Source organism: Girardinichthys multiradiatus, chromosome 2 (genome assembly GCF_021462225.1).
Source record: "Girardinichthys multiradiatus isolate DD_20200921_A chromosome 2, DD_fGirMul_XY1, whole genome shotgun sequence".
Lineage (NCBI taxonomy): Eukaryota > Metazoa > Chordata > Actinopteri > Cyprinodontiformes > Goodeidae > Girardinichthys > Girardinichthys multiradiatus.
Genome location: NC_061795.1, coordinates 25,633,164 through 25,697,974, shown reverse-complemented (window position 1 = coordinate 25,697,974; position 64,811 = coordinate 25,633,164). Strand labels below are relative to the sequence as shown.

The window sequence follows — 64,811 nt, the reverse complement described above, 5'->3', positions numbered from 1 at the left end:
TTTCAACACACAGAGGAATGAATTTACCTTTTTTCTTCTCTTTACTTCCTCAGTGAGAGGCAGCATCTAACCCAGCTTTTTAAACGGTAGGAATAAAGTTTCGTTCTCATAAAATATGAGTCATAATAAACTACACCAGAGATAATAACTAATAATTTATTGTGATACATACACGTCAAAGGTCTTTTACAAAATGACACAAAATATACATTTCCAACTAAGATTTTCTGGTCAAACATTATTGTCAGAGATTTCATGTATGATTATCAAAGCGTTATAAAACTGTCAAGTTCCTGTAAGACTCTCCACATTCACTGCAGGTTGGCTGCTCTCCATGCAGACCGTGTCAGAGTAAATTGGGTTGGAAATGGCTCATTTTCACCGTATCGTAGGGTTTACATTAGAGCATACTACAGCCAAAACAATAAACACATCTCAAGATGTCTTGTTAGGTGACCTGAAGAAGAAAGGAAATGTCTGGGCCAGAAAACACAATACAAAGTATGTTTACAACTAAACATGTGAACAGAATAATCTTCTTAATCTTAATTTAAGAATCTTGGCTGTATATTCAATTCAAAAATACTTTATTAATCCCAAAGGGAAATTAAATGTTGTAGCTCAATTTATACAGGTTTCTTCAAAGAGCCATTGTAGATGTTGATGGATGTGGGCAGGAAGGATCTTCTGTAGCGCTCCGTCTTACAGCAGATCTGAAGAAGCCTCTAACTGAAGACACTATATATATATATATATATGTTTCACATCATGATAACGGTCAATGTGAAGTAAAACTGTGAAAACAAGTTTATTTTTTTCTGTGATTTGCATTAATTCAGTTTCAAATAAAGACCTGCTTTCCATTTTGAGCATCAGGCTCTCATCAACAAATCAGGAACATGGAGAGCATTGGTTAAAAATATTAGCAAAATCTTTGTAAAAAAAGCTACAAATATTTTCATAAGAAATGAACTGGCTGATAGACAAGATAAAAGAAACTCGTTTAAAGTACAAAGAAACAAGACTAATAAGTAGAATGACTAAATAAATAAAATATTTTCCTGCTAACTGTTTTTAAAACAAGAGAGAGAAGAAGATTAATGTTAACTATTCATCGCTGGAGATAGGCAACGACTCCAAGGTACCCTGTAAGGATCGATGGATGGCCGGACAACGATTCAAAAAACTGATTATTTTTTAAAACAACCCAGTTTGTGTTATTCTGCTCACATCCGTGGTCAGATACGGGCTGATCCAGCTCTGGGTTGGTTTAACACAGCAGGTTTGGATTATGGGTTTGACACAATTCTAAGATAGACGTTTGAACCCAAAATGTGTTAAAGTGACTGTGATTAAGGCTACCGCATAGTAGGTTAACAAGGTTAACCCACGATCTGGATAACTAAATACTTAATACCTGGATCAGAATTAATTATTTTACTTATTAGTTTAATTGCGTTCTATTGACAACTAAATTAGATAGCCAAATCAATACACAAAGTGAAGACTTCATAAAATAACACCTGTCTATATAAATTTATGGTCTGACTGTTGAACATACATGGGACTAATTTGCACTCACTACTTACCAGATAAAAGCTAATGCTATCTTATTACCACCACAACCTTCAGAGTATTTTATTGCGATTTGATGTGGTAGAGAAGCACAAGGCAGTGCTTAATTGTGAACTAAAAGGAAAATTGATCTTTTTTAACAAATAACAATTTACAAAGTGTGCGTGCTTAGTAAAATCCAGCACAATGATCCAGCTGTTTTGTAAAGGCCTAAGAGGTTTATTAGTGAACGAACTGCGTCACAGAGACAAAGGAACACAGCAGATAGGTCAAGGAGAAAGTTGTGGAGAAGTTTAAACCAGAGTTGGGTTAGAAAATAATGATATATTTCAAACATCTCGCAAAGCACTGTTCCATCCATGCATTAATATGGTAACAACTGTGAAGCTGCCATTACATGGTTATCCACTGACTGACTTGCAAGAAGCCATGGTAACTCTGGAGGAACTGCAGAGATCCACAGCTTAGCTGGAAGAGTCTATTGACAGGAATGTTGTTCGAGCATTTTACTATTCTCAACTTTAAGGAGGAGTGGAAAGCTGTTGCGGAAAGAAAGCCTAAGCATTACCACTTGCATTTCACCACAAGCCATACAGGGTGCACAGCAAACATGTGGAAGTAGATGCACTGGTCTGGTGGCATCATAACTAAACTGCTTGTTCTACATGCAAAATGTTATGCTGCCGCAGAGTGGACATGAGAGCGCATGAACAAGTTGACAGTGAGCAGCGGAGATCAGAACAACTTGTCCTTTACAGTCCGGCCTACACAAAAAAGGCTCTGAGACGCTTAAAACTCAGCAGTCATGAATCGAAAACGCCTTGTCCCTACTAATGCCTCATGATTTAAATTCCCATTTTTCCAAAAGAGAGATGCGCAGTGTTGTGCGGCTCTAGCTCCTCATGTTATTCCTACACGGAACATTACCTGTTAATCACTGACGTTCAGCAACGTTAAATAAGTCCGCATCAGCATTGAAGGCAAAGAAGCGAAAGCAAACTGGATGTAAAGTTGGCGCTGAAAAGTTGAGAGATAAAAAAAAAAAAAAAAAAAAAAACCTCTCCAGAAAAGTGCAGCAACAAATTGAAAAACTTCCGATTTGTACCAATGATGCTCATTTTGTGTCTACTGGTTGTTACAAAAGGTGAACTTTTACGTGAGTATTTAAGCATTTTAGTTTGTTAAGTTTGAAATCCCATCCGTTATGTAGTAAAAATAAAAAATCTAATTAAATTGAAAAAAAAAACAAACACCGGATGTCGGACGCTAGAGGTGCTAGAAAAACCCGTCCAGTACAACAGAAGTTGACCTCCGAAGAAAAGAAAGGCCACGGCCACACTTCAGAGACCAGTTTAACTATAAGTTCAAGACAGACAACAGCTTTATTATAGGCTATACGGTGTAGGCTTAGTTTACCTAAAGAGATTAAACTCTGCATTAAAATCTCAACATCCGACGCAATGACTTGGAAGTAAGTAAAATAAAGTTTTACAGTTTAGTGAGAAACTATGCTCATTTTTCTTGGCCAGTCGTTCCTGACATGTTAATGTTATTTGTTTTTTATCAACATTGTTACCGGACGTAATATAATGTTAAAAATTGCATTATTTGCACTAACTCAGGTGCACATCTAATTACTGCGGGTAGGAGTCAATAAGTGGACAATATCTGGTTTATGGACAAGACTATTAAACATGCAAATTATTTCAGTTTTATCTGGTACTTGTGATTATATTTTGTATTGGCTAAAGCTGAAAACAGGAGCAGGCGCTTGGAGTCAGGTATTTAAAGCTATTAGATATGAGGGATCATGGATATTTTGGACAAAGGATGGGATGAAGATCAGAACTGTCAGGTTCTGGGGAGGAGGAAAACCCGAGAGAAGCTTCATGTAGTGAAGGATGCAGTGTTATAGAGAAGGATGCTGAGATGGAGGAGATGATCAGCTGCAGAGAACCCCAAAGACAACAGCTGTCAGAAGAAATTTGGACATTTATGTTTACACATAATACCTCCCAAATATCCACGATGTCAAATGTGGACATGTTTTACGTTTGTGTCGCATTTTCATTCATAAAGGTGCTCCTTTAATTAAAAACAGTTTGTGTGTTTGCATGAGAGGGACTTTCTTCTGCTTAAAAACAAGCAATCAAGAAACTTTTACTTAAAGTAAAATTTTAACTGGGAAACTATGTGGCTTTTTTTATAGTTTACCTTATAGGCTAAATGTATGTATAAATATATATCACATTAGCACTGTAACTATGCCTGTATATATATTATAGGCCAAGATTTTTTATCAAAATTTCCACCCACCAGTTGAAAGTGGGCGAGTCTGTCAGAAGCTCCTGGGACCCTTTTTCTCCCCAGTCCGCCCCTGCCCACAGTGACTCATGGTGGTGTTAGCATCAGGTTACGGGGATAATTTTTTAACCGAGAACTGGGAAGGTGGTCAGAGTTGATGGGAAGATGGATACAGGAAAATACTGAAGGATTATCTGTTAGAGATTGCGAAAGGCTTGAGTCTGCTGCAGAGATTGAACTTCCAATTGGACACTAACCCTAAATACAACCAGAGCTAGAGTAGTTTAGATCAAATCATATTGGTGTTAGAATGTCAAAGTACAGACACCAATCCAGTTGAATATCTGTGGCAAGGCTAGAGATTATGTTGACAAACTCTATCTAATCTGAATTAGCTTGAACTATTTTGCAAAGAAAATGCATTAAATTATCTAAATTTGCAAAATTTGAAGAGGCCTGGCTCATAAGACTGCAATTCCAGCAAAAGATGGTACTACAAAATGTTAACTTAGGGGGCTAAATAAAAATACAAATCCCCTTTTTTTTATATACTCTTCACCCACTTCACAATTATTTGCTATTTTATGTTAGTATATTACACACAATTCCAACTAAACATATTGAAATGTGTGGCTTTGATGTGAAAAAATCTAAAAGGCTGTAAATATTCAACATTTCCTTTTGGACTCACTGAAAGAGTTCAGGCTGAACGCCAGAAGGTGGTAGTATTTGAGCAGGAAACAGCTCTCTATTTACCAACACCCGATGACAATAATGAAAAAATAAGAAATAAAGTGGTATGGTATGTGTGAAAGGGTAGATGTCTTGTCTCAGGAAGTTTGATTGTCTGATTCGTTCTTTTTAAAAAAAAATAATTTTATTAAAATCAACTACACTGCGTTTTTAACCGTGTCTACACTGTGCCACTCGCGAAACAACTATATATAAATGAATGAAATTGTGTTTACAAAGTCCTTGACAGAAAAAAAGGCTGCAGCCAGATCGAATGAGGTCAAAGACTGGGCTGGGGTCGCAGCGATGAATTAAACATCAAATCCTAAATTATGAATTCTCTTTGAGGGCGGAGGAGCCCGGAGCTTCTGTGTCTTTAATAGCGAAAAGGATGGGAGAGGCTGCGCGTTCATGTCCCCGTTTCTCGCTCCGCAGCGACGGGAGCGCGCAGCGGATCCTTCACTCGCAGTGAGGAGGAAAAAAGCGTCCGACGGACCGCAGCAGCGACTGTCCGGGTTGAGGAAAAAATGTTCTTGCCACCCTCCTCCTTCCTCAACGCTGTCCAGTTCGGCAAAAAATATGTGAAGGGATCTACGACGCGTGCGGACGCCACTTTTTTCCACATTTAAACTTGTAAAATCTAGAGGACTGTAAAACTCCGAATACAAATAACAGGATTTGAAGTTAACTCTGAGAAGGTAAGACGAATCGATGATTAATCAAGGCAGTTGTAAGTTCAGTGTTCAAGATGAGGGAAAGATACAAACTGGAGCAGCTAAAATCACCATGCAGCTATGAATCACAACGACGTTTGTCCTAAAGTTTAAACCGTGTTGCATGGCAATTACATACATTACAATCCAATAAATATCGCTCGGACTTAAATGTTTTTGGTTAAAATAAAAGGAGAAAAGTGGTTTCATCACCAAGGACAGCGCCTATGTGCCTTATACAGATTGAGAAGCGCGCACAAAGGATAGATAATTTGACCCTGGAATGTCTCCTCTTATAACATCATAGCTTATAATATAGTTATGTTGTCCCATGATTTATGCAAAAAACTCCTAAAGCAGCGTTGTTTAAGGATGTAGAATGTAAAAAAAAAGAAACTTCCTTTGTTTTTAACCAGATCTATGTGGCGTTTTTGTTTGCAGTTATTAAATCTATATTTTGAAACACGCATTTGAATTATACGTCTAATAGTAATTTAAAGCATTTTATAATGTCTGCTTGTTGATGCCTGCAGGTGCAGAAATGGCTAGAAGGATCCTGCAGCTCCTTGCTTTGTGGACTACTTTGATCGGCATTGTGCAGAGCTGTCCAGAGCTCTGCAACTGCCAGGATAAATTTACCCACCAGTTTGCTGACTGTGCCTACAAAGATCTGCTTGAGGTGCCTGTCGGCCTCCCCTTTAACGTTACCACTGTGAGCCTCTCAGCCAACAAGATCAAATCCCTGAAAAGTAAAAGCTTTGTCAACATCATTCAGGTCAGCTCTCTCTGGCTGGCACACAATGAGATCGTCAGCATCGAGGCGAACACCTTGGCCCCCCTGATTCAGCTTCGCAACCTGGACATTAGCAACAATAAGATTGTAAATTTCCCCTGGGGAGACTTGCAAAACCTCACAGCACTACAGCTTCTAAAAATGAACAACAACGAGATGGTGAACCTTCCGAAGGACGCCTTCTCCACTCTGAAAGACCTCAGGTCCCTCCGCATCAACAACAACAGGTTCACTACCATTGCGCAGGGTACCTTCAGCGCTCTCTCCTCAATGTCCCACCTGCAGATTTTCAGCAACCCGTTCACCTGCTCCTGCAACCTAGAGTGGCTGAGGGATTGGATTGAAACCACAAAAATTGCTGTACCTGATACTAATCTAATCCAGTGTGAGGCCCCTGAACATCTGAAGGGGGTGGAGGTTTCAAAGATTCCTAAATTGCAGTGTGAAGCCCCTATTGTGACCATAACCTATCAACCAAACATAGAGAACACTGTTCTTCATGAGGGTGTTTCCGTCATCTTAAACTGTGAGACAAAAGGGAGCCCTATGCCTCTGGTCAGCTGGGAGGTGACTGCTGGAAATCAAAATTATCTCTTCCCCCTGCCATCCACTGTAGAAGTAAATGATTTACCAGTAAATGATAAAACAACCAACAATAGATTTCTTGTATTTAGAAACAGGACTCTCTTCATCCCTCACATGAGCAAGAAGGAGGATGGCAATTATAGTTGCTCTGCTGTGAATGAGTTAGGTAAGGCAGAGAGCAGTGTCAAACTGGCTGTAGCTCCGAGCCCAAAGCAGGGAAGCAATTCAGTCCCCGATTCAACTCTGGACAAGAGCCGTCAATCTGGTAAAAAACCTTCAGACCCCAAGGCGGTCAAGAACAATGTGATCAACTGGGCTAAGCATGAGGAAAAGACAAAGGAAATCCCTGATGATCGTTCAAAGCACAAAACTGGTGAATCAGAACAGGGTGGAGGTGTTTACAAGGACCCCAGCTTTGGAAGCAAATGTGGTGTGAGAGAAGGCAGCGAATACATCTCCAATCATGCCTTTAACATGACTCTGGATGACCTGAAGCAGTACACCTTCGATTTTGGTGTCATTGCGTTGGAAGTGTCAGAAACCGAGGCCAAAGTGCAGTTGAACCCACTGCAGCTCCCCAGCAGCAAGTCTAACCTTCATCTGAGTCAGAATGAGAACCAGGAAATGGTCGTCAAAGAGCCCTTTGGTCTGCGGCAGTCTTCTTCCAGTAAGGACACGTTGGACATGCTCTACCTCTGCGTGAAAACAGGAAATGGACACTCCCTGGTACAGTGGTCTAACATAGAGGAGGGGGTTAATGCATACCTCTTCCACGGCTTACAGCCTGGCACTAATTACACTCTCTGTCTTACTTATGGGGGGCAAGACTGCCAGGTCCAAGTGGTCTTCACGACAAGAAAAAAAATCCCCTCCCTGCTAATTATTGTGGTTGTCAGCATTTTCCTATTGGGCCTGGCCACTGTTCCCTTGCTGGGAGCCACCTGCTGCCACTTACTGTACAAGTACCAGGGAAAAACCTACAAGCTGATCATGAAGGCACACAATCCGGATCAGATGGAGAAGCAGATGACAAGAGATTTTGATCCCAGGGCGTCTTTTGTGGAGTCAGAGAAAACCTTCAACCCCAGTGAAGTGGGAGATAGAGAAGGAGAGGAGGAGGCCGAGGCAGAGGAAGGAGACGGAGATGAGGATGGTGATGCTGAGGGGAGCGTGGTGACCGAATCCATCCCCGGATCCTCATCCAAAACCAACCCGGAGGAGTTCGAGGTTGGCTCCGAGTACAGCGACAGGTTACCGCTCGGAGCGGAGGCCGTCACCATCTCGGAGGAAATCAACGGCAACTATAAGCAGCCCAGCCGCTGAGCTCGACGGACGCCTGCGAGTATTTGTAAAATAGTTTACTTTAAAGTAGCCTACATTCGAGCAGGTAACCCCCACCTCATCGGTACACGTGATTTTAAAAGAAGGCTGATATTAATGATTTCTCTTTTTTTTTTTTTTTACTTCAGACAGTCCTTCAATCACCGAGATTGTGAATTAATTCGTGTTGCATTTGTACTCTGTCGTGTTTACAAAACAAGCACAGATTCAGACATTTTATCGGATCTCAAATAGCGACAAGAAAGAAAGCCGCAAAATGTTCCCTTTCTGCGGGATAAGCACACACGCAGGCGCATGTTGGGCAGAGGCGATGGGAATTAGTTTATTAGAGGCCAAATGAAGGGTAGCTACTAAATATTTAATCGCCGTTTTCGGACCACAAAAACTCAACCAAACAAAGTGCCATAATGTTTTAAAGCCATTTTAATTAGACAGACATCAGGGACTCGCTTCTCTTTTTAACCTGTGTGCGTCTTCGTGCGCTGCGTTAAGGCCACAATTAAACATCCTCTCAGGTGTCATTGACTCACGCAAAAAGGTTCGATTCGGTCTGATGTGGCGTTTGATAAGGTGAACTCAGAGGCTGCGGATATTTGGGTCGGTCAGAGCGCACAACCGCATCTTGCACGATGTCCTGTTCGTCCTAAAAGGGAGATTGCGCTTTCAGTTGTGTTTGTGCTTGATGGGAAATAAGAAAAAAACTAAATCTAAGGTTATTTAACGATAAAATGTTGTTACACGTAACGTCTAAACAGGCTTTAAAAATGAATCAACGGGTGCTTGACGGAACCTATACCCTCGCTTTTTACAAAGGACGCGTCCATGGCATGTCACGCGTGTTTTCCTTGTGTGGTTTTTGATTAGTCTAGTCTGTAGGGCTTTAGATGTTGCTGTCCAACTGTGATGTAAATCCCAGCAAATTACAGTTATTGCTTTTTTTTACGGGCTTTACTTTATTTTCAATTGCAGCGAAGCCTAAAGGAAGAAAAAGGCGCACGGAGCGTCTGGCGGCTTCACTGTCCTGTAATTTGTCGCATATAGTGAGTTTCTGTGAAAAATGTTGTAAAACGAGAACAAAAAACGTGACCTTTTACGATTTTTTGATATAAATTTATGTAAGTGGAATTAATAAAATCTTTAAAACTAAACGGATGCTTTGTTCTGTCTTGATTTAACGGACCTTTCTCGCTAAATATGACAAATGACTGTTTTTTCCCGAATCCTCCTAATATAGGATTATAAAAATGGATACTAACAGTTAAATATCTCCTGATTCAGAAGGGTGAAATTCACACTTTAAAAAAAAATAAAATAGAAAATTTCAGGATTAGTAAGAGCCAGTCAGACTAAATCTTCTTTTGTCCTCAGACTCCCTATAATACATTTTAAAACTGAATTAAGAAAATATACAAAGATGTGTCAAATAAGTTCAAAAGACTGGTTTAAAGATTTATTTTCACATTAATCAGAAAAGTAAGGGACGACAGAACATAAGAAATCACAATAGAGCTTTGACAACAATAGAAAGGGCTTATAGCAGCAAGAAGTTTTAAACTAAATGGAACAAGACAAGATTTCTATGGCAGCTCCTATTCCACAGCTTAATAGTAATTACAAACAAGTGTAATTAAAAAAAGGTCTAATAAAACACATTTGTGTATTTATAAATAGATACCCTCTGTTGTAAGGTGGCTCATTGGATTGCATTGTCCAACTAAATATTTGTAAGTTCTGCATTGTACATAAGAAAACATGATTAATATAGAGCTTGAACTGTAGTGCAGCTAAGGTCTATCCCAAAGTAAGCACATTTATTTGTTGCAAATTATATTTAATGCATTTGTTGGAAAAATTAGATGTCAGCCAAGCTTTCCTAACAGACTCAGCAAAGTGGCTCTACCACATGACCAAAACAGGACTTCACACACATGGGAAAGACTTGAAAAATATTTCAAACTGAGGCACTATTTATAGTCCTTGGACATCCTGTCTCTTTAGCCACAACTTTAAAAGCACTCTTTTGTGATTTTTGTGATAGACAAACATAATGTTAAAGTGGATGGTTCATGAGTTTTGAATGATTTTCCAAAGAAATACCCCCCACACATATCCAGATTTCCAATTTGACTCAGGCCTGGACTTTGACAGGACCATTTTAATACATGTATGAACCATGCCATTGTAGTTCTGGCTGGAAGTTAATTGATATCTTCCTGATGGAGGGTGAGGCTCCACTCCAGTCTTAAGTCTTTTGCAGCCTTTAACAGGTTTTTTTTCCCAAGGTTTGGACTGTAATTAGTTGACCCCATCTTGCAATCAAATCTGACCTGCTTCCCTGCTCCTACTGAAGAAAAGCATCCCCACAGCATGATGCTGCCACAGCCATGTTTCACTGTGGGGATGATGTGTTCAGTCTGGCCAGAGCACCTTTTTCCTCTACGTGTCCAGCATGACTCTTCTATAATGGCCAGGTTTGTAGAGAGCACTGCATTACTATTGTTCCACTGACAACAAAATCTTCCACCTGAGCTCTTGTTCACTGCAGTTCCCCCTGAATTACTATGGGCCTGTTGACTGCTTCTCTGATGAAATCCCCCCCCCCCCCCCCCCCCCCCCCCCCATACTCTTTTATTTATGGATGATGGAATTAACAGTGTTCCATGATATGTTCAAAGCCTGGGATTTTGTTTTATATCCTAACTCTGATATTAACGCCTCCCAATTGTGTTTATCCTGAAATTAAAGCAGTGGACTCTTCTAACCTTCTAACCTTGTGACCTCGTTCAACTGGAGTTTATTTAAGGATACCAGATTAAAATGGTCTGACTACAAATGCATGCCAAAATGTTCAGGATTTTACTTATTAAAACTATGGAAAACCATGTATCATTTTCATTGCATTTCACAAATATGCATTAGTGTATGTTGCTCTATCACACAAACCTCCTCCAAAAAACTCTCAAGTTTGTAGTTGAAAGTTGACAAAATGTGAAGCATTTCAATGGATAGGAATACTCATGCAAGACATTGTATAATGCAAGTCGCAGGTACATCTATTGTAGGTTTTGAGAAATCTCACAATAAGATTTGATCCAAATCATTGTAGCTTCGGAAGCCAGAACATTATGAGGGTCAAACGCTCTGGTTCAGTTGCTGGCTGTGGCCTCTGCCTCTTTGGGTGTTACTTCCTTTCTGCTGCCCTGCTTGCTGCTGCGGTTGAGGCTTCCATTCAGGAAATTATCTGCTGTCTGAAGCTGGAAGTGCTTTCTGGTGCTCACCAGGGAGGGGTTGTTGACCAGGGTGTAGAGGAGCTGCCAGTGCATCCGAGCCTGCTTGGCACTGGAGATATTGTGCAGTTTCTTCTCCTGCTGCACCAGCTGGATCCCTGAGGAGAGATAGACGTTATGATAGTACCATCAAGACACTTATACACACAAAAAATAACCTTTTAGATTCAAAGCTGAAATGAGGCCCCTTTGTATGGGCCACAGAGGACTTGAAAGATACTATGTAAAGTGTAATAATAGAAGGCAATCATTTTTTAATCCTCTAAGCATTGTGGGAGCATACTGGCTGAAAGCTTAAACCCCTTGGGCAGCATGAATATGTAGCAGGCAATTAGTGTAGCTCATCTGTTTAATCAGCTGCTTAAGAAGTAATCTCTGCAATACAATAGACGATTCCTGATAAATGCATTGTTTTCTAGATGCAAACAAGCAACATGTCCATGGCAAATCAGTAATTAGACTCAGCTTCACCTACATTCCTCCGCTACTGATGAGTCCTGATCAGTTTTCCTGCTTCTTTCTCACTTTGTGCGTGGGCGACCATCACTCACCTCCTGTTTGCAGCAGTGTTATGATTACAGCTCAGCAGCAAAGCCTCAAAGCTCCTACATGCTTTGTGATATTAAAAGTATAAAATTGGTTTCACGTGAATGAGGAAAAACACCAACTTTAGTGGTGATGCTGTCTTTCAGGTGATGGAAGATCAGAGTAATAAAGGCGACTGATTTATTTATGGCAGATTTGATTGAGACCAACAGCAGAGCTGTAAATTATTCCTCAGTAAGACTCAATTTGTTCTGGAGAAATTAAATCAGAACTGTGAAGCTCTCATCTTGAGCGTGCGTGCAAGACAGTTTTATGATCTAATTATGTGTTACCATGACCTGATTTGAAATACAATTAAAGTTCTTGCTTTTAATGTCAATATTAGACTGGCATTTATCTTGTTAGTTTTTTTCTCATGTAAAGTCCACCTATTAAAATGCTAGCAGACACTTCATGATTTTGTAGGACACATCTGTTTCCCCAGAATCATTAAGGTTCATTAGTTTTCAGTCTAATCGGTAACACTGTTAGTTTATCACCACAATCAGCTACGTAGTTTATCAGTACAATCAGCGACAGCGTAGTTAAATTAATCACATTCTACTGTTAAGTTCATGCATGTTGAGCTCCTTCCCAAACTCTAACTGAATAGACATTTGTATAAATTTGAAATATGTTACATATAGAACATTTCAGATCTGACCTTTCACATAGAAGCTCCAAAGATCATCAAAACATCCTTGTTGAAGCTTTTAGATTTAGCCACAAAAGTAATATTGAGAGTTTCATGAACTCAAAGTCTTGTGCTACTAAGATTTTAAATGTTTGTCAGTATGTGTCAAATGTCTTCAAATATCCATTTACTGACTATTCCTGCTTATCCTCATAAGGACTTTGGGGGCTGGTGCCTATCTGCAGCCTTCACTGGGTGACCATCAGGGTTCACCCTGGACAGATTGCCAGTCCATCACAGGGCAACACAGAGACATCTAGGACAAACAACCATGCCTGCACACACTCATACCTATGGGCAATTCAGAGAGACTGATTTACCTAATAGTCATGTTTTTCGACTGGGGGAGGAAACTGGAGAACCAGCGAATGCACACGGAGAACATGCAGATTCCATGCAGAAGAACCTTAGGCTGGGATTCGAACCCTGCAAGGCAACAGTGCTACCGACTGCACCATTGTTCAGCCTCTTTTGGAAGTATGATTAATCTTATAATTAAGTTCAGAAAATTTTTAAAAAATTCATAATTAGCCACCTTTAAATATTATTGTTTTAAACCTTTGATAAAAACTCTTTAACTTAAAATACAATCTTTTTGTTTAATAAAATCATTACATCTGAAACCATGAATAAAAGGCATAAGATAATGTTTTATCTACAATGATAGTTTAACATTTCTGGTCTCTCTCTTGTCTAAGAAATGTAATTGAAAGAATAGAATCCATCTTTCTTATTTGCTGTCTAATGTGATGTGCCTCTCGCTTTAAGGCTGCTTCTGATTGGCCAACTAGCTTCTTGTGATGTCTTATCCCTTAGATGCTACTGGCTCAGATAGAGAAATGAAAAGACCCAGAACTAGCAAGGGGTTTTGCCTCACTAATTTAGAGAGCAGCCTGATCAACTTGTAGAGATTCAGTTGCAATAAATGTTGCTCACTTTGCAACATTTTTCTAGTTCGGTGTAAAATTCCTACATGATTTTTCTCTTGTTTTCCGCCATATCATCTGGATCAAAATCAAAAGTGGGGAACCTACGGATATCCAAAAGCTAGCCCCCGTTCGTCTTGCCTTTTTCAGAGTGACCTCTAACCTTTGTTAGAGCAGCAAAGATAGTGGGAGGAGCTGGAACCACCCCAACCCAAGTGATATAGAGACAGTAGAAAATGTATTCACTCTCATTTTTCCTGTTCTATCATGGTGGTTCTGGTAAGAGAGGCAGGTGGATCAAATTGTGTTCTGAAACTTTATATTGCTTATTTTTCCCACCCCAAAATGTTCACTCTAAAATAAGATGTTAGACCTCAAGTTAGGCCATAAAACCCCTTACTATGAACTCCAGAGAGACTGGTCAAATTTTTATAAATGTTTAAAAGATGTTTAATCAATACTTTAAGTGTTCTGTTTTGTAATAATAAACCTTTCACTTTCAGCTTTGGAGAAGTTCCTAATCTTAGAAATGTTCAGAACCCCCTGCTTCTTTACATTTCTGACAGAAATCGTATTGGAAGAGCAAAGAATTTACCCTTCAGACAGATTTTTCATAGAGGATGAGCCTGATTATCGACACATTGATATAGTTTAACAAGGCTTCAAACAATCAATTAATTAATGCTATAATAATCCTATGCTTTAAGAGAATTTACTTTAAGTTACTGTGCACAATAAAATAGCTAAAAACTATGACAGAAGCGTTGGGGATGAACAGAATTTGTTGCTACAGACCCTCTTCAGCATCCCGTGACTTGTGTACAGCTTTGTTCTCCTGGTCCAAAGACTGCAGCAGCATCCCGCAGAAGGCCTTCATCACAGGGTGAGACTGGCTCACCTCAATCTTCAGATAATGAGCATAGCAGCGGTAGGCTGCAGACAAACACAGGAAAGAGAGAGGGGGGTATCACTCTGACAGGGCAAAAGCAATAAACATGCAAGGCTACACCTCAGGTTGGCTTTGAGGCAATCACACATAATGGCTGCAAAATCACACTTCTCTCTCTTTTTTTTTTCCAGCACCTGCTTTTCCTGACAACAGATGTCTTAAATCTGCACCCATTTCAGAGATTGGTGTCCAATTAGAGTCTGGGCACCACACAGAATACAGATATAATGCAGACTCCTGTGAGGTGGCAGAATGGGAAAATGGATATGATGCACATATCTAGCCTCTAAGTGGGATCACAGAAGCCTTTTCTCGTTGGTTAAAAGGCCAAATTTGCTATCTATGTAAAGAAAAATAACAATGCATTTACAAATGTAAAAGCATGCTACAAGTACTCTCTGATGTGTAAACACCATCACACAAATTCCAAAAGCTATTTGAGCGTGCTTAAGGCAGGCCACCAGTGTTTTTGCACCAGTGTGCAAATAGTACCTACCCAGATGCAATTTGCATGCATAAAAATAATTCATAATGCATGCATTTAGGATAAAATCAGACTTTCGGGGAGAGGGGAATACAGCAACTTTTTAAGCAGTACATAAAAAAAATCTCTAAACAAAATCAGTCATGTCAGCCATATTCTGCGAAGATGTCAGCTTTCAGAAATGAGGCTTGCTTGGAAGAACCAAGAGAGCCACGGTGCAGTGTTGACTTGGAAATCTATGCATAGAATGTTTCTTAATAATGGTGGATAAGTAGTGACCCTCTTGTTGGGTGAACTGTTTGGAGGTTTGGAGGTTTTGAAAAAAATTATCTTGCTCCTCCCGTCTTGTCTCAGAAATTGTCTACTGTTTGATTACTGTATACGCTTCTAATCCTGCAGCTATTTGCATAAACTGTACATTTTTGTTCCATTCCAACACTCTTGCTGCCTGTACACCATACAAAATGTCTTGCTCACCCGGATCAAATGCCTCCACATTGCGGTTAAGAAGGCTAATATCCATGCGTCCCATGTGGACGATATTGAACAGGGCAGTGATGATCATGCGCCAGACAGCCAGTAACACTCCAATCAGAACATTGACGGGAAACAGCAGATATGTCAGCAGGAACAGATTACCCCTGTAAGAGAGGTCAGAGTACATGCAGAAAGTCATGCAGCCATTTAGAAACCGAGACAGAGGTACAAAGAGTTTTGTAAAAAACCTGTTGTTTAAGTCTCGAGTTCCGGCTGTTTTCTTGATGAAGCAAAACCTTGCAGTGATGTGCTGAAGCACCACAGCTAGGAGAATCATCAACCAGAAAGGCCTGAAAGGACAAAATCAACAGTCAGACATTTCCTGTTTTCTGACTGGAGACATAAAACATATTTGTAGCTACCAGGAAATATTGTGAACCCAAATTATCTCTGGGCATTGTACATAAAGGGTGTTGTAAAATGAAAACAGTGTCAAACCAAGCAAAAAAAAAAGAGCTGTTTTTAAAGTTCTAGTGAAATTTTAACCTTTACTGCTGAAAATAAAATTGTAAATGAGTGTTTTATATGACAGAAATGTTAAAAACATGCCAAAGGACAATGTGACAGTTAAACTGTTGACAACTGTTAAATAGTAAGCAATGTGAAGATGCTTACCACATTCTCAATAGGATCTGAAAAAGAATCAGATTCTGTCTGTGCAAAATGGGTATGATTATGAGGAAGACAGCGATCAGAAGGCAGAGGAAGAACACTAAGGTCTGAATGATCATACCTGCAAGAAAATAAAATATTTCAGAGTCTCATTCTACTGTTTTCTACAATGAGGGATAAATAAAACACTAAAAGCCTAATTCTTGCTGCATGGATAATTTCAGTGTTTAAATGTACCAATACAGATATGAGCTGCTGTAAAGCTGGTGTAGCCCATCCAGCAGACCAGAGCTGGCCTGGATGCTCTGATGCTTCGCTGGCAGTTGTAGACATTATAAATATCTCCTCTGTACAGCCCCTTTAGGTTGGACCTAAGGAGGAGAAACACAATTAAGACAACGCAACATTGTGCAAAACATAATAATAATAATAATAATAATAATAATAATAATAATAATAATAATAATAATAATAATAATATAGAGCTATAATGAAGAGGTCTTTTAGAAAGGATGCCACTGAAATGCAATTCTACGCTCGACTAATAAAGCCTCTCTTTTAACATGATGTTCCTTATGTGAATAACAGCATTTGATTTCCCCTCTTAATTGCTGTTTTCAGTTTAAACAGCAGCAAACAGAAAACTGAACGCTTTTCTGTCTTGATGATTAGTTCTCTATTTTTTTATAATGCTATAAAATTATCAGGAATGAACAACTATGGAAAGTACAACAGCAATTATTGGAAAAACAAGCAATTATTGAGCTATGTTCCCTGACCTACCGATGCAAAACCATTGACCGCATGAGCAGAACCAAGTTGACCAAACAAGACAGAGTCATTGCTGAGATGTAGCACACTGCAGGAAAATTAGCATGTGGAAAAAAGTTAATTAGATATCAGCAAAAAGCTGTTAATAATGATACAATGATGATATACGCTGTACACTGTTTCTGGTCTCACTCACCTTCCACACACCACATGTAGTAAACAACAATTCTGACAACTTCCTTTCTGTCTGGAGACAGAATTATCTGGAAGCCAGCTAAAAAATTTGCAATATCTTCATTGACGCCAAACCTGGCTTTCTGTATTGTTGGCACCACAAAAGAGATCAATACAAGACCCGTCTGAAGGGAAAAAAACAGAAGATGTTTCTATACTCTAGTGTTATCACTTATTATTCAATTTTCATCATCTTAATCATTGTGCTAGATGCAACTTGAATTTCATATTCATTAGACCACAGGACCTGTCTACAGAAATAAAAGGCTTTTGTCCCTTTGTGCACTGTAATCTGGCTTTTTATATGTTGCTTTCGGAGTAATGGCTTCTTCCTCTCTGATTGACCTCTGGGCCCATGTCGGGACAGGACTGGTTTCACTGTGGATGTTAAAACTCTCTCACCAGCTTCGGCTAGCATCTTGACAAGGTCATTTGCTCATGTTCTGGAGTTGATGCAAAGAGTTTGCACCAAAATAGATTCCTATACTATTTATACATCTATAATCATTGTTTGAACAAATGAACATTGCATCTGGAAATGACACCCAAGTATGAACCAAACTTGTGGAGGTCCACAATTCTCCTTCTGATATATAAACTGGTTTATTTTAATTTTTCCATGATGTCATAGACAGAAGCAATGTGTTGTGAGGTATTGTCTTAAAACACACCCACAGCTCTGCCTCCATTTAACTCAGATCTCTTCAGAAATATACAGTATGTGAATCTTAGAAAGCCATAAAATACTCTTCTGGGTTTTTCCAACTTCTTTAAAGCCAAATTAATCTTCCTTTAGGGAAACTAAATATTCTGCCATTTAGCAAATAGAAATAACTTTGATAATCATAAATGGCCTGAAAAAGGAAAAGATTAGTCTGATTTAATGTCAGACAGAGATAATAATAAGATTATGTGTCCTTCTTCACTGTCCCTGTAAATATCTGGATAAATAAGAAGGATACAGTTAACAGTGTTGTTATATTTTACAGGGGAAGTAAAATTGTATGTATGTATGGAGGAGTGGTAGTTACCTGATACAGGGTTATAAAAGAAACTACACAAGATATTGCCAACTTCAGCGGGAAACGGAAAGCTGCGTAATAAAAAAAGTCAATTGTTATAAAACAATGAAAAATGTCTTAACATCTATACATATAACCAGTTTAGATGAAGTCATATTTACCTTCCCCTGGAGTGTAAATATAAGATCTCACAGCATCAGTTACTCGCTGTTGTAGTTTTGGTTTGTCTGTGCTTGATGTGCTAATAGTGGAAAGAAAATAGAGTTACACACCTGAACTGCACCGAATACCACAGTGGATCCTAACAACATGCTGTATTATTCTTACTTGACTTTGCTGGGCTTCTTCTGATAAAGAACTTTCTTTACATAGTCTCTATAATAGCTGCTACTGAGATCCTAAAGGAACAGAAAAGGGCAATATGGTGAAGCTGGACTTTTTTAAAACTTGCAGTTAAGCCAGGGGGTGCATACCAAATATATGCAGCATATCCATAATGTTTGTGAGTATTCAATTCTGAATTGAATCAAATTTGCAGAACTTATGTGTGTAGTTTTTTCTAAGAACTCAAATATGACTGGAAACTTTAAAACGTTAGATTCAAAGTGTGGCCTTCAAAATGCTGCTAAAGAAACTGTTAGCATTTGGAGATAAAAAAAAAAAACCCTCCTTTGTCTAGAAACAAAAACAGCCTTCATATCCACAGAGCTAAGTAGAAATGGTCAAAACATCCATTTTGTTGTGAAGAGACCCCATTCAACACATCTAAGTTATGAATACCTCCCAGAGATAAGTGGACCATTAGCCAAGTGTACTGTGGACATGACACCCAATAAAATCAAATACTGTATACTTTGTTATTCCAAGAACAGGAAAAAATCTATTAGACTTTGTCCAAAGAACTTAAAAATCAGAGCAGTTCTCACACAAGTAAATGTTTTTGCAAGCATCGATAAGGAGAATGAAATCTACAGGAATACAGTCAATGTCAACGTCACATTTATTCATTTAGCACATCTAAAAAATGACAACATTTGACCAAAGTGCTTCACAATAACCCTGACAATTATAAAATAGCAAATAGAATTAAACTGTAATAAAAATGGTAAAACATAGAAGAGTTTAGATCTCTAAGATCTATTTAGCATCTTTTAATCAGTCAGAGGCCAGGGGAAAGAGATTTGTTTTTAAAAGATCATTTAAATGATTCTATACTCTGAGTGATGCGGACATGTAGGGGTAAGGTATTCTACAATCTTAGGGCAGCCACAGCAAACACTCGATAAACACTACATTTTAGTTAGATTTTACAAACCAGATGAAAACCGTCTTCTTTTCCTTAAGGTTAATAAATTTAACCTCATCCATATTTTAATATAAGCCAGACAGTTTTATAAGGGTGCCAGTGCACTACACCTGCTAATTTAGCTGGCAAATAGGCCTGAATGTCATTGACAAAACAATGAAAAGATATGTTATGCTTCCTAAAGACATACTTAGTGGCAGCATGTACAAAACAAACAGCAATGGTCCCAGGATGGACCCCTGGGGAACCCCAAAATGGAGAGTGGCTGCTGGAGAGGAAGGCCCTAGATTGACAAAAAAGCTCCTGCCTATGAGGTATGACTTCAACCGAGTCAGAGCTGTACCTTTAATACAAACAACATGTTCCAACTGTGATAAAACAATGTTGTGTTTTATGGTGTCAAAGGCTGCTGATAAGTCCAAAAGCAATAAAACAACAGAATCCCCTCAGTCTACAGCAGTGATGGAAATAACAGTGTTAAAATAAATGGCGTTACTAAAGGCGTTACTTTTTTCAGTAACAAGTAATCGAATTTTCACAATTAACTGGGGCGTGTTATAAACTAAAGCTACTCATTGAAGCTCTTGTCATTTGTCATCATCTGTTGTGGCTCACAGCCACAGGAGCTAAGCGTTTTTTCTTTGGTGAAGGGAGGAGTGAGAGGCGAGACATTCGCATATGTGATGAAGATTGGCTAAGGTAGAGTTAGCATTCATTGTAAGCCAGTCAGAGGCAGTGTTCAGTTTACACACAAACCACAAATGCACACAGCAGCCCTGCTCAAGCAATCTAGCAGATGTAAGCAGCAAAAATGGCGGGTCTGGAGGGAAAGGTTGCGTTTTCAAAGTGGAGGTACAGACACTACTTTATTCCCCTGGAGGTAAACGGCAAGAACGTACATGTGTAGTAAATATTAGAAGTTCGGTGTAAGTACAGGTCCTTCTCAAAATATTGGCATATTGTGATAAAGTTCATTATTTTCCATAATGTCATGATGAAAATTTAACATTCATATATTTTAGATTCATTGCACACTAACTGAAATATTTCAGGTCTTTTATTGTCTTAATACGGATGATTGTGGCATACAGCTCATGAAAACCCAAAATTCCTATCTCACAAAATTAGCATATTTCATCCGACCAATAAAAGAAAAGTGTTTTTAATACAAAAAACGTCAACCTTCAAATAATCATGTACAGTTATGCACTCAATACTTGGTCAGGAATCCTTTTGCAGAAATAACTGCTTCAATGCGGCGTGGCATGGAGGCAATCAGCCTGTGGCACTGCTGAGGTCTTATGGAGGCCCAGGATGCTTCAATAGCGGCCTTTAGCTCATCCAGAGTGTTGGGTCTTGAGTCTCTCAACGTTCTCTTCACAATATCCCACAGATTATCTATGGGGTTCAGGTCAGGAGAGTTGGCAGGCCAATTGAGCACAGTGATACCATGGTCAGTAAACCATTTACCAGTGGTTTTGGCACTGTGAGCAGGTGCCAGGTCGTGCTGAAAAATGAAATCTTCATCTCCATAAAGCTTTTCAGCAGATGGAAGCATGAAGTGCTCCAAAATCTCCTGATAGCTAGCTGCATTGACCCTGCCCTTGATAAAACACAGTGGACCAACACCAGCAGCTGACACGGCACCCCAGACCATCACTAACTGTGGGTACTTGACACTGGACTTCTGGCATTTTGGCATTTCCTTCTCCCCAGTCTTCCTCCAGACTCTGGCACCTTGATTTCCGAATGACATGCAGAATTTGCTTTCATCCGAAAAAAGTACTTTGGACCACTGAGCAACAGTCCAGTGCTGCTTCTCTGTAGCCCAGGTCTGGGGAATGCGGCACCTGTAGCCCATTTCCTGCACACGCCTGTGCACGGTGGCTCTGGATGTTTCTACTCCAGACTCAGTCCACTGCTTCCACAGGTCCCCCAAGGTCTGGAATCGGCCCTTCTCCACAATCTTCCTCAGGGTCCGGTCACCTCTTCTCGTTGTGCAGCGTTTTCTGCCACACTTTTTCCTTCCCACAGACTTCCCACTGAGGTGCCTTGATACAGCACTCTGGGAACAGCCTATTCATTCAGAAATTTCTTTCTGTGTCTTACCCTCTTGCTTGAGGGTGTCAATAGTGGCCTTCTGGACAGCAGTCAGGTCGGCAGTCTTACCCATGATTGGGGTTTTGAGTGATGAACCAGGCTGGAAGTTTTAAAGGCCTCAGGAATCTTTTGCAGGTGTTTAGAGTTAACTCGTTGATTCAGATGATTAGGTTCATAGCTCGTTTAGAGACCCTTTTAATGATATGCTAATTTTGTGAGATAGGAATTTTGGGTTTTCATGAGCTGTATGCCAAAATCATCCGTATTAAGACAATAAAACACCTGAAATATTTCAGTTAGTGTGCAATGAATCTAAAATATATGAATGTTAAATTTTCATCATGACATTATGGAAAATAATGAACTTTATCACAATATGCTAATATTTTGAGAAGGACCTGTATAACTAATGACTTTTTTAAAGTAACATGCCCAACACTGGTCTACAGTACAAAGAATGTAAAAAACAATCTCATTTAAGATTGAGGTAAATTCTGTTTGGACAGTTTTCAACAGTACAGATGCTAAAAAATAACAACAAAACAAAACTATCAACAGTGTTGGTCAGAACTTTGCATAAACTATGTTCATGAATGACATATTCATTTTGTGTTTTAATACATTTTAAAAACAAAAAATTGATTTAAAAGAAATGTGGATTGATTTCATAGTGACTTCACTCCAATCCACACAGCGTCCTGCCATCAGTTTGTGACCTCAACCTCTAGCGCTCTTGAGTTTTACAGCAGGACAATTATCCGAAACACACCAGCAGGTCTACCCCTGAAAGGCTCAACAAATAGTCTGAGTCAAAGTCTGGACTTCAATTCAATTAAAACGTTATGGTATGGCCTTAAATATGTGGTTCAGGCTCAAAAGTCATCCGATGTGGTTGACGTAAAACAATTCTGTAAAGCCTTTTTGTCATTTGTGAAGGTAATGCAAAAAATCTCTGTTTGATAAGGTTAATAAGGTCCATTTCTGTGCAAAAAGTAGGCAGAGGCAGGGTGGAGGCTACATAAAATCCAGGCAATCGCTTCACCAAACTCTGTCACACCCAGATTCACGTGGAATAAAAACAGCATTGTGTTCCCCTCCAACAAAAAAAACAAACATGGTAACCTTTTCATAATCTGATCAAGAACATATTGTAAACCAATTACGCAAAACCTGCTTAAAATGATTATGCCACTGGTGTACTGCAAGGGGCTCATATATTCAGTAAGCCTTGACTGAATGAGCGCAGTGAGCTCCTTGATTAACATGCAGCACATAAACCCTCCTCACCTGCACAGACTTAGAGTTAACGTGCATTTTGTAAAACAATGTAAAGAGCACAGGGACCTATTTTTGGGTAGTAAGAAAGCTGAATAACAACCATCCTGAAGCAAACCTAGGATAGGAGCTGCTTCCTGATGAAAGCTCACCTCTGTGGGGTTGGTCCGTTCAGCACCCTTGAAGCCTTTGAATAGAAGCAGTGGATACTGGAAACTGAGGAATGCTAAGCAAGTTATCTGAGGCAGGCTGGAAAACAGCGAGTAGTACTTATAAATCTGCAGAGGAATAAAAAGAAAACACTTTAGATAAACAGTGGCTATGCAAAGCTTTACAGGGACACTTTCAGAAAACATTTTCCATGGCACGAAAGCGGAGGGATAAAGTTTTGTATTGAGTGGGGACTCTCAATGGTCAGTAAATTTAACTATTGATTGCCAGATATTATTTTGCATTACATTAAAGTATTAAATTATTAAATATCTACTCTGCTTTTGTTGTGTGGTCAGTAAGGATACCCCAGACCTCACAAGGCATAACAGAAGAAGACCACAAAAGGATTCTAATTCAGCATTTTTTTTTCTTTACCTGACACACTCTAAAGTGATTAATACCAACAAAACATCTTGATTTAAACAAGAAGACAGTGCAACTAATTGTTTGGACAGAAAGCCATTCAGTGTACAAGAAACCCTAAAATCTTTGAACAAAATCTGGCTTTATGTAACATTCAAAGCCTCAGAGTAAACGTCTGTGAATCTTTCAGTATACCTCAGTATTCATCTTTTCAACTCTATCTCACTACAGACCAGTTCTATGTGGTACTCAGTGGGTTTCCATAGCAGGACAGAGCTGCTTTGTTTTTGAATTAATCCTTTTTACACTAACGGAAACACCAGACAGAGTGATTGTCAGAACAAAACACACACACACAGCTTCTTGCTCTCACACAAATTAAGTAATGAAAGAATGAAGGCTATTTCTGAATAATCTTTAAAGGAAAAAACATAATTACTCACCAGAGGTGTTTTGGGACAGTCGATCTTTTGCCACACAAGAACACTAAAATGTGTCCATGATAAGAGGCTGCCAAGTACATAGCCAACTTTATTATGTAAAGTGCCACATGCCAGGAGAGGGTAGTATAGAGCGGGGTAGTAGAAGACTCCCAGAATCACCCAGTTCTCTACAAATACAACACCAGTGTGTGAACATCTGAAGGTGTGATGACATTTTGTGTTATCTTCCCAATGAAGGGAGTTCTGACCTAAACATAGTCTTAAAGAACCTATTTTGATAAACAGTTGCTAATCATTCAGCAGATGTGTTGTTTTTCTATTCTGTGAAACTTTCACAGTTTTCAGTTTGGTGCAAAGAAGCGGGAGATCAACTCATTACAGTTACTGACGTTTCCTATGTAGTTCCAGACTCATGCTCAAATGTCTAAAACAGCAGGAATGCAATGAAATACAATAATCCAGTTTTATGACATATTTAACTCTCATGAGCAAAGCCTAATATAATGCAATGTAAAAATTGTACATTAAAACATTGCAGACAAGACGAGGTTGAGCTCACGTTTGTTTGTGGAGTCCGCGTTGAAAGGAAGGGGATTTGGGGATACGAGCAATCCCCACAGTTTGCACAACAGCACTCCAAACACAGCCACTGCCAGACCCTTGTGCTGTGTATGGTCCAGGAAGTTGACCGGACTGAGAAGTAAAGCAGCGCGTGTTTAGTGATCACGTGTTACCAGAATAATATCTAAATGAAAGACTGATTAATCAAATGAGACGTGTTTAAACCCAGTGTCTTTATCATGTTTTTCCTCTAATTTAAAATACATATAGGAAACTTCATGCTTTTGTTTGAGCTCTTTATGGTAGGAATACTCACAGCTGAAGCTTTGACTTTGCTGGTTAGGTTGAGAAGTTGGAGCTAGGTGTGAGAATTACAACTTATGTTGCAGGTGAGAAAATCAGTAGGATTTCTAATTGTGGTGCGTAATACTAGTATCAATATATAACAGTAAAAATATAATTTCCCCATTTTATGTATCTTCAACCTCTTTCGGTGAACATGTTACTTCAGTAACTGAACACAGGAAATGGCCAGCAATACTTAGTTTTAGGCTCTTATCCCCGGAGTAGTTAGCATGACAACAATTAGCAAATTCCACTGGTTTTACTATTTGCAGTATTTGGAGCACATTGTTGTGACGTAAATCAAACGCACTTCAACTTTCTTAGGTGAAATTCCAACTTTAGAGGCTGTTTTTATTTTTGATTTGGAATCTAGGAAATCTTAGCACCAATAGAACGATTGCAAATTAACATTATTTTGTTGTTTACTAATAAACATTGAGCTTTATGAACAGTTCTTCAGTGGCAAACAACCATTCTTGCTTTAACATGTTTTTTTTGATTGGTTAGTCACCTGGTTTTCGTGCATTTTACTCTTTGTCTTTAATGTACTGTTAGAATGAGCTTCCCAAATTGTTTTGAAGAAAAGTGATAACAGAGCTGAAAGTAAAATCAATATACGTGTCCACTCCTGATTTACGACGTGCCAACTGAACTTACAAACACTTCAGAGATCTGAAAAGCTGAATTTATCCCTCCAGCACCAAATGGTCAATAGGTGTTTTCTTATCTGAGTAAACATGTTTACATGTTAAACCTAATATTATTCTAGAAAATTGAAGGCCAGTAGCATAGAAAGTTCCCAAACAATTTCAATATGACAGCAAACCTCTCATTTGTGTGAAAAAAACATAAATGATACTCACCTTAGTAAACCTGGAAGCCCTTTCTGTCTTTTGCCCACCTTTGTGCGTCTGGCCAGGATGGCTAGAATTAGCATGATGACCAGCTGAAAGAACAGACATCTCACCTAGCTTTAGCTGCAGAGCACCATGCAGTGACAAGCAACAAAAGGCTTAACCTCAGTCTCATTAGTGCTCCCTATAGATGTGGTCTAAGTAAAGTGCCATTAGTCAGGATGACTAGCTACTGGAGGGGCTTCAGTGACCTTTGTGACCTGTGACACATTTAGGAAACACTGGGCTGGGAACAATGTTTTGCTTTTAATTGAGGCATTCTATCATGGTTGACTCTAAAGAGAACAAGTAACGAGTATCATCACCATGCAAGGATAGAGAGATAAATCTAAAGAGAAATAAAGATTGAATATAGTAGAAACTGTACTCTGCTGCTTATCTATTCCACATTCATTATGCACCACTAATGGTCAGTTTTAAAACACAAATGAACAATTCAGCCGAGGTTGCATAATTTCAATGAGTTACATGAAAATTGCATGACAGAAAACGTTTTTCAGTATACCATGAGAAGTACAAATATCTAAAATTTGTTTTGTAATGTGATTTCTTTATTTCATGAGATTATGCAAGAATTAGCTTTTTTGCTTATGGAGAAAAAGGACCAGGCATGGAGTAACTTCTATAAATCAGGAAGTGAAACATGCTTGACTTAGTTTAACCTCATTGAGCACATCATTGATACTGTGTGAGAAAAAACTGAACGGACGTCAGACTTACAGATATTGCAGTGATGCATATATGATAGAGCATGTCATCTGCAGTGGGGTCACATGGTGGGATAGTTCTAAATAAAGAGATAAACAAGTCACATGTTAGCAAAGAAAGAAAATTACACCCTTAAACATAAGGCTTTGAGTATCTGAGCTGACCTTTGGTGTATCTCGCTAAACGTTTCACATGTCAATGTCAGGATCATTTGTGACTGGAAACTTGGTGGTCAAAGTCTCACAGTGGAGATTTGGGTTTAAGCGGATTGGCATGAGTGTGACACAAGAAAACAATAAAAGCCTAGGATTGTGTTCCTGTGCAATAGGGGTGCAGGAATGCCAGGTTCACGGGGGTGTTCGCAGGAAGCCACAAACATCAAATTTTCTGGCCTTCACAAACCTTTTAGGACATTACTGCATATTACATCATGCAAAAGCACTCATGAACCTTTCACATTGTGTTGAATTTTTAACTGAATACAATACTATTCTAACACATTAATAAGCTTTGAGCTAAACCATTCCATGCTCAGCCTAGCTATTTGTTTAATGTTATTCACCTTCAACCAATTCTTAAGTTTTCTGCTGCCTTTACCAGGTTCTCTTTAATATTGGCCTGTATTTTGCTCCATTAATCCTCTCATCAACTCTGACTAGATTACCTAGTTCCTGCTGATGAAAACTAATCCCACAGCATGGTGCTGCCATCACTACGTTTGACACTGGGGTATCATTAAAAAATATATTTCCATTAGACCGCATTCTTTGAGTGCACAAGTCATAGTTGCCCTTTCAAACAAATTGCCTTCCTGTTCTATGGATCTTTGCAGTTTCATTCATGGAGCTCTTGGCTGCTTCTCCAACTGATGCTCTCTTTGACCAGCCTGTCACTTTAGGTGAAATGCCATGTATTGGTAAGTTCGTAGCATACTCTTGTTCATAGGGTGCTCAAAGTTTGGCATGTTTTATTAACCTAACCCTGCTTTTAATGTCTCCACAACTTTCTCCCTGACCTGTCTGCTGTGTTCCTTGGTGTTTATGGTGCTGTTTGTCAACTAATGTTCTCTAACAAACCTCAGAGTCTTTCACAGAGCAGCTGTGTTTATACTGAGATAATATTACATGCAGCTTGGCTCTGAATGTATTGGGTTTCACAGGATTTTATTTAAGGGTATCGGAGGAAAGGGGGGTGAATCTAAATATCCACCACATATAAATGCATCTGCAATGCACTGTATATCTAAACGTATAAACAAGTTCAAATGTCTGTCATCTCTAAATCAAAGTGTGAAGTTTTGAAAAGGACAAGGGAAAAGAAAGTTTTATTAATAGAAGAGAATGTGAAAGTGTGCATCCTGAGATCCAGGGTTATGAAAACACTTTAATGAGCTTTACTGGTGCTACCAGAGGACTCAAACGGCTTATGCGCAAAACATACAGTTTTGTACCCTTTATTTTTTGTTATACTGTATATCTGCAGAACATGAAATAGTAATTTGTGGGACATATTACAGGTTGACCTTAAATGTATCATGTTGCCCCTTTATGTAGCTGAAAAATATTATAATAAATATTAAATATTGAATCCATGTCTATTTTAGCTAAAATGCACCAAGGTTTTTCTTATACTTTTAAGCCTTTCTGGTGAAAAAAAAAAGCTTAAAAGGACAAAATTTAAAAATGTCTTGAGCAACCTACAACCTAAAATCCTGAAAATGATATAGCCTAAGCATGACAAAAAAACTGCTTCTGGGTCACACCATATTGTAGTCCCAGTAGAAATGTGCAATGGGTCACCTAATGTCTGAGTGAGAGGTGTATATCCGAGCTAACTCCAAAAGAAAGACTGGGGAAGTACTACTCAGGTTTAAACAGAGAGATAAAGTTTAATTTGTTCCTGAAAAACAGTAAAATGTTCTAAACTAAGGACAAAATAAAGAAACTGCAGTTAGAAAAGCTTCATACTTACTCTGTTTCAATTTTGGATGGCAGTGGATCCAGATCTGGATACTCATAGTCCAGGAGAGCATCCTTATCCATTGTGTTGTCTCTTTTTCCAAACAGATCCTGTTACAAAGAAGTTGGAAAACTCTATGCAGTCTCTAGTGACAGAAATCTGTGATCCCCCTGCCTCAAGCTGGGGGAAAGTCTCTCCCAAGTCCTACGTTGGCCTCTGCTGCGTCTGCTGCTGCTGCACTGGCGTCCTTGTTCCCCTGTGTTTGGTCTACTCTCACTCAGACCCCGCTATCCTCTCTCACAGCCTGTATTCAGGTGCCCTCGTCCCACTCTGGTACTGCGTATAATGTGACAGGTCCCAGCTGCTGCCTGCTGGGTCCACCCTGATTTAAGGCCCTGTTTCAGCTTAGGGTTACCACCAACAAACCAGGAGCCTGGAGAAAAGAGTGAGAGGGGGGCAAGAGTGTGAGAGTGGAGGGAGAAATGTCGAGATCTGGGCAGCCAACCTGCAATGCCACCTGCATCTTATTGGGATTACATCTACTTTTTAAACTCTGCTGCTGAACCTGTTGCATGTGGTTGAAATGGTCTGGTGTGCATGGTTATAAAACTCCAGCTATGAATGTGTGGGTAGCTGCAAGCAATAGGTCTTTTTATCAAAGCTATTGGAGTTCCATGCTGATAACAGGGAAATTCTAGCGTTGTTCCTTCTTGTCATGGCACTGTGTTAAATGTGAAAAGATTAACCAAACCCGATTGAGGTGAATCATCAACACAACATGGAATTTTATACAGCACAAAGGAGGAGAACATGTTTAATTTAGCCGAACAGAGGAAATTCTCATGAGAGGTTATATCGCTTTACTCTTATGATAAGAATCAAGGAAGGGTTCATTCAATTCAGAACTTTGTCATTTACAGATAAAGAAAGATACTGGTGTCAGAATACACAGTTCTTTCCAAATGTATGTGCACTCCCTGAGATTTTTTTACATTACAACCAAAACTTCTGTGCATTTTATTTGGATTTCATAACTGACCAAAACAAAACAGTACATTATTATGAAGTGAGAGGAAAACTAAAAAAACAAAATCAAAAAAACCTTTTACAAATAAGTAAGCATGGCATGCATTTGATTGCAGTTCCTCTGGGTCATAATGTAGTGGTAAAACCTTTTTCTGCGATTACAGCTGCAGGTCTTTTAGAGTATGTCTTCACCAGGTTTGCACTTCTAGAGACTGAAATATTTACTCTTTCTTCTTTGTAAAATAGCTGAACTTTTTGAGATTAGGCAGAGAGCATGTTTGAGCATACATTTTTAAATCTTGCCGCAGATTGGATTTAGGTCTGGACCTTCACTGGGTCATTCTAACGTGTTTAATCTAAAGCATTCCACTGCTGCATTGCCTGTATTTTGTTAGGGTTATTGTCCTACTGGAAGGCAAACATCTAGCCTAGTTTCAAGTCTTTTTTGCTGTCTGTAACAGTTTTTTTGTTTTTGCAGGTTTAACAATCATTTAGCTACATCCATCTTCCCATCAAGTCTTACCAGCATTGCTGTCACTGCCAAAGAGAATTATTCCCAGAGCATGATGCCAACATCACCATGTTTTAGTCAGGAGATGGTTTGTTATATGCAATGTTAGCATTGTGCACCACAGAGCCATTTGCATGTTACCTCATCTAACAAGAGCAACTACTTTTACATCTTCGCTGTATCCTATATGTGCTTGTGGCAAACAGGACTTCCTATGGTAATCATTCCACAGCAGCTGTGTTTTAACACTCTTGCATAAAAGAGTTGTGGAGTATATGACTAATAGTTATCTTGTCGAAATAAATCTTCCACTTGAGCTATGTTGATCTGTGGCTCCCCGAGAGTTGCCATGGATGCTTATCTGACTAATTCATTCACTACTATGTCAGATCTTTAGGACAGCCAGGTTTAGATTTCCAGTTGTGCCATACTCTTGCAATTTTGGATTGAACTATTGGAGAGTTTCCTGTGAGATATTCAAAACTTATGATATTGTTATTCTCTATTGTCGATCCTCCTTTCAAATTCTTCACATCTTTGAAAAACTGGTTCACTGAAGTTCTTTAACAAACCTTTGAGGCCTGCATAGAACAGCTGAATTTATAAACTAAGATTAAATTACAAACAGATAAACTCTATTTTCTAATTAGCAGTTTTCAGTCTTTAATTATTCTAATATGTTTAAAACTATATAGCATTTTTCTTTCACTTCACAATTATACACTACTTTGTGTTGGTCTATCCTATAAAATCCCATTAAAATACTTTGAGGTGTGTGAGTGTACATCAAAATGTGCACATGGGTTTGGTATAAATACTTTTGTAAGGAAATGTATATTGTTGTTGCAGGGAATAATAGAAGTCATACATTAGATCATGTTTAAAATGATCTTATATGATAACATTTCTACCTGTATACCTGATTAACAGACAGAACAGATGTATGAGTTCTTAATCACCAACTCAGTGCTGTGTATCAGCTCTTTTTATGTACAAATCTTCACAACATAATTGTGCACCTTTGCAACTAACATTAATGACAACATTTAAATAATTAATCATTAACTTTTCTAAATGAGCTTTATCGAAGTGAGAGTTTCGTTGTATGTTGTAAGCAGCTTTTTTGCTGTCCACACATCCATAAACCTCTTGAGCTTCATCTTGATAATCACAAACAATTAAGATAATGTTTTTATCATTTCAGCTGCTCTCTAGCTAAGGATGTGCAGAATTTGCTGGTTCCAGCTTCTTCCAAGTCTTTGTCAAGACCCCCCTTTGACCTAGATACAAAAGTTGGAACCTTTCATCATCACATTTTGAACTTCCAAAACTCAAACTGTGAAAGGTTATATCTTATGCAGGATTAGGACTATTTCCCAAACTCAGAAATTTAGATTTGACATTTACACCTAATTATTTATTTTAATGTGTATTCCTAAAGAGCAACATTTCCTCTGCTCACCTATTTATTAAAACAAATTTGTGAGAGAAGGATTAAAATCTTCAAAGTAGCAAAATGAACCTAATGTCAAGACCTTTTGCAAAACAAACAACTTCCAACAAATGTAATCCATACTGAACAGCAAGTGACTCTGAGGCTTTGAACAATCACATCCAAATGTCACCAAGGCATAACAGTTGGGATTCACACATTCTTACATACCATGACGTTTACATTAATATACTCCCTAGATCTAACCAGTTTAATATTCTGCTGAAATTGAAACCTCCAACTTAATTTCAACACAAGTCTGTGAGTATTACTAGGACACACAGAGGTCATGGATCTTGAAAATGGCAGAAATTCCATTATGTCTTTTCTACTCAGCCTGAAAAGAGTAAAAATAAATGCAATTATACCTTTAATTTCATGTACATCACTGCAAGGAAATTATATAAGATGAAAAGTTGAGAAAATCTCCTAAAATACAGTTCCTTGCAACCAATCTTTATATGTTTTCCTCCGAGTCACTACTTTAAACAACCTTTTTCTGCAAATGCAGATTTCTGTATATATACAAATTTATACGTATTTTAAAAAGTGTTTTTTCTCACTAGATTCAAATATTTGTACTTAAAATGTACAATGTTACATTGTACAGACATTTACATGTCTGTACAATGTCTTCTTCTGGGTTCACCCTTTACAAGCTTTGAGTGTGAAAACCGATAAATTTTTAGATCAGTTTTCAGACCTTTTATCTGATTTAGTGTTAAATACAGATAAGGTTATTATAGTGGGGAGATTTTAACATTCATGTTGACACTGAAAGTGATAGCCTAAATATAGCCTTTAATGCTATCTTAGACTCAATTGGCTTTGCACAAAACATTAACAAACCTACCCACCTTTGTCTTCATTCTCTGGACCTTGTGCTGACATATGGCATTGAGTGTAAAGACATAACAATATTTTCTCATAATCCTGTCCTGTCTGGCCATTTCTTAATAACCTTTGAGTTTAATTTAACCGAGTACTCCACACCTGAAAGAAAATTTCATTATAGTAGATCATTATCAGACAATGCTGTAACAACCTTTAAAGAATCTGTTCCACTTTTAATTTCCTCATTATCACTGAAAAGCACAATGGAGGGCAATTATTCTGTTTCTTCCCCTTCACAAATTGATTTTCTTGTTCATAGTGTTTCTTCATCGTTGCGTGACGCATTAGACAATGCAGCCCCCTTGAAAAAGAAGATAATCATTCCTAGGAGGCAGGCTCCTTGATTTAATTCAGAGCTGCATACTTTAAAGCACAATGTTAGAAAATTGGAGAGAAAATGGCGATCTACACACCTAGAGGATTCCTACTTAATCTGGAAAAATAGTCTACTGTTGTATAAAAAGACACTTCGCCAAGCTAGAACAGCTTATTTCTCATCATTAATAGAAGAGAACAAGAATAATCCTAGGTTTCTCTTTAGTACAGTTGCTAAACTTACACAAAGTCATAGCTCTGTTGAGCCATCCATTCCCTTAGCTCTTAGCAGTCATGACTTTATGGGATTTTTCTTAAATAAAATTGATTCTATTCAAAAGAAAATCGTTGACATACTCCCGAAGATTATTACTTCATCCTCAGCAAGTGAGACAACATTGGAAATAACTGCAGAACCTGATTTGTGTTTGGACTGTTTTGATCCTGTTGAGCTTCCTGAGTTATCAGAAATATTAGCTTCATCTAAACCTTCAACTTGTATGTTAGACCCAACCCCAACCAAATTATTTAAGAAAGTGTTCCCTCTGATTACCAGCCCCATTTTAGATATGATTAATTTATCCTTAGTAAATGGATATGTACCACAAGCTTTTAAGGTAGTTGGAATTAAACCTTTGCTTAAGAAACCTTCGCTTGATCGAGATGACTTGAAAAATTACAGACCTATATCCAATCTTCCATTCTTATCTAAAATTCTTGAGAAAATAGTTGCTAATCAAATGTGTGAGCATTTACACAGCAATGACCTGTTTGAAGAGTTTCAGTCAGGCTTCAGAGCTCAACATAGCACTGAAACAGCTCTGCTGAAAGTCACTAATGATATTCTTATGGCCTCAGATAATGGACTTGTCTGTACTTGTCCTCTTAGATCTCAGTGCTGCATTTGATACAGTCGATCATAATATTCTCTTAGAAAGGCTGGAATATGCTGTAGGGATCAGGCGAACAGCGTTAGGCTAGTTTAAATCTTATCTGTCTGACAGATTCCAGTTTGTTCATGTAAATGATAAATCATCTTTAAACTCCAGGATTAATTGTGGAGTACCACAGGGTTCAGTACTTGGGCCAATTCTCTTTACTATATATATGCTTCCAAAAAGTCAAATTATCAGGCAGCATAGAATAAATTTTCACTGTTACGCTGATGATACTCAGCTTTACTTATCCATAAATCCTGATGAACCCAACCAGTTAGATAGACTACAAGCATGTCTTGAAGATATAAAAACTTGGATGACTTTAAATCTTTTGCTTCTAAATTCAGACAAGACAGAAGTTGTCGTCTTTGGACCGGAGTCTTTAAAAAAGAAACTGTTTGGTCAATCACTTAACCTGGAAGGAATTAAATTGACCTCCGGTAATAAAGTAAAAAACCTTGGTGTTACTTTTGAACAGGACATGTCATTTAAATCCCATATTAAACAGGTTTCTAGGATTTTCTTCTTTCACCTGCGGAACATTGCCAAAATTAGAAATATCCTATCCAGGAGTGACGCTGAAAAACTAGTCCATGCATTTGTTACTTCAAGGCTGGACTATTGTAATTCTTTACTATCAGGATGTCCACAAAATGCAGTTAAAAGCCTTCAGCTGATTCAAAATGCTGCAGCAAGAGTTCTGATGAAAATTAAAAAGAGAGCTCATATTTCTCCTATTTTAGCTTTCCTTCATTGGCTCCATGTTAAATCCAGAATAGAATTTAAAATTCTCCTCCTCACATATAAAGCCCTTAATGATCTAGCTCCATCATACATCAGAAATCTGATTGTTCCATATGTTCCTAACAGGGCCCTTCGTTCTCAGACTGCAGGTTTACTGGTGGCTCCTAGAGTCTCTAGAAGTAGAATGGGAGGCAGATCCTTTAGTTATCAGGCTCCTGTGGAACCAGCTCCTGGTTTTGGTCCGTGAGGCAGACACCCTGTAAACTTTTAAGGCTAGGCTTAAAACTTTCCTTTTTGATAAAGCTTATAGTTAGAGTGGCTTAGGTTATCAGGGAGGGAGGTGCAAACACACCCTCCATTTCTGCTACCTGTATGACCCCTTCTCTTCTCCAATGGTTATAATTAGTCTGACAGAGAGAGGTATCCCAATCCTTGTGGTTTTTAGTATAACAATGACCATCAGTGGGACCCTTTGTGAGGTGCCTTGAGACGACATTGTTGTAAATAAGCGCCGTTTAACTAAATAATCTGAACTGAAACTATCTGTGTAGTTATGCTGCTATGGGCTTAGGATGCTGGAGGACATAATGACCACTTTCACCCTCTTCGCTACATTCTCACACTACTCTCCAATTTTGCAATATTTGCTGTTATTTCAGCTTTGGACTTTGTTCTCTCTTTTCTGTTAGAAGCTACACCTGGCCTGGCTCTGTGTCTACCTGTGACACCTTTCTGGAGAGGGGAATTGTCCGAGCTTCTGCTGGCAAGAACTTAATGCTCACCCTCTACTGATGATCCGCATAGCCCTGTCTTTTAGTGTTTAACCCTTTCTCTCTCCTAGACATGGCGATTGACTGAGCTTAACTGTAACTAATTATATGTGCTTTCTTTCAGACACTAACCTTGAAAACTGGCTCAGAGTTTATCTGTTCTTTCTTTCTAGGTGAAACGACTAAAGGAGCTACATCCATTAACATTTACTTTTCCTTCCCATAGAAAGGACTCCTGGATCAGTGCTTCTTTGCTCTCTTTGTGTCTCTGCTCTGTTCTCTCTAACCCCCAGTCAGTCGTGGCAGATAGCCACTCACACTGAGCCTGGTTCTGCTGGAGGTTTCTTCCTGTTAAAAGGGAGTTTTTTCTCTCCACTGTCACTACATGCATGCTCAGTATGAGGGATTGCTGCAAAGTCAACGCCAGTGACTGTCCACTGTCTCTACATGCTCATCCAGGAGGAGTGAATGCTGCAAGTCACTGACTGGATGCAATCTGCTGGGTTTCCTTAGACAGAAAAACTTTTTATCCAATTTGAATAAATAACTAACTCTGACTGCACTGTTCAATGGTTAGGATTAATTGGAATGTATGTACCTGACCCTTGTGAAGTGCCTTGAGACGACATGTGCTGTGAATTAGCGCTATATAAATAAAACTGAATTGAATTGAAAAGATATAGTCAGACATTTTCCACCGTCTTCTTGCTAAATAGCTCAACCTCAGTCTGATTGGAAGGAGAGTTTATCTTTGAGTCTTATTGCAGATTCTCAATTGGATTTAGGTGTAAACATTGACCGATTCATTCTATTGTTGGAATGTGTTTTGATCTAAATCACTCCATTATAGCTCTTGCATTCATTTCAGTTTGTTGGAAAGAACCTCTGCACCATCCTCTAACAGTTTTGTTTTTTTTACCAAAAGTCCCCTGTATTGAGCTCCAGCCACCTTTCCAATAGCCTCTATGTCCCTGCTAAAGAAAAACTTTGGCACAGCATGATACTGCCAACACCATGTTTCACTGTGGGGATGATGTGTTTAGGGTTATGTGTATTGTTAGTTTTCTGCCACACATATGTTTCAACTTTGGTCTCTCTGCTTAACTGATCATAGTACCCCCTGATTGATGTGTCCCCACATCCCCAGTAGCAGACTGCAACTGGGACTTATTTCTTTGTTTTAAAAATGTTCAAAGAGCAGCTTTGTTTATAACAAGTTTAAATTTCACACAGGTGAACTCTTACTAATTGGGTGACTTCTAAAGGCAGTGGGTTAGACTGGATTTTGCTTAGGGGCAATGGAGTAAAGGTGGCTTAAAACAAACAACCACCACGATTTTCAGATCTTCCCTGTCAAAAACCTTTTAAACTGTCTCCTTCCAGGGAATTGGTGGCATAGTTTGTAGAGCGCGCTCACCATGAGCAGATGCTATTGTCCTTGACGTGGTTGTCCTGGGTCCTGGTCTCGGGCCATTTGCTGCATTTCTACCACCTTCTCTCCACCCTCATTCCTGTGTGATTACTGTCCAACAAAGGCCACTATTGCCAAAACACCTTCTTCGTCCACCTTAATATTTTACACTACTTTGTGTTAGTCTGTCACAAAACAAATCCAATAAGAACCAAACATGAATCTAATGTTGAGGCTGTAGTTTGACAAAATGTGAAAGAGATCATTGATACTTTGGCAAAGGATTTTATGTCTACTGAGTTCTACTTCTTGCTGCTTTTACCGAGACTATGCTTATTTCTCAAACACTAATTATGAGTAGATGACAAGACTACAGTCACCTAACAATAAAATGTCCTCTCTAATACTCATGAGAACATAGCAGACCAAGTCACCAAATCAAATGTGCCACCAAAGTGAAAGCAGCCCACTGAATAAAGGGGTCACTGAACAAAGAATGCTTTGAACAGTTACATCACAGAGTGGTGGTTTGATTGAGTAAGACACTTAACTTACTTGCATCAAGTTTAGGAAGTTGGCTAAAAAGCTTTTTTTTTTGGTAGGAGCTATGTTAAGCATGGGCATGAGCCCTGTAAAAACAGAACATAATTGAGCTAGTGACTGGCTAATCCATTTTTAACAACGTAAACATGCACACCATTAATACAGACATGTCATGAATTACCAAAGCAATGTTTCCAAATATCATGATGCCCCAGTATTTCTAAGTGTACATTAAACATTTATTTAAACGAATGCTCTAATAGTTTGGGTCAATTTTTGCATTTGTATGTTCTCATCAGAAAACAATAAAAAAAATAAAAAAAAACAAGTGTATACTTAATATTCTTTTCAAAACAGAAAATATCACATTGAAACACAAAAAGTTTTTTTATGTGGTGAAAAATGGATATTTGAAATTCATCTGATATACTTTTCAGGTCTAAAGAGCCAAAAACAAAACCACCAGCAAAGAGAAATAAACCAAAACAAATTGGCTCTGTCATGAAGTAGTGTGTGATGGAATGAAATGTAGAGAGACATGAAGCAAAAGTGATGCAAAAATGCAAATGTGTAATAAAGAAACAGAAACCAAGAGAATCTGAAGAAATCAAGAGATAACATCAAATAGGAAAAAATTCAAAAACAATTGCAAAACCAGAAACAAGGAGGGATAACAACTAAATGAACCAGCAGTGTCTGAAAAAACCAAAGGGGAGTATGTACTGAGATGTAATGAGGAGAGGTGATCAGTGAAACAAGATACAGGTGGGAGTCTAATTAACCAGAGTGAGAACAGCTGTACAGAGACAAGAGCGCAGAGGCAATCTAATGAAATAGATGGCAGAACAGAACCCAAACACACCAGACATGACAAAACAGTACATGAAGAGAACACGACTCAACATTAGAAAAACTCAAAACACAAAACCAACAGGAAACTGAAAAATTTAAAGAGGGAAAGAAAACAAGAAGTAAAACTTCCCCCAACTGAACAGCGAGGACGAAACTAACCAAAACTAAACACATATAGACAAACCAGAACCAATAAAACCAACAGGAGACTATTATTGTGAGCCCTGTCACTACTCGATCCGACCCGGAAGTACGATCCGTACTGTTAGCTTATTCGCGGATACGCATCAGAATTACTTCCTGATCGCTGTTAAATAACATTACTAGAAATAAGCATTTCCATCCTTAATTTCAATGGTGTGTTATCTTTATTATATCCTGTAAATAGTTTTAATATAAAATATGTTATACACATTTTGATATTATTAAAATGTTGATCTATAAAGCAAACATATTTATGATATTAAATTATTACTTGCTATTAAAAGGACCTACTTTCCTAGACAATGCTATTATTCACTTAAATAACAATTGTCATTATTTTGTTCGAAAAACATATTTTAGTAGAAAATAGTTTCTTAGACTTATTGATTGAACTATAACGTATTTACGCTGTCAATGCGCCCTCTGGTGGACATCTGTTTTATTTTTCCTGAGATAAAAATCCAAAATATTTTGAAAAAAAAACAAACAAAAAAACGTTCCCTTTTCCAGAAAAAAAATGCAGGTGGCGAAAGACTGCAAACGGTTCCATTCTGTGATCAACATTGTTGCAGTGTACAGTACAGGGAAAATCAAACGTTTAAATAAATTTTAATTTTCGCTCTGTTTGACGTAATCATTACGCATGCTAAGAGCAGTCAAAATTGTCTATCGAAATGAACCATTTCTGTCTGTATTTTTCTTATTCCCTTTAAATCATGTAGGATAACATATGATTAAAATGAGAAGGAAAAAGAAACAACCCAAGATAAAAGAAAAACAAAGACAATAAGATAAAATAAAACAATTAAGTAATTCTGTTTGTGCATGCGCAATGATAATACCACAACCCTACCATATATGGGTAGTGACATCACGGGCTGAAGCCTACTTAGAATAAGAGAGAACTGATCATATTATTTAGCTTTTTTTCGTTGGGATTTTATATTTTTTTTAGGTTATAAATATAAAAAGAAAATTAAACAAATTTTAAGTTTATGTTTTTGTTCATCAACTTTCGACTACAAAAAAAAAAGCAAAAAACTCTCAGATAACAATTTTTTTTTTGTTCTAAAATGAAAATAAAATAAGTTGTCGCTTTTTGTTTTTAGACTGATTTCTGAAGAGGAAATCAAAATATCTAAAGAGGCACGGACCTTTCAAGTTGCACTATGCAAAGTTAAAAAAATATATAATAATCTGACTTCAATTTGACATTCATATTTCCCACAGTTGTAAATGCATCACTCTCATTTTCCGTGACAGACGTGAAACCCGGTTGGATTCGGCTTCAAATCGACCTCACGGCAAACTTCAAGCCTTTGAAGTGGAGCTTGATCTTCTGAACAAAGACACATCTCAGCCCCGCTAGGTAACTGAGTCACCTGCGCCTCTGCTCTGCCTGCAGGAGATGATCCTGGAACTTCAGCATTGTGACTGAATAACAGGCTGTGTGAAACCTGACTGAACACCGGAACAGACTATTCTATTAAGCATTATGTGCGGTGGCGGATATAATCTTCAGCGTCCTAAAATCACCGGTGGGTGTTCTGCTGCAGCGCCAAGTAGGCGTGAAAAGTTGATATCAGCATTATTAACCATTGATTTTATTATTATTAACATACACGTTTTTTCCATGAAGCTTTTGAAATTCTGTGCTATAATATCATTTCTAAAAGTAGCCCTCTAGATTAGCTCACAAGTGTTTTCTAGAATTCAGATCTAAATCAGGATCTTACCTTTTTTCAGTCCTGTCCAGTCTACTCTCAGTTTGGAGCACTTAAGAGGCTTTTTCCTTCACAGGCACCTTACAGCAGTCCAGTTATTACATAAACAGCGATCTCAAGGGTAACTCTAGTTTCTCCCCCTGACACCCCATGCTGCACAAAGGTGGGACTTTGCTCTGTCTCTATCTTGTTATGGTGAAAGCACCATAAAAATTCTGCTCTGTGCAAACTAAAAAAAAAAAAAGAAAATACTGTTGTGAAACATTAAGTAGTGACTAATAAGGTCAAGTTCAAGTTGTTTACATTGATGCCCTTACAAGTAAAAGGAAATATGTGTGTCTTAAAGGTACTATCCAGTGGTGTATCTTTTTTACTACATGTAAATGCACAACAAAAGGACAACTATGGAGTGAAGCATGGATTTACCCTACAGCATTTCACAAAATACAACGTTTTTAAAATCCGCATTGACGTTTCACTGCTTTGTGGGTGTTTGGGTCATTGACATTACAAGGTGACCAACAATAAAGCTGATCACCTGACATTAGTAAACAGTGTGGCATTTTGAACTTTCAAGGGGTTCTGCCATGGGGGCTTATAAAGTTTGAATATCATGGATAATGCACTGATGGTGAAGCAGACACAAACTGTGACGATTACGATTGCTTTCACGGTTTCAACTACAAAAAAAAAATTTGTTTGCCTGAATAATTTGTGACTTTCTGACTGCTGATCCTTGGCAAGATTGTTCTTTGCGAAACGAGGAGAAAATTACTTAAAAGCAATTAGTCGTAAAAGAAATTGTGACTTCTCCGTTCAATTTGATGTCTGTTATTCCAACTCTTTCCGTAAAGATGCGCGATGACTAAAAATAGCTTTTTGGGAAAACATTTCATCACATGAACACATGATGTGTGCAAAAGCATGGTATCTTACTTGTTATTTTACTCACTCAAGGTTTTCTTTTGAGAAAACATTTTATCCATCAGCTGTCCCAGCTATCCGCATGCAGAATAATTAAGCTAGTCATATCTGCAGTGAAACACGTGATTTTATATTTCACCTGATTTTATTTATTCTTTGCTTTGTGCTGCATAGATAGGAACATGTATTTGTTGGCAAAATCAGTTCCGATTGATCAGTAGTGAGAAATATTGCCTTTATATTAAATCATGACTCCTAAAGGCCTCCAGGGTGCACAGGGCTAATTACTGTGGATATTTTTCTACTGCTCAGTCTGCTTCACCGCCTCTGTCATAATCAATGAGCCCCGCTACAGTCAATTAGAGCATAATTGGATTTTGTGTATTTCTGAGGTGGAAAAATGTACAATTCAGCAGACATAAAAGAGCTGCTTATCTCTGTTGACAGCTGCAAGGAAGCTGAATTGGGTCGGCAAGCTGTAACATTCAGGAGAAATGAAGTCAGTACCCAACATATCTTTAAAAATTGTTATGCAACATAGACAGTTTTGTGCCTAAAAAATAAGTCTTACTTTTTATATTTTACAGTAATCGACCCAAGCATGACCATTTTCTTTTAAAATGGCCATGTTTGAGTCAATTTCCATTTCCATTTTACACATTCCTTAACAATCAGCTGGTGGGCTACCCAGGCAGAAGTATTGATAGAGGAGGAGTTTTTCTCTTAAATAGTTTGCAAAGCTTTTGCCAGCGGAAACAACCTGTCAGTGCAAATTGAGTTTATCCTGTCATTAGCAGCTGATAATGTACAAGAGCAAAATTAGGGATGAACTCAGTCACATGATCAAAGAAGTGTGCCACTCTGGCCAGAGGATCTGAGCAGAGCATCAAAGGTTCACTACATCTGGTGCTTCATCTGAAAATCTGCACCGCTAACCCCTAAATAGCAGACAAGTTGTCTTTTGTTGAATCCACTGAGCACCTACCAGTGAATAAATCACCGGACAGGCAACTAAACTCTATGGATTAATCAATGTTGTGTCCACTGATGGTGAAAACAGCAAACAGTTAAATTTGAATCTTTAGACGATACACAAAACCTTCACAAATGTGTTCTTTTTCTATGGCTGCATCTACCAAAATGTAAAAAGATACATGTAACACGAACCAACCCTTGAACTCTGACCTTTCCATCTCCAAAGACAATCTGCTATTTTGTCACTTCAAATGGTTTTCTGAATTTTATTATTTAGTCTTTGTTCAAGGCTAAAATGGCATGTTTCTTGCAACATTTTGCTAATCTCCCAATAAAGGGATGTTTTTGACAATCCAAACTGTTGTTGTTGCTTTGTTCATATAAAGCCTCTTGTAAATCTCTAATAAGAGACAAAAAGCAAGCTATATATATTGTGTATATTATATTGTTTTTAAAGATGCTGTTTTGTTACTTTTAGTCATCAAAATAACCCCTTGAATTTAGGAGTTGTGGCAATGCTTGAATTGGCCAGGCTTAAGTGGCTTAACAAACAAAAGCACCATTCCTCAGGCACAAGAGCTGGGCAGAAATGGGATGAAAGAAAGCCAATGTTCTAAATAAAACTTTGAAACACTAAAGGTCTTTCTTTAGCTTATTGCTCAGGATTGCTCGAAATGATGGCAAACTGCTTGAGCACCGGAAGGTCAAATGTAGACAAAAGAGTGGAAAAAGACTTGTGCATAGTACAGTTTATCAGCTCATTTATACCGTTCAGCTAAAGCAATGTCAAAAAAACCTTATTTTCTTTTTTAACACATACCATATAATATGACTTCCTTCCGTTCTACACTGCGAAAATCTCACTTTTGAACAGATTTCCTTTTCTTGAAAGCATCATTAGGCTGGCAAGTTTTTATTCTGCTCATGAAGTTGACAGGTTCAGCCGTCTAGCAGTTTGCTGATATTAACACTGATTTCTGGAATGTGTTATAAGAGCTTATGTGGGGATTCAGAATGAACTACCTTCACCTGTTTTACTTCTGTTCACCTCACGTTTTTGTGACACCACCTTCCTATAGCTTTACTTTGATAAGCACATTTTCTATAATGGAAGCCTATAGAAAAAGAATAAATTATTGCTTAAAGGAATGATAAATATTCATAACTAATATAGTTATTAAAAATGATATATATTTTTTTAATTTACAGCCTTTGGGAAAATAAACTTTGTTGTTAGTGTTCTTAATTCTCATTGGTTTGTTTTTAAATTGCCCTTCGGCATGAATTTGTGCATGTGTGTGTTCCTGTGTTGCCCTGGGTTGGATTGACTACCTGTTGAGGGGGTACTCTGCCTCTCGCCCTTTAAATATTGGATATAGAAACCAACCCCTCTAGGGCCCTGAATGGATTTGGCATATATAGAAAATCGATGGATAGGTCAATTTTTAACAGCCCATGTGCAGTTTCCATTGTTTTCAAAGCCTGTAAAATATTGCAGTTTAAGTCTGGTAAAGCTGACATTGTTTGGTTTTTTAGATGCCACGGTATGTTGGAGTTTTATACTATCGTACCCTCAACAACCACAGAGAAGGTCATAATACAGGTCCTTCTCAAAATATTAGCATATTGTGATAAAGTTCATTATTTTCCATAATGTCATGATGAAAATTTAACATTCATATATTTTAGATTCATTGCACACTAACTGAAATATTTCAGGTCTTTTATTGTCTTAATACGGATGATTTTGGCATACAGCTCATGAAAACCCAAAATTCCTATCTCACAAAATTAGCATATCATTAAAAGGGTCTCTAAATGAGCTATGAACCTAATCATCTGAATCAACGAGTTAACTCTAAACACCTGCAAAAGATTCCTGAGGCCTTTAAAACTCCCAGCCTGGTTCATCACTCAAAACCCCAATCATGGGTAAGACTGTCGACCTGACTGCTGTCCAGAAGGCCACTATTGACACCCTCAAGCAAGAGGGTAAGACACACAAAGAAATTTCTGAACAAATAGGCTGTTCCCAGAGTGCTGTATCAAGGCACCTCAGTGGGAAGTCTGTGGGAAGAAAAAAGTGTGGCAGAAAACGCTGCACAACGAAAAGAGGTGACCGGACCCTGAGGAAGATTGTGGAGAAGGGCCGATTCCAAACCTTGGGGGACCTGCGGAAGCAGTGGACTGAGTCTGGAGTAGAAACATCCAGAGCCACCGTGCACAGTCGTGTGCAGGAAATGGGCTACAGGTGCCGCATTCCCCAGGTCAAGCCACTTTTGAACCAGAAACAGCGGCAGAAGCGCCTGACCCGGGCTACAGAGAAGCAGCACTGGACTGTTGCTCAGTGGTCCAAAGTACTTTTTTCGGATGAAAGCAAATTCTGCATGTCATTTGGAAATCAAGGTGCCAGAGTCTGGAGGAAGACTGGGGAGAAGGAAATGCCAAAATGCCAGAAGTCCAGTGTCAAGTACCCACAGTCAGTGATGGTCTGGGGTGCCGTGTCAGCTGCTGGTGTTGGTCCACTGTGTTTTATCAAGGGCAGGGTCAATGCAGCTAGCTATCAGGAGATTTTGGAGCACTTCATGCTTCCATCTGCTGAAAAGCTTTATGGAGATGAAGATTTCATTTTTCAGCATGACCTGGCACCTGCTCACAGTGCCAAAACCACTGGTAAATGGTTTACTGACCATGGTATCACTGTGCTCAATTGGCCTGCCAACTCTCCTGACCTGAACCCCATAGATAATCTGTGGGATATTGTGAAGAGAACGTTGAGAGACTCAAGACCCAACACTCTGGATGAGCTAAAGGTCGCTATCGAAGCATCCTGGGCCTCCATAAGACCTCAGCAGTGCCACAGGTTGATTGCCTCCATGCCACGCCGCATTGAAGCAGTCATTTCTGCCAAAGGATTCCCGACCAAGTATTGAGTGCATAACTGTACATGATTATTTGAAGGTTGACGTTTTTTGCATTAAAAACACTTTTCTTTTATTGGTCGGATGAAATATGCTAATTTTGTGAGATAGGAATTTTGGGTTTTCATGAGCTGTATGCCAAAATCATCCGTATTAAGACAATAAAAGACCTGAAATATTTCAGTTAGTGTGCAATGAATCTAAAATATATGAATGTTAAATTTTCATCATTACATTATGGAAAATAATGAACTTTATCACAATATGCTAATATTGTGAGAAGGACCTGTACATGTGTAGTATTGTGTATTCAGCTGGGATTGGGATACCGCATGAAGTATAACCATTCATTCCTCTAGGTGGTTGTTCAAGCCAACAAATTGTGGGAAAACTGGAATTTCCAGACAAAATCCAAAACATCCAGAAAGCCGCAACTGAGATTTAAAGCCACCCCTTGGTGAGAGGTGAGTGCCAACCACAGGTCCACTGCTTTCTGCATCTTTCACAACTACCACTTGCAGATAATGCCTAAAAGTTAAGACATCACCTGCATACACATATAATATGTTTCTAGATTTTGGGTGGTTAGAGCGCCATCACCCTCGATGATTTTGCAACGTTTTTGTCCAACCATCTCGTGGCAGTCTTAGTTTCTGACTCTGGAACTAGGAGCTGGTGAGCAGGATGTGGTAGCCTGGTTTCATGTTAAATTATGAACTGTAAATGAAGCAAACATCCAGGAAAATACATGTAACATGTGGGTGATTCCCTTCTTAAAACACATAAAGACATTAACCTTTTTATGAAATCTGACTGACTAAATCTGGTGGATGAAAATTGTGGCACAAGGAAGGAAGAAATGTGTTATCAGAACTGATTTTGTACAGAGCCCTCAGGGAAATAAAATCAAGTTTTCTGGGATGTCGGTTTTTCCAAAAGAATTCAGCTTGCAAAAGCTATCTCCACCCATATGATGTGAATTTTAATAATTCATTGGGATCCAAGACATCCCTTTACCCAACGATATCCTACCAGCTCATTCTGAGGGATCTCAAGGCATTGCCAGGGCAGACGGGATAGTCCCTCCAGCGAGATCTGGGTCTTGTTATTTTGCAATTCCAAATTAATTGCCCCGTAGGCAATCAAATGGGATCGGGAAAATCAATTTTAATTTCACTGGTCATTTCTGCCTTGATATTTCACTGTTATTGTACTGGGCAGGAAGAAGCAGATTTATTTTAGAGTTTATGAGCACAGAGAATGAGACATTATATCTAAAGCGCTTGTGACAAGTGCAAATCATCGTGATAGTTATTAAAGTGGTCATGATTACTCTGTCAAGGATGGCGGTGTCCAGTGCTCACTGTGTCACGTTTCTGCTGCATTTGTCTGACAAGCATCTTAAATTTATGCCTGGGAGGCAGGGTCAAGTCTGAGCTGCTGTGTAGTAATCCTCTTTATATAACTGCTCAGAAAACACCTTCAAACACACCGAACACTCTCAGGAATTTAATTTCATTTTTCATGACCTGTTTATCTAAGATGACAGCTTTCAGTTTATAATTAAACACTTTAGACTTACTGATCATGCACATGTGCACTCAGACAAAATTATAGTTTATGAGGTGCACCCTTACAACTGAGACATTATGAAATAGTCACTCATAAAGTCTTGAAACATTTTAAACTTTGCAGATGTTTCCTTTCAACCACAGCTTTTGAAACAAGCTCAATATTTGCAACATGTGCCTATCTGGTAAGAACGAATAATGATATTAAAAGGTTTCAAGACAAATCTTAGATTAGGAAGTCTCTTTGTTATTCATTGTGTGTTGATAAGCTGTGTGTGTATGTATTTGGGTAAGTGTGTGTTTATGTCTGTTTCAGCTGGCGTGTTGTACATGCAGGTGTGATAGATGATGACCTTGCTCTGGTCTCTGCTTTTTTATTGTCTCTGTAATGTAGAGTTTCGGATCTCTCGGTAAGTATAAATCTATCTAGAGCCTCTGCTGATCTGCTGCTGTTAGCCAACAGTTCAGTGGAATATTAGTTTGTTGTTCGGGTTTGGATTTTTCAAAGGGATCTTTTAAATTATATTATCAATGGGGATAATGTTCAATGCAAAGCGCTATTTCTTTATCCTGTAATTGGCAAAAAGTGAGTTTTACCCTTGTTCTTAAATATGCGTGCCAAACTTCAGGGAGGATGTAATTCTACAAATATGGATTTCTGACCATAACAAATCATTTTGTCTTCGTCTTTTGGGTAATATTGCTATTTTCACACCTAATGGCTTTCAATTATGAAATGAATAAAAAATACTTTCCCTGACATGCTGCATATAATAGGTATCTAGATGAGGAATTTGCAAAATTATGTAAAACATAAATGCACTTAAAACACACTACGCGAATCATGAAAATTTTAAGCATTGAACTGAAGCACCACCTGGAAAACAATGATCAGAAGCAAGACCCAATATTCAACTGTGAGAAACAAAATAAGAGAAAAACCCAAACACCCCTAAATCATGACAAATTATCCCTTTAGAGGTAATTGAGGCAAGGAAAGGAGGGGCTATCTACCCTCACATGATTTTGTAATCTGTCAGTAGTAAGTAGTAGTAGTAGTAAGTGTGTGGAGTTTGTGTTTAGGTTTTCATGGTTTGCAGTTTCTTGCTATGAATATTTTTTAGATTAAGACCCATGGTGTTCCCCTTCAATTTAACTGATCATTCAGACTTTTTGGAAATAGGAGCTCTCTGTGCTCTGTAACATTTTCATTCAAGGCCACCGTCTCTTCCATGTTGATGTATCTAATGTCTGGTTATTGTGCATGCCTCTCATCAGAGCCTCACTTGTGCCACAGGCATTGAGTCTGTCCACTCTTCATAAAATAGAGACTGCCTCCTGGTCTTGTTAAATTTTTCTTATGAATAATGTATTCATCGTCTGAGGCTGCAGACGCGTCTCACTGTGTGTTCAGAGACGCTTGACTTTCACACATCCCTGCTGGAATGAGGATGAATCAAGAGTTTGTCCTGGCTATCAGAAGCTGCAAGGAATATCTTGGTGTGCACAAAAGGAAACAGAGAGGATTTTTCTCCTGCTAGATGTCAGCTTTGGAGGTTTAGTAATGGTGACTGAATTAATATTTGCATCTTCCCCAGTGGTCTAAAGTTAAACTGTAAACAACAAAGATCACTTGGCAAAACTTCCCCCCGTTTTGCACTTTTCCAACTTACTTGTCATGGAATGGACATCCCCGCTGCTGCAGGCATGGATTAGTCCACGGTTGAGGACTGTTCTGAATCAGATTTGAGAACCTTTTCAAAGAATGTAGCAGACTAAAATGCTTTAAATGGTCTTTTTAGCAGCTGCACAGTGGTGCAGTAGGTAGCACTGTTGACTTGCAGTGAGAAGGTCCTGGGTTCGACTACCACGCATGTTCTCCCCATGCATGTGTGGGTTCTGTCCAGGTACTCCGGCTTTCTCCCAAAGTCCAAAAACATGATGGTTAGGTCGATTGGTCTCTCTAAATTGCCCCTAAGTGTGTATGAGTGTGTGCATGGTTGTTTGTCGTGTATGTCTCTGTGTGTATGTCTCTGTGTTGCCCTGCGATGGACTGGTGACCTGTCCAGGGTGTGTCCCGCCTATATACTACTGGACTAACTGGTATTGTTAGCATAGTAATCCTATGAAAACTTGCTTATTTGGTGGGATATTTTCTCAATAAATCGTACATTTGTTGGTTTGAAAACAGAACAAATACATAAAGGTATTTGTTTAATGATTGGCTTAGTGCTGAGGTTCTCTCCAGCAAGTCAGAGAGTCGCCTCATTGCAGCCCCACGTTGCATCAAGATAAGTCGGACAGTTGTCTATTATACATCAAACAGCACTTCAGAATACCCAGCTGTCTTCGAGTAATTGTTTTATGTGAAAGGGTTATTCTGCTAAATCTGGAGTTTCTGTTCTGCTCCAAGGGACTTTCTATGCCCAATGGTAAAATCACCAAATGGTATGTGACTGGGGGAAATGGAATTACCCACCTGAATTTTTAAATAGACTACTGTGTTAGACATGGGATGTTGATACCAACCACCATGTTTGAGCAGAAGATGGTCCACAAATGTACTTGGTACCAGGTCACCTTGGGCCAAAGAGTGTAATTGCATTATTAGACTTGCAGCTTAATGTCTTGGACACACAGCCGAAGAGTGGAGCAGACCTGTAACAGCTCACGACCTACAAGTGAGATCGATCTGGTGGCGGGAAAGAATGATAGACCTGATAAATCCAAATTAGTGGTGAGGTTGAAAGGGAACATCTGGCAGAAGACATCCTTTAGATATGCAAAACAGTTTGGAGCTATCATGGTAAGGGATTTCAGCCTACCTAGGAAAGATTCCTCCAGGAAGTTGTAAAGGAGGATGTAACCAATTTTGGATTGAGGAGGAGCAGCTTGGCTTTCATCCCGGCCATAAAACAGTTGACCAAAACTCCCTTAACATCACAGTTTATTTTTGTTGTTGTTTTTTTAATTTTATTTATTTTTGCAGAGACAGTACAACTAAACCTTATCACCCAAAGGCAACTGATGCAGTGTACACTGAAGGCTAATTTACAGCCCCCGTCCCGTGTTAGGCTTTTTTATCCAAGACAACTGAATTAAAATATTATGACACAGATAAAGAAGTAAAACACATATCCAGATATTTTTTCAGTGTTCACAGTGTTGTTCTTTCAGCGAGTGCTTCAGTTTTGTGGGGATAAACCTCATGTCCGACAGTGACTTTAGATCCTGTGGTAAAGCGTCCCATAACTGTGATCCTTGGACTGAGAACGAGGATTGTCCCAGAGTTGTTTTGCACCTTTTTAACTCTGCAATTCCCACTTACCCCAGCTTATGTTCTCACACCTTCATCGTTATATTTTTGTATTAACTGGAAAATCACATCAGGGACAAGACCACTCATACATGAAAATATTGTTTTCATAGGAGAAAAATTAAGAACATTAACAAAACTCAGCAAGTGGAATTTTTGAAAACATTGGCAGTGATGCTACTTCTCTGGTTTCTGATCAAATACTTTTAAGGGGTTGCTTGTATAATAACTTTAATGGCTTCATAAAAGATTTAGAGGCCTGGTCCCAAATGATAGAGAAATACAACATTTGTGATAGTATCATTGCATACACATTTGAGTTGCTTATATATACAGGGTCTTATTAAACAGAAACCGCTTATATCAGTATAGATAGTCTTAGACATTTTCCTAACATGAGCATCAAACCTCCCCCAAATATTTGAACTTAGATACTTCCTTGATTTCCTTTTGGTCCACATTTACTTTAAACTAATTTTCCTGTTGTCATTTTCATGGCTATCTGGTCCTAGTGTAAACAAAGCAAGAGTTGGATCAGCCTTCTCAGCACAGAATTGGCCCTGCTTCCAATGCTGTTTGGGCCCCTCCAGGGCTGCCCCTTGTTACCAATCCTGTTTCTGGTGTTCAAGGACAAGATCTGAAGATGTACCTCAGAGTTTCATTGCTGCTCTCTGCAGATGATGTGGTTCTGCTGGCTGCTACAAGCCATAACCTTCAGTGTTGACTGGAGGCCTGAGGCCACTGTTTCTCAGCCAGAAAAAGGTGTAGTGCTTCCTCTCTGTTGTGGGTCAGTTTTTACTTTTGCCTCGAACTCAAGCAAACATGCCAAGAATTGTATTTAGAAAGATGGTTTGGGACCTAATCTGCAGTAATGTGGGTGCTGCTCCGTTATCAATTTATCACGCTGTCAACGTTCTGACCCTAACGTGTGGTCATAAGATGAGATGAGATGAGATGAGATGAGGAGCTCCATACTCCTAGGTGTGCTTAGGATAGAACCACTCCTCATCCACATTGAAAGGACCAAGTTAATGTGATTCAAAAGCATGTGATCAGGATGCCCCCTGAACGCAGGCTTTTGGAAGGTTTCTGGGCATGTCCCAAGTGGAGGAGATACCAGGGCAGATCTAGGACTTTTTGGGGGACAATAAATCTCTTCTGATAAGGAAATGCCTTGGGATCATTCACAATGACCTGGAGAGTTTCACAGAGGAAAGGGATGTCTGGGATTGGCAGAAGACCACTTTCTAATGACTGAACAGAATCACTGCCAGGAATTGCATTGTCTCCATTAAGAGAGAAAGGAATCAGAGTTTTTTGCAGTTCTCAACAGAAGTTACTGATGAAGGTTTACTTTGACTTCTTTTTACAAAGCTTTATTTAACTGGGTCTTTTTATAATTTTCCTTTCTATGTATCGGGAAAAGGCTGCAATATTGTTGGTGGTATAACACACCGGTAACTGAATCTGATAATTTAATTCTCTTTCATGTTAATTGTTGATTTTTTAATGTTATATTCTCTAATGGCCAACACAACTATGAGAGGTCTGCTAATTTTCAATTCTACTCAACATGTTTGCATCTTGTAAAGAAAACTATCACTGTTGTGTTCAGAAACAGAGTATGTAATGAAATGTTATGTTGCATTAATAATAAATAAGGAAATATATTTTCACAATTTTCACAATATTTCATTTAAATCCCTCCACTATCTTCAGGTCTTAGTGTCTTGTATTTATATAAACACTGATTAGGTAGTTGGTATAAAATGAAAAGAAAACAGGTTTTCCCGCCACTGTTAATTGATTGCACTGGTTGCTTTGAACACAGGGAGAGCTGTCAGTGTGATGATTTGTAAAAGTCAGCTCAGCACAAATGGTCAGATCAGAAGGAATCTGGGTGTCCTCCGAAACCCCCAGAGACCATAGTGCTGTCACACTGATGGGTCCCCTGCAAAGATCACTCATACTAGACTCCATTAGCTGAAGACACCCGTTCACATGTCACTGAGTGAACAAAGAGACACATTTTCACCCGACACTAAAGGAGGAATGCCAGCAGCTATAAATTAGGTTTAGGTAAACACAGTCTGAGACAGGAAAAAGCTTGTGTAATCCAATAATTGTGCTAATGTCAAAAATGGAGTTTTAGTGTAGCACTTGATTATAGAGTTAGACCTCTAACATATTTATAATTAATTATCTCTGTATCATAGTCGGGAACAACTGTGAATACCCAAGGACATGGGTGGTTGTAACATTCATTGAGGAACTCAGTGCTTTGGAGGAGCTGTCTTGCTTTGTCCCACTAAAACTATGATTTCCCTAATGTCGGTTTCTACCTGCTGTCACAGTGACATCATGGTATTGATTTCACAGATTCCTGCCACAGGAATCTGACTCATATTTCCCGGAAGGGTCTGATGATAAGCCGGGAAGAAAACCCCTGGAGACAACACTTTACAGGCAGCGTAGGACACTTAATGGCTACGCGTTTGTCACATTATTTTCATAGCAATCTTCTGAAATGGCTCTTCAAAGATAATTTCTGAAACACTTCTAAGGCCATCCTTGCCCTTACCCTCCTCAGTGGGATTTTCACTGTGTGATTGGATCATAAAACCCCCTCCTTGATTCCATGCAGTAACACGGTTGTTTTTCATCTGAGCTGGACTATAATTAGGACCACAACAGATTGTCATTTGCATACACATGTTCAGGTGAGTGGATGAAAGGCAGAACCCTAACAGTAGAGCCAGGTCAGACATATCTCTATTGCAAAAATGTAAAACTAGATTAATTCATCTATCAAAAAGACCAAAAATAATTAGGCATTAAGGGCTGCAGAAAAGTCATCATAGATTTATTGTATGTACTAGTGTAATTCTCTCCTATGTCGAGACATTTTCTATTCACAAAAGCTTTACTTTGGGATTTAGCCATTTTCCATATGGATCCAACAAAGAGACCAGATAAGGTGTTGCTATCCAGATCTGAACAAAAGACTTTCTTTATTCCTGCTGGGATTTTCTCTCAGGAGAGCAAAAGCGGCACAGCGCTGCTGTAAGACTCCTCCTTTCATTTTGCTGGCACTGAAATCTAGATGTTAAAATGCCTATGGCTGTTTGCTTTGATGTTAAAAAGTAAAAAGTCCCAGCGTCCCACTCTTCCTTTAATACAACATTAATCTGTTGTAACAGGTTGTGCTTTTATATTTTAATAGAGTCATAAAACGGTAGATAAGTCAAGCTTTTGTGTTTCCACAGACGGTCGAGGGTGAAAACATTGGTCTAAAAATGTAATCTCTGATTTCAAACATAAAAAACAAGATACCAGCAACAACAATAATATTTTTTAGTTCAAAGAGAGTCATTGGAATCCATGTCACAGGGTAGCAGTTTTATCTTTTTAGAGCATCTCTTGATTATGTTCTTGCCTACTGTTGAGTAGTTATTCTGTGCAACAACATGTACATTTGCTATTCATTATCTGTAACATTTGTTAGAGTTTTTGGCAGCTCTACATGTGCTACTGGCGGGTTTAATATCACACGTCATCGCTCATGCTGTCATCAGATGCTATCATGCAAATATTCTCTGCAGTGATTTGCATCTCAGCTCGCGACACTGATCAATGCTCCATTGCTTGTTTTCTCGCCTGTGTTCACCATTTAGGCCCACAGAAATCCCATTTCCTTATGTTATCTCGTCTAACACTTGACTGTATATCACAAATAAAACCCTACATTAAAAACAAATTGAGGAAAATATCTCTTTTTCATCTGCTTCTCAGTACAGACTGTTCACTGATTGACAGATGGAATCCCTGAAAGCCTCTGCTGACATGTTATTGCTCTGGGTCAGGAGCTGCAAACAGGAGTGAGCCTCCATACTCCCCCCCCCATATCTACTATTTGATGCATTTTTTTTTTTTCACTATCCTACTGCCTTATAAGATTTCGCTCCTTGCTCTGAATTATTGACTCGTCTGGAGACCCTGCGTGACTGAGTCGGCTGTGTGCTGCTGACTGTCTGCTGGAGGACAAAGCTTTTGTTTCTGTCGAATCCTAAAGCAAGAATGAGCACATGATCGACTTTGATAAAAGAGTTGAAATAAGCAATGTATTGCGTAGACATGCACAGGTTGTTAAATGAGAGGATTCATTTTACAACATGTTTGTGATAACTGAACACTGTTCTGCATGGCTGCATAATTAATGCTTTTATTTTCCTGATTAACGTCTGAAGGGTGTCAGATATTGATCAGTTTGATTGTGTTTTAAAAAAAGTTCCCTCTGCACAGTTGCTCCATCCAAAGAAATTGTTTGTTTCAATGATTATCTATAACTTTTGAAAGATAATATATTGAAAACCAATATCTGCCCTCTTGTTTGTTCTCTTTGACGAGTTTAGGCAACGCAGTTGGTGACCTTAAAAAACACATTGATGACCACAAGACTTTTGTGTATTTAATGGAAAACAAATTTGAAAAAGGTGTATGTCCTGTTCCATCTAGCATTCGGCGCCATCTTGTGTTTCAACATGGCGCCGAAGATGGCCGCCTCGGCGTGTTGGTGCGCATTGTTTTGTTTTGTTTTTTGCTTTCAAACGGTCTTCTGTGATGGTACCCGGAGCTCTCTCACCAGAGAAGAACTCATGAACATCAGGGCTACTACACCAGAGGAGTTATTTCCCACTTTTCTGCCTACTGCTCTTTTGGACATTCTGGTCAAAGGTACGCTCACCTTTGTTCACGCGGTGAAACGCCGGAAGAGAGGGAAACGGGCTGGGGTGCTGGTACGTCTTCGCCAGCGTGGACTACGAACACCGTTACCTGGAATATTTCTCTCTAACGTGCGCTCACTTCCCAACAAAATTGAGGAACTACAACTGCTGTTGGGGAAAAACAGGGACTTTTATTCATCGGCAGTTTTGTGCTTCACGGAGACGTGGCTGTGCGGATTAATACCGGACTCTGCGCTGCAGCTGGCAGGATTCCAGCTCTACAGAGCGGACAGAGACACGGAACTCTCTGGCAAAGCGAAAGGTGGAGGAATCTGTTTTTACCTCAACAGTGGTCGGTGCATCGACGTGACAGTGATTCAGCAGCACTGTTCTCCAGACCTGGAAGCCTTCATCATAAACTGTAAGCCTTTCTATTCCCCCTGTGAGTTCGCTTCGTTCATCCTGGTCGGTGTTTACATCCCGCCGCATGCTAACGTGCAGGTCGCACAGCACATGCTCGCTGACCAAATACTGAGTGTGGAGCGGACCAACCCGGACTCCTTAGTTATCGTCGTTGGCGACTTTAACAAAGGTAATCTGACCCACGAACTCCCCAAATATAGACAGTTTATAAAATGTCCGACCAGAGAGGACAACATTCTGGATCACTGTTACACCACCATCAGAGACGCTTATCACGCCGTCCCACGTGCTGCACTGGGCCAATCCAACCACATCATGGTCCACCTGATTCCTGCATACAGGCAGAAACTAAAGCTCTGCAAACCTGTTGTGAGGACGACAAGGAAATGGAGCAGTGAGGCTGTGGAGAATCTCCAGGCGTGTTTAGGCTGTACAGACTGGGATGTGTTCAGGACTACTACCAACAGTCTGGACGAGTACACAGAGGCTGTGACTTCCTACATCAGCTTCTGTGAGGACAGCTGTGTACCATCATACACCAGGGTGAGTTACAACAACGACAAACCCTGGTTCACAGCTAAACTCAGAAGGTTAAGACTGGATAAGGAAGAGGCCTTCAGGAGTGGGGACAAAGACATATACAGAGAGGCTAAGTACAAGTTTGGCAAGGCTGTGAAAGAGGCCAAACGACTGTACTCTGAGAAGCTCCAAAACCAGTTCTCAGCCAACGACTCTGCGTCTGTCTGGAAAGGGCTCAAGCAAATCACCAACAACAAGCCGAAAGCCCCCCACTCCATCAACGACCGACGCCTCGCCAACAACCTGAACGAGTTCTACTGCTGCTTTGAAAGACAATGGAACAGTCCTGCAACCATCCCCCACAACACCCCCCAACAGCTGCAGCCACAATCCACCACCCCCACCTCCCCAACCTCAAGAGGGGCCTTGGCACCTCCAACCCCCACCCTGAAGTTCCCCCGCACCAGCCCCCCTACCCACGCCGAGGACGGCTCTTTCCATCCAGGAGAGGGACGTCAACAAACTCTTCAGGAGACAGAAACCCCGGAAAGCTGCTGGACAGGATTCTGTCTCACCAGCCAGCCTGAAGCACTGCGCTGATCAGCTGTTTCCAGTCTGCACAGACATTTTTAACACCTCATTGGAGACATGTCATGTGCCAGCCTGCTTCAAGTCCTCCATCATCCCTGTTCCCAAGAAGCCAAGGACCACAGGGCTTAATGACTTCAGACCCGTCGCCCTGACCTCTGTGGTGATGAAGTCCTTTGAGCGCCTTGTGCTCTCACACCTAAAAGACATCACCAACCCCCTCCTGGACCCCCTGCAGTTTGCCTACAGAGCCAACAGGTCTGTAGATGATGCAGTCAACCTAGCCCTTCACTTCATCCTCTGGCACCTGGACTCCACAGGAACCTACGCCAGGATCCTGTTTGTGGATTTTAGCTCTGCCTTCAACACCATCGTCCCAGTTCTGCTCCAGGAGAAGCTCTCCCAGCTGAGTGTGCCCGACTCCACCTGCAGGTGGATCACTGACTTCTTGTCTGACAGGAAGCAGCGCGTGAGGCTGGGGAAGCACGTCTCTGACTCCCTGACCATCAGCACTGGTTCCCCCCAAGGCTGTGTTCTCTCTCCTCTGCTCTTCTCCCTGTAACACCAACAGCTGCACCTCCAGTCACCAGTCTGTCAAGCTTCTGAAGTTTGCGGTCGACACAACCCTGATCGGACTCATCTCTGATGGTGACGAGTCCGCATACAGATGGGAGGTGGACCATCTGTTGGACTGGTGCAGCCAGAACAACCTTGAGCTCAACGCTCTAAAGACAGTGGAGATGGTTGTGGACTTCAGGCAGAACCCAGCCCCACCTGCCCCCATCACCCTCTGTGACTCCACAATTGACACTGTGGAATCTTTCCGCTTCCTGGGAACCATCATCTCCCAGGATCTCAAGTGGGAGCCAAACATCAGCTCCCTCATCAAGACAGCCCAGCAGAGGATGTTCTTTCTGCGGCAGCTGAAGAAATTCAACCTGCCAAAGACTATGATGGTGCACTTCTACACAGCCATCATTGAGTCCATCCTTACCTCCTCCATCACCATCTGGTACGCCGCTGATACAGCCAAGGATAAGGGCAGGCTGCAGCGTGTCATTCGGTCTGCTGAGAAGGTGATTGGCTGCAGTCTACTGTCGCTCCAGGAACTGTACACCTCCAGGACCCTGAAGCGGGCAGGGAAGATTCTGGCTGATCCCTCCCACCCCGGTCACAGACTCTTTGAGACTCTCCCCTCTGGCAGGAGGCTGCGGTCCATCCGGACCAAAACCTCACGCCACAAGAACAGTTTTTTCCCATCTGCCACCAGCATGGTTAACAAAGCCCGGAAACCACCCTGACACTCTCCCTTTCCCCCATACCCCCTTTTTTGCTGACAGGACACTTGTAACTCGCAACTCTATGCGTTACATTAACGCTCAGCTTGGACTCCTGCTTTACTTGCACTGCTACTTGCACAATGATCACCTGCACTGTTGTACTGCTCTCGCACCCAATACTGCTCTATATTTACTCTCACTCACTTAAAACTGTGCACATATATTTATATTATATTGTAGATATGTTTATACTGTTTAATTTGTATTGTATTGCACTGACTACGCCAAAACAAATTCCTTGTATGTCCAAAAACGTACTTGGCAATAAAGCTTTTCTGATTCTGATTCTGATTCTGATAAAACTAACACAGCATTTCAGGAAAAGAACAGCTTGCTGACAGTCAGATATGGTGGTGGTAGTGTGATGACCCAAGGCTGCTTTGCTGCTTCAGGATCTGGATGATCCTGATGGAACTGACGGAACTATAAATTCTGCTTTCTACCCTAAAATCCTATAGAAGAAGATTGTACGGCCTTCGGCTTGCAACCTTACACTGAGGCGCACTTGCATTATGAAGCAGCACAATGATCTAAAGAACACCAGCAAGTCCTCTTCTTATTAGCTGAAAAAACATGAAGAGTTTGGAGTTAAATCTAATTGACGTGCTTTGGAATGACCTAAAACAAGCAGCTCATGTCCGAATATCCTCCAATTGGGCTGAATTTGAAACAACCCAGCAAAGAAGAGTGGACCAGAATTCCTCCACAGCGATGTAAAAGGCCATTTATCGCCAACATCTGTTGTTAACGACAAGTAAAGATCAAGCAGTTATTAAGTTTAGAAGGTAATTATTTTTTCCCAAATGGGCTAGGTTGGCTTGAATAGAATTCTCCCTTAACAAATGAAATCATCATTTGAAAGCTACATTTAGTATTTATTGTAGTTATCTTTCTGTAATATGAATATTTCATTATCTGAAGTATTTAAGTGAGAAAGCAAAACCAGAAGAAATCCAATAGAGGTCAATGGCACTGTAGATCTTACTGGTAGCTTATTGATATATTTATCAAATTACAACCTGCCATAACTAAGAGATTTTACTAAGAGATGAAACAACTAGTTTATGTAAATTAACTCACACCCACACAGTCATTTGACATTTGGCCAGTTTAAAATCTAAAGGTATCTTCCTGGAAGCTGCTTTCTGATTTTCTTTTTTCTCATCTTATCTCTTTAAACTCAGCAACCTGAGCTCGTGCCTGGAAACCGGAGACTGTGTAGGGGAATGTTGATTCATGTGGCAATGAAGACGACATTGCAGCCACAGATGAATGCCGCTTTATTGTCCCGAACTAATTATTCCAGTGACAAGTGTGACACTGCCCCTCCGGCTTCTGAGCAGGGCTTTGAACAGCATTGTGTGGCTCAAGGTTGCCCGTCCGATGTGACTTTACATTGACTGGAAGCCCTGCAATGAAAAGCTGCCTCAGTTATACGAACAGCGGCGCATGTTGGGAAATTACCTGTTGCTTAGGAACTGATGTGACTTCATGCATGGGAGCATATTTTTTTCAAGGTCTTTTGGCACAAGAATTTTCCACTAATTTCCCTGCTACTGATATTTTCCATTATAAGATGGTCCTGTTCACATCTTAAAGAAATATAACTGTTGTGTTTAGCCCTTAATGCTTGATGGATTCATGCTTGATATTTATTTTAGACTTGTTTCACAGAGAATTATGGTTGTAGGTGAAAATGAGAGTGTATAAAGCGTTAGACCTTTATATTTTGAGTCCTTTATTAGAGTTGTAACTGCTTATGTAAAATATTAGTTGTATATCACAGCCATTAAAATGAAGGTTGGAAGAATGGAAAAATCCTAGGAGAACCCACCGACATGTTTAGAACGGTTGGGTTTGTCACACTAAATAAATTTCTCCATGTTTAATGAGACACATGCTTCACAGACATTTTAAAATGGTGTAAATGTCAAATCTGGGGTGGGTGTTTTACATTTTGGGGGTTGAAGTATAATATCACACATTTTAAAAAAGTAATATTATTAGGTAGAACTAACTCCTGAGTAAAAATCTGACATTGTTAATTGTGGTAATTAAAGAAATGCTTTAAAAGAACTGCCTTGTTTTTATTTATTAGGTATCACTCTGAAAGTTATTGACCATTTTAAAATTCATATGTACTCTTATTGTAAGATTTAGCTAACCCAGGTACATATTTATTAGACTTATAATAGTAAATTATAAATTGTGGAAATTGTGAAATCCATCATTGACCATATGGATTTTTATATAAATAAAATAAAACAGACAATAAAAAATTTTTATTTTAAAAAACAAGCATTCAGGAAATATGGTGTTATACAGTACAGACCAAAGGTTTGGACACACCTTCTCAGTCAAAGAGTTGTCTTTATTTTCATTACTATGAATATTGTTGCTTCACACTGAAGGCATCAAAACTATGAATTAACACATGTGGAATTATATACTGAACAAAAAAGTGTGAAACAACTGAAAATATGTCTTATATTCTAGGTTCTTCAAAGTAGCCACCTTTTGCTTTGATTACTGCTCCGCACACTCTTGGCATTCTGTTGATGAGCTTCAAGAGGTAGTCATCTGAAATGGTTTTTACTTCACAGGTGTGCCCTGTCATGGTTTTCCAACAGTCTTGAAGGAGTTCCCAGAGATGCTTAGCACTTGTTGGCCCTTTTGCCTTCACTCTGTGGTCCAGCTCACCCCAAACCATCTCGATTGGGTTGATGTCCGGTGACTGTGGAGGCCAGGTCATCTGGCGCAGCACCCCATCACTCTCCTTCTTGGTCAAATAGCCCTTACACAACCTGGAGGTGTGTTTGGGGTCATTGTCTTGTTGAAAAATAAATGATGGTCCAACTAAACGCAAACCGGATGGAATAGCATGCCGCTGCAAGATGCTGTGGTAGCCATGCTGGTTCAGTATGTCTTCAATTTTGAATAAATCCCCAACAGTGTCACCAGCAAAGCACCCCCACACCATCACACCTCCTCCGCCATGCTTCACGGTGGGAACCAGGCATGTAGAGTCCATCTGTTCACCTCTTCTGTGGTGGTCTTCTGACACGGTGGTTGGAACCAAAGATCTCAAACTTGGACTCATCAGACCAAAGCACAGATTTCCACTGGTCTAATGTCCATTCCTTGTGTTCTTTAGCCCAAACAAGTCTCTTCTGCTTGTTGCCTGTCCTCAGCAATGGTTTCCTAGCAGCTATTTTACCATGAAGTTCCTGATTCACACAGTCTCCTCTTAACAGTTGTTCTAGAGATGTGTCTGCTGCTAGAACTCTGTGTGGCATTGACCGTTTCTCTAATCTGAACTGCTGTTAACCTGCGATTTCTGAGGATGGTGACTCGGATGAACTTATCGTCCGCAGCAGAGGTTACTCTTGGTCTTCCTTTCCTGGGGAGGTCCTCATGTGAGCCAGTTTCTTTGTAGCGCTTGATGGTTTTTGCGACTGCACTAGGGGACACTTTCAAAGTTTTCCCAATCGTTCGGACTGACTGACCTTCATTTCTTAAAGTAATGATGGCCACTCATTTTTCTTTACTTAGCTGCTTTTTTCTTGCCATAATACAAATTCTAACAGTCTATTCAGTAGGACTATCAGCTGTATACTGTATCCACCTCGTGCACAACACAACTGATGGTCCCAACCCCCTTTATAAGGCTTGAAATCCCACTTATTAAACCTGACAGGGCACACCTGTGAAGTGAAAACCATTTCAGGTGACTACCTCTTGAAGCTCATCAACAGAATGCCAAGAGTGTGCGGAGCAGTAATCAAAGCAAAAGGTGGCTACTTTGAAGAACCTAGAATATAAGACATATTTTCAGTTGTTTCACACTTTTTTGTTCAGTATATAATTCCACATGTGTTAATTCATAGTTTTGATGCCTTCAGTATGAATCTACAATATTCATAGTCATGAAAATAAAGACAACTTTTGGTCTGTCCTGTATGTAGCTTTCCACATAACACCAATGATAGATAACATCAATGTAAAGATAAACCATCTGAGGTGTCTGGGCTGGATTTCTGTCTGAGGCTCTGAAAAGCAGCTAATCAATCTCTCCTTATTACCCACAGGCAAGAAAAATATGCTCCTGATTAGCGAATACCAGTGAAAGAGCACAAAAACCATGGTCACCATCCCACACGCTCACCCAGATTTGCACTCCTGCTGTGAGGGGGGAAAAGCACCAGTCAAATGAAAATGGCAGATGCAGTCGCCATCAGTGGAGACGGCATCAGAGGGGAAGCAGGACTTCAAATGAGGCAACCATAAATTTTTCATCTCCAACCAGCTTTGAGGCGGGAGAAGGGGGCAGGTCAGCTAGACACCAGCTGAAGGCTTCTAAAAACAGTTCAGGACTTTGTGTTGGGGGTGGGGGGTGGCAACAAAAAATCCTTTGTTTACAATAGATGATCAAACGGCAGTCAGAACGGTGGTAAATATTAACTAAGATTTAAGCAGAGCAACAATTGTGAATATGGACCTTCTCACAAAAAATTAATTTAGCAGCATTATGTTTGTTTTTCTCTGTGGATCTTCTTTAAGAGTACAAAATAAATGAATTACCCTTTAGTATGAACAGTAAAGGAGTTGTTTAGCTTGTATATTAAAGCGTGGTCTAGACATACTTTACAAACATACTTGTTTTTATAGCTTACAGCAAATAACTTGTTTTAAAGTGTAGTCTGATTATGTTGGGACAACAGATAAGACATATTGATATTTATGGCGAAAATAAAATTTTTAACAGTCTAAATGTTTTTGTTAATTCTCCTGTTGTAAGTATCACATGATTTCTAACAACAGAACAAGGTTTAGGATAATATCTTGTTCTGTAGAGAAATCTTCCTAAACCTGTGGGTGGTACAGGCGACTCCTTGTCTGTGGAGTGAATCAGATATATGGATCTGCCAGTAAAAGCATCTACGGTCATAACAGGATGCTCCGTATCCCATAAGCTCAGTGTGGAGCTCTGCAGAATGGCTGCAAATTTAATGAGTGATTTTTTTTTCTCTTGTTTTTGCAGAATCTTCTGGTCTGGAAGGTAATACAGCCTGACATCCTCACCCTTGTTTAAACTGCTCATCCTATCCTGAATTGGATGATGCAAACACAAATTAAAAGCACACTGAATGCAGAGACTTATCTGAGCACAGTCGCAAAACTTTTTAATGAACTTTGTCTGGGAATACATTGCAGGTCAATTTGGCTTTGTTTTGGTGTATCCTTTTAGTTTGATGTTTGATCATTCCCTTAAAGAATAAACATCATACAGAGGTTTGCAAAAGTTTTTAAAATCCCTGTAACTTTTTAACACTTTGTCACATTAGATACACAAACTTGTTGTTAACGTTGTTTATTTTGATTTTGTTTGATGTAGCAGCTTTACAAATTTAGAGACTGAAATGTTTTTAAAATGTTTCCTTGCAAAATAGCTCAAGCTCAGTCAGATATATTCTCAATTGGATTTAGGTCTGGACTTTGACTAGGCCATTCTAACACATGCATATACATTAATTTAAATTATTCCTTTGTATCTCTGGCTGTATGTTGTAAGGCTGGAATGTGAACCATTGTTCCAGTCTGAAGTCCTTAGTGCCCTCTAACACATTCTTTTCCAGGGTTGCCTAATGTTTAGCCCTACTCATCTTCCAATTGACTCTGACCAGTTTTCCTGTCCTTGCTAAAGAAAAGCATTCCCACAGCATGATGCTGCTGCTACCATGTTTCATCTTGCGAACAGCATTTTCAGGGTGATATACAGTGTTCTGCCAAACATAATGATTTGGATGTTGACCAAAAAGTTAAGTTTTGGTTTCATCTGATCAGAGGACACCTGTTTCCTCTACATGGTGTGTAGCAAACTGCCTTTAGAACTTCCTATCGCTTTTTTAACCAATGTATGTAGTGCAAAAATAACAGCTGTCCTGTATACAAGTCCTTCTCAACAAATTAGCATATTGTGATAAAGTTCATTATTTTCTATAATGTCATGATGAAAATTTAACATTCATATATTTTAGATTAATTGCACAGGAACTTAAATATTTCAGGTCTTTTATTGTCTTAATACGGATGATTGTGGCATACAGCTCATGAAAACCCAAAATTCCTGTCTCACAAAATTAGCATATTTCATCCGACCAATAAAAGAAAAGTGTTTTTAATACAAAAAACGTCAACCTTCAAATAATCATGTACAGTTATGCACTCAATACTTGGTCAGGAATCCTTTTGCAGAAATGACTGCTTCAATGCAGCGTGGCATGGAGGCAATCAGCCTGTGGCACTGCTGAGGTCTTATGGAGGCCCAGGATGCTTCGATAGCGGCCTTTAGCTCATCCAGAGTGTTGGGTCTTGAGTCTCTCAACGTTCTCTTCACAATATCCCACAGATTCTCTATGGGGTTCAGGTCAGGAGAGTTGACAGGCCAATTGAGCACAGTGATACCATGGTCAGTAAACCATTTACCAGTGGTTTTGGCACTGTGAGCAGGTGCCAGGTCGTGCTGAAAAATGAAATCTTCATCTCCATAAAGCTTTTCAGCAGATGGAAGCATGAAGTGCTCCAAAATCTCCTGATAGCTAGCTGCATTGACCCTGCCCTTGATAAAACACAGTGGACCAACACCAGCAGCTGACACGGCACCCCAGACCATCACTGACTGTGGGTACTTGACACTGGACTTCTGGCATTTTGGCATTTCCTTCTCCCCAGTCTTCCTCTAGACTCTGGCACCTTGATTTCCGAATGACATGCAGAATTTGCTTTCATCCGAAAAAAGTACTTTGGACCACTGAGCAACAGTCCAGTGCTGCTTCTCTGTAGCCCCGGTCAGGCGCTTCTGCCGCTGTTTCTGGTTCAAAAGTGGCTTGACCTGGGGAATGCGGCACCTGTAGCCCATTTCCTGCACACGCCTGTGCACGGTGGCTCTGGATGTTTCTACTCCAGACTCAGTCCACTGCTTCCACAGGTCCCCCAAGGTCTGGAATCGGCCCTTCTCCACAATCTTCCTCAGGGTCCGGTCACCTCTTCTCGTTGTGCAGCGTTTTCTGACACACTTTTTCCTTCCCACAGACTTCCCACTGAGGTGCCTTGATACAGCACTCTGGGAACAGCCTATTCGTTCAGAAATGTCTTTCTGTGTCTTACCCTCTTGCTTGAGGGTGTCAATAGTGGCCTTCTGGACAGCAGTCAGGTCGGCAGTCTTACCCATGATTGGGGTTTTGAGTGATGAACCAGGCTGGGAGTTTTAAAGGCCTCAGGAATCTTTTGCAGGTGTTTAGAGTTAACTCGTTGATTCAGATGATTAGGTTCAAAGCTCGTTTAGAGACCCTTTTAATGATATGCTAATTTTGTGAGATAGGAATTTTGGGTTTTCATGAGCTGTATGCCAAAATCATCCGTATTAAGACAATAAAACACCTGAAATATTTCAGTTAGTGTGCAATGAATCTAAAATATATGAATGTTAAATTTTCATCATGACATTATGGAAAATAATGAACTTTATCACAATATGCTAATTTTTTGAGAAGGACCTGTACACATTCACACACCTGAGCTCTAGGTCTGTGCAGCTTGTCCAGAATTATAATGGGAATCTTGAATGCTTCTCTTAATTAATGCCCGGTCTGTCAGTTTAGATGGACAGACATGTCTTTGTAGATGTGCTGTGCTTTTCTCATTTCCTGACAATACCTTAGAAATGGTGCTCTGTGAGATGTTCAAACATTAGGA

General features: G+C 39.5%; 2 protein-coding genes across 2 annotated transcripts; one reads left to right on the top strand and one right to left on the bottom strand.

The window, feature by feature from the left end:
• The first annotated feature begins 4,996 nt into the window (after window positions 1-4,996).
• Window positions 4,997-9,191, top strand: islr2 (immunoglobulin superfamily containing leucine-rich repeat 2). The gene is made up of 2 exons (XM_047354925.1): window positions 4,997-5,309; window positions 5,858-9,191. The coding sequence occupies exon 2, from the start codon at window positions 5,866-5,868 to the stop codon at window positions 8,023-8,025; it is 2,160 nt and encodes a 719-aa protein (XP_047210881.1). The 5' UTR covers window positions 4,997-5,309; window positions 5,858-5,865; the 3' UTR covers window positions 8,026-9,191.
• A 1,684-nt stretch (window positions 9,192-10,875) lies between these two features.
• On the bottom strand, window positions 10,876-39,907 carry stra6 (signaling receptor and transporter of retinol STRA6). The gene is made up of 18 exons (XM_047352319.1): window positions 39,768-39,907; window positions 28,344-28,764; window positions 26,385-26,451; window positions 25,614-25,696; window positions 24,404-24,537; window positions 23,845-24,011; window positions 22,978-23,103; window positions 18,472-18,542; window positions 18,306-18,385; window positions 18,154-18,215; window positions 17,085-17,247; window positions 16,901-16,976; window positions 16,355-16,488; window positions 16,121-16,238; window positions 15,694-15,795; window positions 15,446-15,609; window positions 14,331-14,468; window positions 10,876-11,428 (listed from the first exon to the last, which is right to left on the bottom strand). Exons 2-18 carry the CDS (start codon window positions 28,412-28,414, stop codon window positions 11,190-11,192), a joined length of 1,995 nt encoding a protein of 664 aa, XP_047208275.1. The 5' UTR covers window positions 28,415-28,764; window positions 39,768-39,907; the 3' UTR covers window positions 10,876-11,189.
• Window positions 39,908-64,811: the final 24,904 nt, after the last annotated feature.

Excerpts from the sequence above, each read along its gene's own strand:
- islr2 (XM_047354925.1), top strand. The coding sequence starts at position 5,866 with ATGGCTAGAAGGATCCTGCAGCTCCTTGCTTTGTGGACTACTTTGATC.
- stra6 (XM_047352319.1), bottom strand. The coding sequence starts at position 28,414 with ATGGATAAGGATGCTCTCCTGGACTATGAGTATCCAGATCTGGATCCA. Across the intron at positions 17,248-18,153 it reads CTTTTATAACCCTGTATCAG|ACGGGTCTTGTATTGATCTC; the intron begins GTAACTACCACT and ends TTTTCCCTTCAG. Across the intron at positions 15,796-16,120 it reads CAGATCCTATTGAGAATGTG|GCCTTTCTGGTTGATGATTC; the intron begins GTAAGCATCTTC and ends TTGTCCTTTCAG.